We start from the raw sequence: 72089 nt of genomic DNA, 5'->3' as shown, positions 1-72089 counted from the left end.
AGCTACTGGGCAACAGAGCTAGGGTTTCAACAAAAGGATTGCTTTGGGGCTTGTGTTGGTGATGTCCTTCCATTATCTTCTTTAGTATAAGGCATGATTCGCTTCCCTCATTGTAATTTCAACTAAAGGCATGGTTTATATGATTGATTTCATGGTTTTTCTATTTCATGATTATGGTTTTCAACTTTTATTTGGGGGTCTTGATATTAAATGCTTGGTTATGGTTACTTATGGTTTTAATTATGCTCTTTTTATGCATTAAGATGGTTTTGGACAATTGGATTGTCAGATAATGGTTTAATGATCTTTGGAATTGGTTTTGGTTTTATTATTCCCCCAAGTGTTTGATAAAATGCTTATAAAGGTATTTTCATTCCATTGACTTCTTTTAAATAAACTCTTGCTTGTTTTCCGCTTATATAATGAAGCTTTGAATATTTTAAAAAGACTAAAGGCTAAAAGGTTATGCTTGTGGGAAACACAAAAGTCTCCCATGTGGTTTAATATGGTATATGGAAGGGTACTTGAAAGTCCCCTTAACCAAAAAGGTTTGGCTATGGATATTGCTTTCAAGTAATGGAGTGGTATGACGATAACACTAATATTAGCCTTTGTTAATAAAATGTTAAAGGGATTTGTTGGTTGTTTGGAAACGGTTTTAATTGGGTATTAATTGCGGGGTATGTAGCAAAGCAGTGGAAGGTGGCGGTCCCGAGGGGACCAAAACTGGAAACTCGTATTTGTTGATATGAGGATTGGTCTTAGTGGACTGTGTGCGTATGTCATACTATTAGGGGATGTACTAGTCATCCAATGTGATACCTCCCTGGTCGTGCAGCTACACACACTAGTGTCCTTTCAATAGGGAGAGCTGAACCCACATCCTTCGTGGGTAGTTTAGGACGGCTAAGCTACACAACCCAGTTAAAAATTTTAAAGGCATGCTAAACCTAGTCCCCTTTCCCGGCATAGTTATTTATATATGTGTGGTTATGTGCTTTAGATGGTTTTACTTGGTTTTATAATTAGCATTATTTTATACTTATCCTGAGATTCATGCTAGCTGTCATTTGCTAACCCATCTACTGGAGGATATATACCCACACAATGCAGGAATCAGCCGTTTGACTCCTCCTACACAGTGATTGACTTGGGGACAATATTTGGACTATATTGGTGAGATTCGATCCTTTTGGAAGGCTCCACTTCATATTATGTACATCTTTTGATACAAGTACGACCATGATATGTCAGTCGTTACCGAATTCTCAGTCGTTTCAGAAAGGTAACTTACAAGCTTAAGTTACCTTCGAATTTATCTTCAGTTCATCCATTGTTTCTTGTCTCCTTGAAAAAGAAATGCATAGGTGACCCATCAGTTGTAGTCCCTATTGAGGGAATAGATATTCATAATAGCCTATTTTATAGAGAGATCCCAGTCAAAATCCTTGACTATCAGATTCGCAGACTAAGGAACAAAAAAGTTCCTCTAGTCAAAGTTCTTTGGAAGAATCAATTCGTTGAGTGAGCTACTTGGGAAGTAGAAGCAGACATGTGAACCAAGTATCCTCATCTATTCTCCGCAAATCCAGAGTCAGCTCAAGGTAATAGTTTCCCTAAGCTTAATCAATTTCATGTTCAGGTTTCAGTTACAAACTTGGTATCAATTACCATTGCATGTTCAGTTATACGTTCATGAGCTAGTTCAGCAATATCCATGCATCAGATATGCATGTTCAGTATGATAATTCAGAATACCAGTAATATCTATCAAATAGTCATGTTCCAGAAGTTCATGTCCAGTAAGTAAGTCAGTCTCTCAGTATTATCAGTCTCAGTAGTCTCATTCGAGGATGAATGTTCCCAAGGGGGAGATAATGTTACACCCCACAAAATCCTAAGCTTAATTCAGTCCTTTAGGCTTGTCAAGGGATCCCAAACTTAGAATATTTTGCTAAGTACTCAGACTTAGTGTCATTTTAACCTATGAAGGTTGGCAGTCTTATTTCGCATCCTTTACATCCATTAACTATTGATGTTTAGGTTGATTCATGATCAAAAGTGTCCGTAGGTGTTTCCGAACAAGTTTTGGATTTTTTGGATTTTGTCTAAAGCTCCTTTGGAATTCCAAAATAGTGAATCAACACGTCTTGGTACGCCCCATCGACTATCGCATTGATTACTATTTTCCCCAGCTACCAGCGTCCAATTCTAGTGAATCGACGCAAACATGGCACGATGCATTGGCTATCGCATTGATGCAATCAATGCACCGCATCGATCTGTGTGTCGGTAACCCAATTTTCAGTCATTAAAAGACCACATTTTTGGGGGTATTTAGGTCTTTTCCCCTTGACTCTCAGCCTCTAAAACACAAAATTAACCTCCTTATAGAGAAAATATAGTCATTATTTCTCAAATTTGCTCAAGAATAAAACCTTAGAAGATCCAATTTCAAGTCAAGAACTCAAGATTCAACCATAAGATTTCAAAAATTCTTCAACAAAGGTATGTGAAGTGTTCATCCAAGGGTTCCTTCCACCCTTGGAGCCGATGAATCTCTTTTGAACTTCAAGTAATTGATTTTATGATTTCCATGGTTGGAATTAAAGTGTATCCATGATTGCTATTTGGATTAAGTTCCTAATTCATGATTATATATATGTATCTCATGTGAAATAGATCAGTATGTGTGTAGATTCATGTAAATCTATGATAAACCCTTGACTTGTGAAATTAGAGATGAATTATGATGCTCACTTGTTGTTCAGTACTATGTGCATATACTATGCTCACCAAGTGCTTGATAAATTGTCCATGTGAACTATTAAGAGAACAAAATCATGTCAAGTTAGCTTATGTGCAAGTTATATCATTCAAGTGTTTGTCAGAATATCCCAATGAATGAATGAGGATTAAGTTCATAGTTTACATATTTCATGTTATTCTGTGTCTCTTAATTTATGCTATCGAGTCCTGGGGGTACTTGTACCAGATAATTTAGCTGATTACGTAGATCCATGGTCAGTCCTAGAATAGTATCAGTTACGACACGATCAGTAGTACTCTCATTCAGTTACTAAACTCAGGAAAAACTCAATAGAATCCATATTAGTCCAGTCTAATTTAGTATCTAGTTCAGACGTCGATAAATTCAGTCATCTAACAGAATTTAGTAGTATTCTATTAGTCAATAGAACTCTGTGTACTCAGTACAATTCAGCTAAATAGTAATCTCAGTAACCGCTCAGTCCAGCCTAGTATAGACTAGAAATCAGTTTAGTGTCCATTCAGTTAGGAGTAGGATTCAGCACCGAGTTAACCCAGGGATGGGGGTATTCCTGTCAGTAGAGGGTTTGACCCTTAGTATCAATCTCTGCGTTATAGAACTACATAGACAGCATAGGTTGAGGTATCATCCTGCCAGACATTATGAAGGTTGATACTTCTCATCTAAGTTATCCTGCCAGCAAGAGTTGATGAAAGAGCTCTCTATCAGAGAGGGTTAACTCACAGCTTGTCCTTACGCATGACACTGTATTGACTCCCTTTCAACTGGGGTTACAAGTTGGACCACAAATCAATTAGATAAGGGGCATGTCAGTTTGATGATTACCTCCCACAGTCTCAGTTCCAGTCTCAATCTCAGAATAGAACTTGATTTAGTTCTACAGATTTAGGAATATCAAACATAGTCACTCAGCTCAGTACAGAACTCAGTATGGTTCCATAGTATTCAAAACTGTCAGGTATAGTCATTCATATAATTATTAATACAATATTTGTAAACTCAGATATCAGTTGTTGGTATTCCTCTTCAGTACTCAGTATTAGCACGATCTCAGTTACAGTCTATGTATTCATGCTTGTACTCTTACTCAGTCATACTCATGTTATTAAGTTATTAATGTACATGCATATGAACCCATGCATATCAGCCTACCTCACTGAGCATACTAGTATATTCGAAGTACTGACGCATGCTTTCCTTTGTGCTATGATATCTTATATCATAGGTTCAGATGCATGGGCTCCAAGCACCCTTAGCAGTTCAGATTCTCATCTTCCAGAGTAGTGGTGATTCCTCATAGTTTGGGGACATGATTATTATTTATAGTACTTTAGTTTTATTTTAGTAGATGGAGTTAGTTGGGGCCTTGTCCCATTAACTGAACAGTTCAGACAGTTAGAGGCTTTTTTAGACTAGAGTATCTTTAGACAGTTGTTTAGTTTTTCAGCACTTATTTTCAGTTTTGGTATTTTGATACCACATTCAGATTTATTTACAAGTTTTAACCTTATGGAATATGTTTCCTCCAATTTCCGCAATCATTACAGTATCTATTACACGGTTATTGCAGTAGGTACCAGTCATGAGTTAGCTTGTGGTCCTTTGGGATTATAAGCACCGTGTAGCATCTAGGGTATAGACTCAGGGCATTACAGATATCTACTTATTATTCATAGCCACACAGAGGAATAGAAAGAACAACATGCTATCAACTTTGCCTCAAGAGTCCAAACTTCATTCTATTTTTCTCAAACTAGTCCCTGCCAAGTGCATTGGTAAATATATTGTTATCTGGTCTTCAGTATTGTAGAACATCATCTTGATCATCCACTTCTCAACATTGTCTTTGAGTAAATAATGTTTAATGTCATTATGATTAGTACTCTTATGCTAAATAAGATTCTTTGCCATGTTGATTACACTTGTATCACAAATTAAAGAACACATTTTGAAATAATACCAAAATCCTCAAGTTAATGCTTGATCCAAAGTATTTGAGCTCAACATGAGGCAGCATCCATATATTCATCTTCAACAGTTGAAAGATCCAGTGAGTTTTGTTTCTTAGTACCATAGAAGATCAAGGATGATGCAAGAAAGTGAAACATTCATGATGTACTCTTCAAATCAACTAGGTACGTAGCATAGCTAGCATCAACATAGCTAACTAAGTTAAAATTATCACCAACAAGATAGAAGAGGGCCAGGTCGGGAGTTCCCTTGAGATATCTTAGAAATTTTTTTGCAGCTTTCAAGTGATATTCCTTTGGACTTTATTAAAATATAGTATACATGCCTACACTGAACATAATGTTAGGTCTGCTAATTGTCAGATAGAGCAATGAGCTAATGACTCCTTTATACACAGTCTCATTGACATAGGAACTAGGTTCATCCAAGTCTATTTTTAAGAATGTTTCAATAGGAGTGTCAATAGGTTTTGCATCCTCCACGTGGAACCTTTTTAGAATCTTATGAATATACTTTTGCTGGAATATGGTGGTACCTGTTCACTCTGCTTTATCTGTAACCCAAGGAAAAAGTTGACATCTCCCATCATACTCATTTCAAACTTGTATAACTTAATCAAAATATAAAGAACCTGGTTACTCCCTTCTTTTCTTATTTCATATGTTACTCTTTAAAAGTCTCAAGGACTTGAAAACTTTTACCATGATACTAAATTAGAGGCATACTTTGATACGAACTATATATTAAAAATATATAGGTATTTAGGTTTACATGACTTTCAAATACTGAAATATTTTTCTAGTACTCTTGAATAATTTTCTTTAGGAACTTCTTTTGTCTTATCTTAAGGGGTTAAGAGGGTCCATCATAAAAATTGGAATAGATGGAGTAACATTTCTTTGGATATATTTAATCCTTGTCATACCCTGATCCTATATTCTTTCACTCTTGAGAAAATTGAGGGAAAGGTGTCTTTTAAGTCTGTAATGAAGGATTGGAGACATAGACCAACTTAAAAGGGTCAAACATAATTAGAAAACTTGATTATGTTAATTGTGGACTGAATTAATATTTTCAAAAAATTTTAATCTTTTCAAAATTACAAATCAACCCACATCCCTCTTCAATCCAAATCAAATGTGTCTCTTTTCTCTCTTTTGACAGCTTCTCTCAAATCTCTCCCAACCAACAGTTCTGCAAAATTTGTCCCTTCCATCCCCAGTGACTTTAACCTCTGGCGACAAATAGTTGGGTGAGTTCTTTTTTAACTTTTAGTCGTCAATCGACGTGAAGACTTCTCCAGTGAGAACAACTTTGAGTTCTTCGTTGTCCCATTTCTTTTTTCACAGGTAAAAAATAATGAAAAAACAGAGGAACTTGAGCCAACTACTCTTCTAGTATTGGTTAACAATTTCAATATTTCTTACTTAAATTTAAAATACGGATTGAATAAAACCCTAATTTCTGGCATTTCTTCTTTTTGTTGTTGAACTATTGATTCAGATTTATTGGTGATTTTTGGTCACCATTGATGTTCTTAGTCTGTGTGTGTGTGATGTGTTGATGTTTCTTGGTTGATTTTTTATTTTTCTTGGTAAAAATGAAGTTACAACAGATGAAATATCTGATGCAATAGATGAAATATATAATACAATAAATGAAACATCTTATGCAACAGATCAAACATTTGATGCAAAAGATGCAAATCTAATGCAACTATGAAAATCTGATGCAACAGATAAACAATCTAACAGATTATTCATCTATTGTGATATACTACTCTTCTATTTGAAAGAAATCTAAATAATATTAATCCAACAGATAACTCATTTTGCAATAGATGAGTGATATATTTCAACAAATCAGTGATCTTTTTTATTATTTCTAACGGATTACTCATCCGTTGCAACTGTTTAGTTATAAGTTGTAAGATAGCCTTCCTGGTGCAACAGATCCGTGATTTATTTTATTGGTTCCAATGGATTACTTATCTATTGCAACAGGTTGGTTATATATTGCAAAATATAACCTTCCAGGTGCAATAGATTAGTGATCTGTTTTACTGTTTCCAATGGATTACTCATCCGTGGCAACAAATTGGTTATATGTTACAATAGATAAAATACCTGGTGCAACAAATAAGCGATCTATTTTTATAGTTTCCAATGGTTTACTCATCCGTTGCAATAGGTTGGTTATATGTTAGATCAGATAAAATGCCTGGTGCAGCAAATTTACGATCTCTTTTTACTGTTTCCAATGGATTACTCATCTGTTGCAACAGGTTGGTCATAAGTTGCAATAGATAACCTTCCTGGTGCAACAACTGAGTGATCTGTTTTATAGTTTCCAATGGTTTACTCATCCATTGCAACAGGTTGGTTTTATGTTGCAACAAATAAACTACTTGGTGCAACAAATTAGTGATCTATTTTTATGGTTTCCAACGTTTTACTCATCCATTGCAACAGGTTGGTTATACGTTGCATTAAATAAACTACCTGGTGCAAAAGATTAGTGATTTGTTTTTACTGTTTCCAATGAATTACTCATTTGTTGCAATAGGTCGGTTATATATTGCAACAGATAATATACCTGGTGCAATAGATATGTGGTCTATTGGAACTGTTATTTTACTGTTGTGCATGTTAGATTTACTGTTAGCCCTTTTTAATGATGCATTAATCAATTATAATCTGTTTTATATTCCTATTAATTTAAAGATAATATGGCTCCCAAAAGTAAAGAAACCGAATCAAGTCCAAGTAAAGGAATAAGTAAAGCAGGTAGGCTACATCCACCACTTTATGAGCTTTCTCTACCAGTGTTATCTCAATTAGAACTAGAAGATAATGAACACGGAGAAGAGGAATATTTCAACAGAGATTATCCAAATGTTAATAGCCCTTTTGCCGAAGAGTTGGTTAAAACCTTCAGCATTGATTGTTATCGTGTGAGAATGCAGGGCGATGGTGCCACAGATTTAACGGGTGATTTTCAGGTTAATTCAGCCATGGAAAAATCTTTTGATGCCTTTAGAAAAATATTTTGAGAACAAAAATTGGATTCTTATTTCAGGTACAGCTACTTTGGACAGTATCTTGATTTGTCGGAGGACAACAATGCTTGTTTTCATATTGAAATGGTATATGATCTTCTCAAGCATAGGTTTATGTATGAAAACAAAGATAAGATGGATGAGGTGTGGATAAATTACTGTGGCATTCCTTTTTGTTTTGGTTGGAAGGAGTTTGCCATAGTTCTGGACTAAAATATTATCCTCCTTCTCCTTCTCAAGTTATACCTACTCTAATCTAGGAAAAGCATCCCGTACACCCAAAAAAGGCAAAGGTAAGTCGAGTGATCGTGATGAACTGGTGTCTATTATTGGTCCAAGATTCAAAAATAAAAATTTGATAGAAGCGTTGAAAGGTAAAGGACTTTCAAAGAAGCACAAGAAATCATTTTACTTGGTTTGGTTTGTACATAATATTCTTTGGCCGAGAGACGTTAACAATAATATAAGCCTTGGTTTAATAAATCTCGGGTTATGAAAGCTTCAAAATGACTGTTAAATATTTGTTGACTCTGTTAACGCCAAATACAGTCAACTTATATGGCTTTCCATGGTCTTTCATAGTAAATATTTCTTTTATTATGATATGATTCTTTTTTTTTCAATAATGCTTTTGATTTATTGGTGTTATGTTATAGGCTTAGGCATTTGAAGCCATTCCTTATTTGAGACAACAAGTGAACTATCAGGAAGAAGTTTTTTGTCCAAGAATTCTTAGATGGTTGTCGGCCAAAACTGATAAAAATGCAAAATTTCTTGATCTTTTCAATCCCCCAAAGGAAGTAGTAAGTCTAATTCTAATCAATTTTTTATTTTAATTAATGATTATTTTAAATGATTTCATCATCATTCTAATATATGTACTGATTTATTTTAGATTGTCCATCCGTGGCTTGTTCCGACCAATTGAGAGTTGAATATTCCATTTTTTCTTACTTTACAGTCTGTGCAAACTTTATTGGATGCTAAGGTCATTGATGGAATAAAAATGGAATTGTTCGGAGCAACAACCATCACAAAAAAAATAATTTTGGAGGGTGGGCTTGTTGTTGTTGATGATGGTAGTGGTAGTTGTAGTGGTAGTGGTGCTGCTGTTGGGGATAATGATGATCCTCTTATAGTTTTTGAAACAACAATCCATTATGATTATGATCATACTGGTTATACAGATTTTTCTCTAGATTTTACCACATCTAGCGAATGTTCTACGTGCAAATGTCAAGACTGCAAGGCAAAATATGATGGAGTGATTAATGCTATTAATGCATTATCTGCTTCTGCAAAGGAAATGACATCTAAGAGAGGTGTTATTCTATCAAAGAGGATTTCACATCCACACACCCCACTAGAGATCAAGGTGGCTAAGAGGGGAAGGAAAGATATTTCCAAGGCATTATCAAGCATTGAAAAAAGCAAAATTGCAACGTCTTTGTCTTTGTCTTGCACTATTGTTCAATGTGCAAGGGCCATGTAAGAGCAACATGAGCTAAAGAAGGTGAATGTACATTATCTATTCTAATAAACAAACAGGCATATCTCCATTTCAGCAGATAATACATCTGCTGAAAATTATCAAAACAAATATATACATTTGTTGCAACTGTTGTCTAACCTGTTGCATCAGATGCATTATCTGTTGCAATAGATGGGTTATCTATTCAAAATTATTGTACTTCTTTGGTTTACCTGTTCCAATTTGTCCTAATAGATGATCCATCTATTACAATATAAGACTCATCTATTATAACAAATGGACAATTTGTTTTATATCTGTAATTAGTATTAACAATTCTGGCTTTCCAGGTGGATGTCACAGTAGAAGCTACTGCTGAAGAAGATAATATCACATTTGATAATCCATCAACTTCTTCCAAAGAAGAAGAAAAAGTAGAGCCTATCAGTTCGGGAGAATGAAAGAATTACCCATTTGAAGGGTTCAACATCTCGGATGAGACTCCAAAAAACTAATAAAGTTGATCAACGACTATTCAGAATGGATTGCCAATGGGATATTAAAGCATCATGCTAATAGGTACATAAATCAATTTTAAAGATATTGATTTATACAATTCTTGTTATAAGAACATGACATTAACATATATAAATCATCATGTAGAAAACAAAATGACGAACACTACAAAGTGAATGAATCGAGTCTTGGTTTTGATATATTCAACTTTTTTGTTGCATATTCCGGAACAAAGAATTGGTTCTATTTGATGTCTTAGCCCAAAACGTCCTGGAATGATGAGGTTTAAATGCCATACATATTACTATTAATAAATACTTTATTTAATTGCATTTGCAAATTAATTTTTTATCATGTAATCTGAAATGTTTGATAATATGTGTAACATATCGATGTCATTTTTTACTACCTCTGAAAAAAGGCCAAGTTGTAAACACTAGAACAATATAGATACACGATATACAATTCTTTGTACAAAGTTTACATCAATAATGCCTACGATAGGTATTGTCAACAAAAGCCGAAAGTTTCATAAAATAAGGAATGCTTAATCGAAATCATCAAATTTTTTAATATTCGAACAGGCTTACCTTGCATTTGGCCGACGAAGTGTACATCCCAATCAATTATGGTGATGAATTCCTTCGGGTATTGGCTGTCGTCATTCTAAAAGAGAAGAGCATCTATGTTTATAACTCGAAGTCAGAAAGAAGATGTTCCAGGCCATTGTCTAAGATACAAAAGCTAGCCAAAATATTGCCTGCTTATCTTGATATGAGTGGCTTTTTGGATCAAAAGGTTTGTACTGATTGATCGACTATTGAAGCATACTGGGATAAAATGAATAATCCATTTGAGTGAAGAAATTGCTCAATAAACCATTGGTAGCCTATAAGTATAAGTATCATGCTTTAGTTTCATTTCATAAATTTTACAATGCTTACATGAACTGCAAGATATGGATTATCTATTTTTTTAAAATGCAGGGATTGCAGTCTTTTTGTTTTCGCTTACGCTGAGTAATTTAGCGATGGATTACAAGTAAAAAATGATGAACTTCATGCTGGATAACACTGCAAAAGATATGTTGATCTTTTATGAAAATACGGAGAAGCAAATGCTTAAAATCCGTATGCAAGCGACAGTAAAGATCCACAACGACCAAAGCCGAATTCCATAGCACCAGACGAAGAACAACTTGTCCATATTGATTAGATCTTTATATCTTGAGTCAATCATAGCAATAACCTATCATCCTTGGTTTAACTTGTTGATTTATTTGTAGAGTAGATAATTTGTACCCGTGATATTTTTTTTACATTTCATTTATTTATTGAGTTATTTCATGTAATTTCCAAAGGCTTTGATTTATTTTATGCTATCTATGAATATAATTTAATCCTTAGTTTTAAATATGTTAATTGAAATGAAATACTAGATTTAAATATCACAATAGATAATACATTTACTGTAATAGGCGACATATCTTATCAAACAGATTTAGACATATGTCGCAACATGTAGGTCATCTGCAGGAAATTATATAACAGGTCTTCCTACATTTTTATTTGTTCCAACATATTACCTATCAGTTGTAACAGATAGATTATATGTTGCAATATATTATATATCTGTTGTGACAAAAAGACTGAGAAACATTTGCATAATACAATAGATGACCAACCTATTCCAATAGATAATTAATGTGTCACAACATGTATTATATTTGGTACAACAGGTATACAATCTGTTGCATTATAAAAATTCAACTTTCACCAGACAAACATTATTGCCACTACATGTAAAGTGAAGTGGCTTGAAATAAATAATTGTTATCCTGTTCGTCTCTATCTTTGTACATATTCTTCTTTATACACGAAATCCAACCATTTAGTTAGGTAATCTGCTAAAAATTATATAATAGGTTTTCCTAATTTTTGATTTGTTCTAGCAGATTACCTATCAGTTGAAACAGATAGATTATATATTACAACAGATTGTATTTCTGTTGCGACAGACAGACTGGGAAATATTTGCATAATACAAAAGATGATCAACCTATTCCAACAGATAATCAATCTATGACAACAAATATTATATTTGTTATAACAAATAGACAATCTATTGCATTATAAAAATTCAACTTTTGCCAAACATAAAAATCATTACCACTACATGTAATGTAAAGTGGTTTGAAATAAAAAATACTTATTGTGTTCATCTCTGTCTTTGTACATATTCTTCTTTATACACGGGATCCAACCATTTAGTTAGGTCATCTGCTAGAAACTATGTAGAAGGTCTTCCTACTTTTTTTATTTGTTCCAACAGATTACCTATTAGTTGTAACAGAAAGATATATGTACAGACTAGAAACATCTACATAATGCAACAGATGACCAACCTATTCTAACAGATAATCAATATATCTTCAAAAGGTATTATATATGTTATAATAGATAGATAATCTGTTGATTTATAAAAATTCAACTTTTGCTAGACATAAAAATTATTGTCACTACATGTAAAGTGAAGTGGCTTAAAATAAAAAATCTTTATCATGTTCATATATATCTTTGTAGATATTGTTCTTTACACATGGGCTCCAACGATTTAGTTAGTACCTCATAAGCCCAGACCTCTTGCATCTTTCCCACAACGGCGTCGTACATACCAGTCATTTCTGTGCCGATCAGCAAACACTCGATTTATGTATGTGAGTATGGATCACACGCTGCACCAATTTTATTTTTTGGGAGGTGGATGTTATTATTTCAACCTTCAAAATCCCATGATTCCTTTCTCAAGGCTTCCATCGACAAATGATCTATTAGCTTACTCTGTGTCACAACTAGGGGAACAACTTCAAGAGTGGCTACACGTGGGTTAAAAATGTGTCCTCGTTGAAGACAAGTAAGTTGTAGTCATAAACATTAATATTTCCCTTGTCGAGTAGTATCTCAACAGTGAGAAAATGTTTGACTTCCACGTTCATGACTGTAAGGATTCTCTTTTCCTTGGTCCAGCTCTTGCTATGTAGATATGGCCTCTTCCCTCTAACATATTTAATTATGTCTTTATCCTATTCAAAAGAAGAAACTAAATTATCGAATCTCCGGCCACTGGGACCATCTATCCTACAAAGATTATTATACCTATCCTTGAAATTATTGTAGAAGTTGAGGTCTATTATCCAATCGGCAGCATCATAAGCATCTGGGTATGCTAATAATTGCCAGCTCCTCATAAGGAGAAGAATTTCATTAATATAATGTGGTATAAAAAGACAATTTTTAAATAGGTTAGTAATTGTAAAGAAGAAAAACATAGTGGAAAGATTCTATTGCAGAGGGTTCTCTGAATTAGTTCACAGATTACCTAGCTAAGGCAACTTATGCAACAAATGTATATTATGTTGCAATAGAATACACAACTGTTGTAATAGATTACACATCTTCTGAGTAGCTTTTTCTTCATGGAGTAGATTGGAAGGCTAGGTTAGAAAAAGTAAACTTACATTGTCCATGTACCATTCACGTATATTTGTCATACTCATTAACTCTTTGGCATAAAATGAATGAATGGTGTATTCTTGTGGAGGTTTCATCTTGTTAGTCATGATTTTTTCCAGTTCCTCCTTTTCGTCATTGCCAAGTGCCACATATATGTCCACTTTCTTTAGCGGCCCCTGAACTTCTAAAACTCTTAGAGAGGGAGGAGTTGCAATCTTTTGTGTTTTCAGAATCGAGAGTAATTGTCTAATATTTCTCCTCTTCCTCCTAACCATCTCTGTAGGAGTGTATAGATCCCTCACCTTCTTGGATGGTATGATACCCCTCTTAGATTTCAACTCCTCGACAACTTCAGTAATAGCCTCTAGTTTTTCAAGGAGTTTATCCTCTCCATCCTTGCACACTTTGCATTTGCAATGAGAATATGAGGGTGAAGAGGGGTAAAAGGGATCACTGTAAGGGTCGGAGGGACCGGTGTAGGGGTGAGAGGACCTATACAAGGGGTGTTTTCAAATGTAATTATTTTTTTCTGAGCACCAACATATCATAATCACGACTGGAAGTAGCAACAGCATCAGGATGGCTACCACCATCATCAGCAACTCCACCAACAATACCCCCAAAAGAAGCACCCGGATCTATTGCAGTAGGTTGGTCATAAAGAGCTTCAACATTAGGCTGACCTTGCCTAACTGCTCTTCTTATGGCTGTTTCTCTAGCCAATTCCTTCTTTATTAATCACGACTGGAAGTAGCAACAGCATCAGGATGGCTACCACCATCATCAGCAACTCCACCAGCAATACCCCCAAAAGAAGCACCCGGATCTATTGCAGTAGGTTGGTCATAAAGAGCTTCAACATTAGGCTGACCTTGCCTAACTGCTCTTCTTATGGCTGTTTCTCTAGCCAATTCCTTCTTTATTAACTCCATCGTTGGCTCTACTTTTGTATAAACAAGACCTAGAGTAATAAAAGAAGTCATCCCCAACTCCTGGTCAGTAGGCACGATCCAAGGATGTACAACCTATAAAAAAATAGGATTCATTTAAATCGTATAATAATAAATTGTAGTCAGTTGGGTTACATGTTAACATGGCCAACTTATGCAATAGAAGATCTAGTTGCCACAACAGCTAATCTTTATGTCACAATTGATTTACAATATGTTGCATCAGATTACCCATCTATTGCATAATTTGTCAGTTGGGTTACATGTTAACATGGCCAACTTATGCAATAGACAATCTAGTTGCCGCAACAACTAATCTTTATGTCACAATTGATTTACAATATATTGCATCAGATTACCCATCTGTTGCATAATTTGTATTAGATGGGTAATCTGTTGAGTCACGTTTAGAGAACCAGAGAAACATATGGTTAATCTGTTGTGAAATATGGATTATCTGTTGCAACAGATTACCCATCTGTTACACTAGTTACAGTTGATGGGTAATCTATTGCAATAGACGACCCATTTGTCGTAATAGATGGCACATCTATTTCAAAATCTTTCTTTGAGGTAAATTATTTTAGTTGAAAGAAGATGTACTGTATCATCTGGATAGTTAAAGAGATCAGCCTCCTTAATATTTTTTTTACTGCCCTTTGCAGCCAACTACCTAAGGATCCTTGGATGAGAAACCTTATTCGGGTAATCCTTGAATTGCTTTCGGAGGGGAGAAATGACTTCACATGCCCAAGTTTACAAAATGTAAATAGGAAGAAAGCAAAAAGAGTCATAGTAACTATATTCAATAAAAATTAATGGATGAATAAAATTAGTGATCAATTTGACCATGAAATCCCAAGGAAGGTCATATAATGTGATCGTCTTTGGGTATAGCTCTGTCAGTAAATATTCGATGGTAAAGTAGTAGCTATCATATCCCAAGGGATAGTCGTTGAATTTCTCAAAATCATCAGCAAGTGCCAACAAATCATCTTCTATGACTTTCCTGATGTCTCTTGCCAATAAAATGGAAAGGACAAACCAAACTAAGCACAATTTCTCCCTGTAGTGCTTTGGTACATTTTTATTCTCGAGATATGCCATCAAATCATCTGCTTTGTAGCTACATCCAAAATGCCCAACAACCCATCTTTTTTTTCCTTGTGTTTGTTGGACCCTTTGTGGGGTGTTTCCTTGATGAGAGGTTATTCTGGACGATCGTTTCTCAAACCTATCACTATGGAAAACTCTTTCAATCTAAAAAAAATCGGTATGCCACAGTAGTTGATCTAGATTTCATCCATCTTTTTTTTTCCTTCCTTCAAATCTTTATCATTCCTCATGTACTTGATCCTGTACCTGAGAAGACTATATACCTTGCTTATTGGGAAACGGAGAATGCGGTCCTCAAGCAACTTAATAAAGTAAGCAAAACAGCTCTTGTTAAAAAGACCGTCTATGTTTTCATTGTTCATAAAACTCCTAAGTTCATCAAAATGTTTTCCCAACTGACATTTAAGTACGAGATCACTAGTTACAATTTTAGGGCTCTCCATCGACATCGCAACTCAAAACTTGTCGATACTAATGGTTTTGACAAGATAATGCTGGGATTTTGATAGAAATTCATGCCCCATTGGTGAGATGGAGTTATCACTTTGCACAGCTTTGTTTTGTCCTTACTGAGATTGTTCAGGAAGTTTCTCCAAATGTATCTATACTCTAGACATTTTTGTTAGATGGTAAGAAGTTGATCCACTTTTAGTTTCTTTTTCTTTAGGGAGATATCTTTTAACTACAAATAATAGAAAATGAAAAATATATTGCATTTGATGTCTGCATAATTTTTTTTAAAAAGGTAAGAAATATTTCAATAAATTATTCTATGCCACATTACAAAAAAAATACTCCAATGGATAACCCATCAGTTGGAATAAATGGGGAATCTGTTTCAAGACCTATTTAATATCTCTCAACAGATCTTCCACCTGTTGCAAGAAGTGGACCACCAACACCAGGACCACTGATACCATCACCGAAAACATAAATACTGACACCATCAACAAGAACCACAAACAATTCCACAAACACTATCCAACAATAACACGGCAGTCAACAAAACACTGAGACAAAAACTAGAGTTTTTTCAGGTGATTCATAGTTTTTAGCATTGAAACTCAAAATTGTTAACCCATTCTCGAACATAATACAACTAAAAGTCTTCTTTTTAATCATTAACTAAAAGTCCCTAATTTTTAGAATAAAGAACAAATGTAGAACTCTTATCAAACATTAATACCTACGACGACAAAAAAAATGACGAATACAAGTGAGAATGAAGTCGAAAATAACAACTATGTGGTCGGAAATGGGAAGAAAATCAATTTGTTTTGAAGGGTTGAGAAATATGTTGAGTAGTTTGGTTGTCTGTATTATTGACAGAGAGAGAGAGAGAGACAGGTGTAACACCCCAATTTTCTGAATCAGAATGCTACACAATGCTCATGACCCCGAGGGACCACAACCTAACCCATGACTGATATGTGTACCTGTACACTGCATATATAACGTAATAATACAGAAAATATAAACATGTAGGCCATAAGGTTTAACTGAATAAAGAATTTGTCAAAACATAATATCCATATGGGTGAAATATACCTAAAACAGTTGAAGAAAGAATCAAATCTAAACATAAGTCTGAAAACTGAATCTGAAAGACTCTAAGTACTGTCTGAATAAGGAGTTGAAGGAACATGTCTCCAACTAACTCCGTCTAGCAAAACTGAGCTGAAATAATAAATGAAATAAAATAATATTGCCCTCAAATGGATGAGGACTCACTGCAACTCTGCGGCTAGATGCTACTGCTGATCTAGAGCTCGTGTCTCTGAACCTATGGTGTAACATGAAAGAAAGCACCATAGCATAAATGCGTCAGTACAACTAGAGTACTGAGTATACGAGTGAGGCAGGCTAATGCAAAAGGGTTTACATGCATAAACAATGCTAACTAACTAACTGATAAAAACGTGAGAGTGTTAACATATATACATAGTAACTAAGATAATGGGTACGTGATAGCTAGATCTATACGCGAATACACGGTTTACTGATAACTAACATGGTTGAAACTGTAGTTCTGATAACATGGGCGACTGTATCTGACAGTCTTAAATCTGATAGAACTATCTGAGTTCTGCACTATAATTGAATTTGGCTATATCTGACAGTCCTGGTATACTGATATCTAAAGACTTATCGAAGTTCTTTTATTGAAACTGAGTCTAAAACTGTGGGAGGTAGTTGTTTAACCGACATGTCCCATATGTGCTATTATGGTTAAGATGGGGTCCAATCTCTGTCCTAATTAGAATGGTGTCAATACCGTGCCACTGGTAAGGACAACATGTGAGCAACCCTCATATAACAGGTAAATCTAGTGAGAACGATGGGAACCCTTATATAATAGGTTAAGCCACCTCATTTACCCTAATATAATAGGCTGCGATGTCTCAACTTATGCTGGCTATATAGTTCTGGAATGCAAGGATGATTGCTAAGAATCACACCCTCATATATAGGTGAGTTCCCATCCTTGGGTTCACTCGGTGCTAACTCCTACTCCTATCTGAAGAGAATGAATATGATTTAACTAACTGTAGTAAGTGGAACTTACTGAATTCTATTAACTGATGGAATACTACTGATATCTGATAACTGACTGAGACCATGACGTTTCCTGAGTCATATGACTGATTGAATTCTGCTGAATCATGACTTGAATTTATATATCTTGAAACATGACATGGATCTAGGAACATAGCTATAGTTTTCAGGTACGAATACCCCCAGGACTCGATAGAAGGAAACTGACGCACATGATATGACTTGATCACAAGATTTGAGTCCACAATTCATAATATCATAAGTAGGGGATATCATATTTCATATTGTTATTCAACATCTTAAACATTGTAGGGAATGCATGGATATATTTCATGTACATATTGTATATCTCCATTATGTTACATGCTTCATACCACCATAATAGCAACACATGAAAAGCATGGGATTCATATTGAAGTATATAGCTAACATGGACTTGTCATTTAGACATCATAGAACCATACAAAGATAAATTTCTAGCATCCTAAGCATTTTATCAAACACCTTGAATGCATTCTTTAAGGCATAGGTGAGTTTCATACTTGCATCATATTAAAACACATAAAGTTTATGGTTTTCAATTAACAAAGATATATATTCCTTGAAAACACCTTTAGACATCACATTGAAACTTAAACAACAATCGTCAATATGTACATACTCCTATCACCACAAAAAGTTTACAAAATAATATTCAAAACATGGTTCTTGAGCTCTATGAACGGATTGGATCCATAGATGAACACTACACATACCTTAGTGATTGAATCTTGAAAAAGATCTAATGTTTCTGAAAGTTCTTGAAGAATTCCTTAGGCTTGCTCTTGAGGAGATGATCTTGAGAGAAAACCCTAATCTTGTGGTTGAGAGTGTAAGAGAGGGTTTTTAAGATGCTTAACTGAAGAAAATAGGGAAAAATTATGCGTCTTTAGGGTTATAAGTCGTGGAAGGTGAAGGAAAACACCAAAATACCCTTATATAATAAATTGTCAGTTGTTGAAAATCATAGCTGACGACACTTGTGACAAGGCATCAAAAATATGTGACAAGCCGTCAAAAATATTGCCACACAGGAGCTGGAATTGATGGTTTCTGCCTAAGTCTGGCACAATTATGACAAGGCATTAGAAATGTGATAGGCCATCAAAAATGTCATCACGCAGAAGCTGGATTCTGCCTAAGGCTGATGATATTTTGGACAAAGAGTCACAAATGTGGTAAGCTTTCATGAATGTCGTCACTTAGGAGTTGGTTTCTACGTAAGGATGATGACCTTCATGATAGGGCATCACAAATGTCGTCACTTAGGAGCTGGTTTCTGCCTAAGGTTGATGACCTTCGTGATAGGGCATCATAAATATGGTAAGCTACCACGAATATTGTCACTTAGGAGCTGGTTTCTGCTTAAGGCTGACGACGTTCGTGATATGGATTCACAAATGTGGTAAGCTACCATGAATGTCTTCACACTGTTTCCAGCCTGACATGCTGGAGTAAAATAGGAATAACTCTTTGCTCTGATATTAGATTTAGGAGAAATTGGTATTGTTGGAAAGATAATTCAATTATATTTCTGTTTATAGGTCATGAGCTCTAAATTTCCAATTATAATGAGAGATATGCTCATTTGAATTCGACTATACCAATATCCTTCTCAAGAATTCAATTGGTAAGGAATGTTTTGATTCGTCTGATATCTGGGAGTTATTTGAAGCCTTAATATACATCTAACCTACTCATAAAACTATAAAATAACCATGATGTACTATGCATGAGCTTGGTACATGGCTCTAATAGCAGTTTGGATTTTTTGGGGTATTACAATATCTACCCCTTGGAAACATTCATCCTCGAATGATGACTGCTTGAGAGGGGAGAAAAGATAAAACGACGCATACACTAATCATGCTCAACTGGCACTTGATTTTAGGACTGAAATTGAATTTTAAACTGAATATAGTGCAACTGAACATGCATAGCTGATGCATGACTGATAAGCTGAACTCATGAATGCATGGTAAGCTATGCACTGATACTTGATACCAATTTTATACTTGAATTTTGAACATGTAACAAAATAAACTTAAGGAAAATGGTTACCTCGAGCTAAGTCTGAATTTGCAGAAAAAATATGAGGGTACTTGGTTTGAATGCCTGCTTCTGTTTCCCAAGTAGCTCCCTCCATGGACTGATTTTTCCAAAGAACCTTGACTAGAGGGACTTCTTTGTTCCTTAGCCTACGACTCTGATAGTTGAGGATTTCGACTAGAATCTCTTCATAAGAAAGGCTATTCTGAATGTCAATGCTCTGAATAGGGACTACAACTGCTGGGTCACCTATGTACTTCTTGAGCAAAGAGACATGGAAGACTGGATGAACTGAGGCTAAATCTGAAGGCAATTCGAGCTCATAGGCTACCTTACCGAAACGACTGAGAATCTTGAAGGGACCAACATATTAGGGACTGAGCTTTCCCTTCTTGCCAAATCTCTTCACTCCTTTCATGGGAGAGATCTTGAGATAGACATAGTCATCAACCTCAAATTCGAGATACTTTCTATGAACATCCGCATAAGAATTCTGTCGACTCTGAGCAGCCCAGAGTCTTTCTTTGATTAACTAAAATTTCTCTAAGGTATCGAATACTAAGTCAGGACCTATGACTGCGGTCTCACTAACTTCAAACCAACCGATCGAAGACCTACATCTCCTACCATAGAGAGCTTCAAATGGAGCCATCTGAATACTAGAGTGATAGCTGTTGCTGTATGCAAACTTAATCAAAGGCAAGTGTTTATCCCAGCTTCCCTTGAAATCAATTGCACATGCCCTTAGCATATCTTCTAGAGTCTAAATGGTCCTTTCTTCTTGACCATCTGTCTGAGGATGAAATGCTGTACTGAGATGAACTTAGGTACCAAGACCCTTTTGGAACACTTTCTAGAAGTGAGAGGTAAACTGGGTACCTCTATCTGAGATGATAGATAGTGGAACACCATGTAATCTGACCAACTCCCTGATATAGAGTTTGGCATAATCTCGGCTGATTAAGAGGTATGAACTGGAAAGAAATGAGATGAATTGGTCATTCTGTCTACAATGACCCAAACTGAATCATACTAATGACGTGTTCTCGGCAAACCCATCATGAAGTCCATGTTCACTTCTTCCCACTTCCAAGTAGGAATAGTGAACTCCTGTATGGAATCACTAGGTTTCTGATTCTCTATCTTAACCTGCTGACATGTAGAGCACTTAGCCACGAACTCTGCAACGTCCCTCTTTATCCTACTCCACCAATAGATCTCTCGCAAGTTATAGTACATCTTAGTGGCCCCTGGATAAAGAGAGTATCACGCACCATGTGCTTCTGCAAGAATTCTCTACCTCAAAGTCGTCTACACTGGGAACACACAGAAGACCCTAACAACGAAGAACACCATCTCCTTCTTGGGAGAAAACCTCTACTTCCTGACTCTGAACTGAGTCTTTCAGCTTGACAAGGCTAGGATCCCTGTCTTTCTTCTCTTCTACCTCAAAAACTAGAGATGACTCTGAACTACTCTGAACACATACACAACCCTCTAAAGAGTCGACTAAGAGAATGCCTAGTCTCGTAAGCTAATGAATCTTCTGAGCTAATTTCTTCTTACTATCCTCAACATGGGAAACACTACCTATGGATAGTCTACTGAGTGCGTCGGCTACTAATTGAACTTTTTAGGATGATAAAGAAAACTCATGTCATAATCCTTCAAGAGCTCTAACCACATTCTTTGACGAAGATTGAGATCTTTCTAGGAAAAGACATACTAAAGGACCTTATGATCTATGAAGACGTCTACATAAACACCATATAGATAATGCCTCCAAATCTTTAAGGCAAAAACAACTGTTGCTAACTCAAGGTCATGAAAGGATAATTCTTCTCATGGGGCTTTAACTGTTTGGAAGTGTAGGCTATGACTCTACCATGCTACATAAGGACACAACCTAAACCTACTCTGGATGCATCGCAATATACTACGAATCCATCGGAACCTTTGGGAAGTGCTAAAACTGGAGCTGAGGTGAGTAAAGTCTTCAACTCTTAAAAGCTCTTCTCGCAAGGTTCTAACCACTGAAACTTGACCTTCTTCTGAGTCAATCTGGACATAGGAGATGCAATAGAAGAAAATCCCTTAACAAACCATCGGTAATAGCCAGCCAAACCCAAGAAACTCCTAATATCTGATGGAGAGATAGGGCGAGGCCAGTTTCTTACAACTTTAATTTTCTGAGGATCTACTCTAATGCCATCACCGAAAACAATGTGGCCAAGGAATTCTACTTATCTTAGCTAAAATTCACACTTACTGAACTTGACGAACAACTGGTGATCCCTGAGAGTCTAAAGAACAATTATGAGATGCTCTGAATAATCACGCTCTGTGTGAGAATATACCAGAATATCATCTATGAAGACTATGATGAGTGTGTCCAAGTACTACTTGAACACCTGGTTTATCAAGTCCATGAAAAATGCAGGGGCATTGGTAAGACCAAAGGACATGACTAGAAATTCAAAGTGACCATACCAAGTACGAAAAGCTATCTTCGGAATGTCACATTCTCTAACTCTGAGCTGATGATAGCCTGATTTGAGGTCTATCTAGGAGAAATAACTGGCACCCTAAAGTTTGTCGAACAAGTCATCTATCCTAGGTAGTGGATACCTGTTCTTTACCGTGACTTTGTAGAGCTGATGGTAATTAATACATATTTTGAGAGAACTATCTTTCTTGCGCACGAATAAGACTGGCGCACCCCATGGGGATATACTGGGCCTGATAAATCCCTTTTCTAAGAGATTCTTCCACTGATCTTTTAGTTTCTTGAGTTCTGCTAGTGCCATTCTATATGGCAGAATATAGGTTGAGTATCTAGGAGTAAGTCTATGCTGAAGTCTATTTCCCTTTCAGGAGGAATGCCTGGAAGATCTTCAGAAAAGACGTCTGAATATTCATTAACCATTGGGACTGATTCAAGACTGGGGGATTCAGAACTGGAATCCTTAATATGCACGAGATGATACACACACCGCTTAGAAATCATTTTCCTTGCCCGAAGGTAGGAAACAAGTTGACCCCTGAAAGATGAAATGCTACCCTTCCACTCTAGGATGGGCTTATTTGGGAACTGAAATTGAAATATCCTATTTCTGCAGTCGACTATGGCATAACAAGAATGAAGCCAATCCATGCTGAGAATGATATCAAAATCAGTCATTTCTGACTCGACTAAATTTGCTGACGTGGATTTCTGAAATATCATAATCGGGAAGTTCCTATATTCCCGCTGAGCTATGATGGTTTTACCCACTGGGGTAGAGACTGAAAAGGGATCTGCTAAAATTTTTGGACTGATTTTGAAATTACCTGCTATGTATGGAATGACAAAAGACAAGGATGCACCTGGCTCTAGCAAAGCATAAACGTGAACATGGAAAATTTGTAACGTACCAGTAACGACATCAGGAGAAATTTCCTGATCCTGTCAGGTCTGAAGAACATAGAGTCTATTTTGGCATTGCCCACTAGTAGCACCCTATAGGTTTGGGCGACCAGACTGAGTTGTGGAATGATTCTACTGACCTTGAGGATCTGGCTGAGGACAGTCCCTAACTCTGTGGCCTGTCTTGCCACAACCAAAACAAATGACTTGACCCGCTCTACACATACGGCGATGGTGCTTACTGTAGGTCTAACACTGAGGATAAGTATGGGCACTGCTAACTCTGCTTTAAGATTTAGAGCCTGGTGCCCCGTCTCTATTGCCGTCCCTGAACTTCGGCACTGGGGAACTAACAGAGGAAGGGGCTGGAACTACTGACTTAGGACGAAACTTTAAATAATTTCCTCCCTCTGATTTGGGCTGAGTAAAACTGAAACTGCCTGCTCTTGCTCTCTTGTTCTGCCTCTCCCTAGTCTTAACCTTCTGCTTCTCTATCTGTTGAGCGTGGGTTATAACTGGCTAAAGTCATATCACTGTTCAGCATCGTAGACCTACACTCATTGACCACACTATCATTCATCCCTGACACGAACTTGCTCATCTTAGCCCTGTTGTCTACAACTACATGAGGGGTATATCTGGCTAGCTGAGTAAATCTAAGAGAATACTCTCTAACTATCATATTTCCCTGCTTGAGATTGATAAACTCAAGAACTTTGTCCTCTCTCAACTCTTGGGAAAAGAATCTATCTAAGAAAGCTGTGACAAATTTTTCCCATTCAACAGGACCTGCATCCTCTAAATTTTCTTCTAACCACTTCTTGTACCAAGCATGAGCGATATCCTGCAATTGGTATGCAGCTAACTCAGCACTCTGAGAAGAAGTGACTCCCATGATATCAATGAACTTCTAGACTTAGTTAATGAATTCCTGAGGATCCTCGTCTGGCTTAGACCTAAAAAAGGACGGAGGGTTCATTCGGGTGAAGTCCCGAATCCTAGCTGCTGCTGAATTGGCCACTGGGTTGGCCAGAACGACTATTGGTTGTTCATTCTAGGTAGCTACAGACTGGGCAAGAGCGGTAAATGCAGTCCTAAACTCCGCATGAGAAACATGTTCTCCCAAAGGATCTTCGGGCTGAGGAGCTAGCTGATTTTTCCTCTTTGGAGGCATATTTTTGAAATAAGAGAAGAGCGGATTAGACTGAGAGACTGACTTGAAATTATGTTTACTAGCACGACATGAATACTAAAAGAAGGGAAACTATTCCTAAAACATCATATAGCCTCCTATACATAAATGTGGGGCGCAACATACCCATGTACAAGACTCTACTAGATATGGATTTTAGACTTCCTAGGACTTTATTGAACCTTAGTCTCTAATACCAAGTTTGTAATGCCCCAACTTTCTGAATCAGAATGCTACACGATGCTCATGACCCCGAGGGCCACAAGCAAACCCATGACTGATATCTGTATCTGTACACTACATATATAATGTAATAATGTGGAAAACATGAACATGTAGGCTATAAGGTTCAACTGAATAAAGAATTTGTCAAAGCATAATATCCATATAGGTGAAAGATACCCAAAACAGCTGAAGACTGAATCAAATCTGAACATAAGTCTAAATACTAAATCTGAATGCCTCTAAATACTGTCTGAATAAGGAGTTGAAGGAACATGTCTCCAACAAACTCCATCTAGAAAAACTGAGCTAAAATAATAAATGAAATAAAATAATCCCTCGAATGGATGAGGACTCACTGGAACTCTATGGCTGGATGCTACTACTGATCTAGAGCTCGTGTCTCTGAACCTATGGTGTAACATAAAAGAAAGCACCATAGCGCAAATGCGTCAGTACAACTGGAGTATTGAGTATATGAGTGAGGCAGGCTAATACAAAAGGGTTTACATGCATAAACAATGCTAACTGACTGACTAATATGAATGTGAGAGTGTAAACATACATACCTAGTAACTAAGATCATGGGTACCTGATATCTCGATCTGTATGCGAATACATGATTTACTGATAACTGATATGGCTGAAACTGTAGTTCTAATAACATGGGCGACTGTATCTGACAGTCTTAAATCTAATAGAACTATCTAAGTTCCGCACTACAACTGAATTTGACTGTATCTGATAGTCCTGGTATACTGATATCTGAAGACTTATCTAAGTTCTTTTACTGACTGTGGGAGGTAGTTGTTTAACCGACATGTCCCATATGTGCTATTATGGCTAAGATGGGGTCCAATCTCTGCCTTGATTGGAAGGGTGTCAATACCGCGCCACTGGTAAGGACAACATGTGAGCAACCCTCATATAACAGGAAAATCTAGTGAGAATGGTGGGAACCCTCATATAACAGGTTAATCAACCTCATCTACCCTTATATAACAGGCTGTGATGTCTTAACTTATGCTGGCTACATAATTCTGGAATGCAAGGATGACTGCTAAGAATCACACCATCATATACAGGTGAGTTCCCATCCTTGGGTTCACTCGGTGCTAACTCCTACTCCCATATGAAGAGACTGAACATAATTTAACTGACTGTACATAAGTGGAACTTACTAAATTCTGTTAACTAACGGAATACTACTGATATCTGATAACTGACTGAGACCATGAGTTTTCCTGAGTCACGTGACTAACTGAATTCTACTGAATCATGGCTTGATTTTGTATATCATGAAACCTGACATGGATCTAGGCACACAACTATAGTTTTCGGGTACGAATACCCCCAGGACTCGATAGAAGGAAACTGACACACATGACATCACTTGATCATAATATTTGAGTCCACAGTTCATAATATCATAAGTAGGGGATATCATATTTCATATTGTTATTCAACATCTTAAACATTGTAGGGAATGCATAGATATATTTCGTGTACATATTGTATATCTCTATTATCTTACATGCTTCATACCACCACAATACCAATACATGAAAAGCATGGGATTCATATTGAAGTATATAGCTAACATGGACTTGTCATTTAGACATCATAGAACCATACAAACATGAATTTCTAGCATCCTAAGCATTTTATCAAACACCTTGAATGCATTCTTTAAGGCATAGGTGACTTTCATACTTGCACCATATTAAACCACCTAAAGTTCATGGTTTTCAATTAACAAAGATATATATTCATTGGAAACACCTTTATACATCACATTGAAACTTAAACAGCAATCATCAACATGTACATACTCATATCACCTCCAAAAGTTTACAAAATAATATTTAAAACATGGTTCTTGAGCTCTATGAATAGATTGGATCCATAGATGAACACTACACATACCTTAGTGATTGAATCTTAAAAGAGATCTAATGTTTCTGAAGGTTCTTGAAGAATTCCTTAGGCTTTCTCTTGAGGAGATGATCTTGAGAGAAAACCATAATCTTGTGGTTGAGAGTGTAAGAGAGGGTTTTTAAGATGCTTAACTGAAGAAAAAAGGGAAAAATTATGCCTCTTTAGGGTTATAAGTCGTGGAAGGTTAAGGAAAAAACCAAAATACCCTTATGAAATAAATTTCCAGTTACTGAAAATCATAGCTGACGACACTTGTGACAAGGCGTCAAAAAAATATGACAAGCCATCAAAAATGTCATCACACAGGAGCTGGAATTGATGGTTTTTGCCTAAGCCTGACGATATTTATGACAAGGCGTAAAAAATATGATAGGCCATCAAAAATGTATTCACACAGAAGATAGATTCTGCCTTAGGTTGATGACATTTTGGGCAAGGCATCACAAATGTCGTAAGCTATCATGAATGTCATCACTTAGGAGTTGGTTTCTGCCTAAGGGTGATGACCTTCGTGATACGGCATCATAAATGTGGTAAGCTACCATGAATCTCATCACTTAGGAGCTGGTTTCTGCCTAAGGCTAACGACCTTCATGATAGGACATCACAAATGTGGTAAGCTACCACGAATGTCGTCACACTGTTTCCAGCCTGACATGCTGGAGTAAAATAGGAATAACTCTTTCCTCCGATATCGGATTTAGGTGAAATTTGTATCGTTGGAAAGCTAATTCAATTATATATCTGTTGATAGGTTATGAACTAAAAAATTCCAATTATAATAAGAGATATTCTCGTTTGAAGTTGACTATACCAATATCCTTCTCAAGAATTCAATCGATAAGGAATGTTTTGATTCGTCTGATAGATGGGAGTTATTTGAAGCCTTAATATAAATCTAACCTACTCATAAAACTATAAAAGAACCATGATGTAATATGAATGAGCTTGGTACATGGATCTAATATTGGTTTGGATTTTTTAGGGTATTACAACAGGGGAGAGAACTTCAGATTTGAAATACAGAAAAGTTTTTCACTCAAATTGATGATTTGTATGGGTTGATTTGTAATTATGGAAAAAATGATAAGTTTTGAAATTGGCAATTTGGTATGAATTGATATTGATTAATTTTCAAAATTTTAAAGGATATAGTTTTTAAAATATTAAGTTAATGAGAACTCATTTTGACTCAAAATGATCGATCGACGACTTGGGTCAGTATAAACACAATACCAACACCATGCAATTGCAAAGATTCAATTGAAGTTGTAGTTGACCCTATGAACTCATTCATCCTTAGTTCCACCCAAATCAATTAAGGTTCTATCGTACCATTAAGTTAATGAGAACTCATTTCAACTCAGAGTGGTCGATCGATGACTCAAGTCGGGATGACTGTAATACCAACAACATGCAATTGCAAAAACTCAATTGAAGTTTTAGTTGACCCTATGAGCTTATTCACCCGTAGTTCAACCTAAATCAATGAAGGCTTTATCTTAACATTAAGTTAATGAGAACTCATTTCAGCTTAGAGTGATTGATCGGGTTGGGATGAACACAATACCAACACCATGCAATTGTAAAGACTCAATTTAAGTTGTAGTTGACCCTATGAACTCATTTATCCCTAGTTCCACCTTAATCAATTTAGGTACTGTCTTAACATTAAGTTAATAAAAACTCATTCATACCTAGTTCCACCTAAATCAATTTAGGTACTAGCTTGACATTAAGTTAATGATAATCTCACTAACTTAGAGTGATTGATCGATGACTCAGGTTGAGTGAACGCAATACCAATACCATCAAATTGAAAAGACTCAATTGAAGTTGTAGTTGACCCTAGAACTCATTAATCCTTAGTTTCACCTAAATCAATTGCAATGAAATTTGTTGTAACAAACGACTGATAGATATTCATATCTATTGCAATAGATGGCATATCTTATTAATTATCAAACAGACATTTTCTTCTGTTGTGATAGATGACTGAGCTATTGGAAATTACAAACATACATTGATATATGTTATAATAGATGACATATCTGATTTAATTATCAAATAGACATTTGCCTCTGTTGTTAAAGATGATTGAGATGTTAGAATTTTTAAAACAAATATTTCTATCTGTTCTAACTGATGACATATGTATTTGAAAATATTTTTATTTTCTTTTAATTTTAAATCAAGCTTATGTTCGAGTAGATAACATAGTACTACTAAAGGCGGTAAAAAATATTTCTTAGATTACTCAAAAATGAGTTCATTGAGTAGTCTTATCTTGTCTTTTCAATATCACCTGTCTTCCTCATGCCCCTCAAATTGTTAATGAATATTAATTAATGAATGTTGAAACCCACATCTACGTACACATACATCTAGAATTATCTCATCACTCCTTCAGCTTCAGCCCTAAATTTATTTTATTCATCTCTTATTTTTTTATTTCTCTCCTGTTTAAGATTATCACTAATTTTTTTCTTTCTTTTCTCTTCTCTTTCTTATAAATATCCTTTTGGATCTAAACTGATCCATATCTTTCCTCGACTAAAATTGCTATTTTGATCTCCTTTTGACATTAAGGTATGGTTCACTATTGCTCTTTCATTCTTATCTTCTTCTTTGTAAGTTATTTATATATAAATTTTTAATTTAATTATATGTTACCCATATCATATTTATTTAAAAAAATTGAAGGAAATTTAAAGTGTTGAACAAATGAACCGAGAATTTTTATTACAATATGCAAAAAAATTTATATGTTGGGAAAAGTTTAAAAGCCTTGTTGGCAGTATTATTTTTTTGTATATATTTTATTTATTTCTTTGTTTTTTATGTTGTTATTAATGTTTTTTGTGGGGTTGTCGTTGTTGGAACTTGTGGTGTGGTGTTGTTGATGGTGTTGGAACAAAGGATGTTGCTTCTTTATTGTTGATGGTGTTGGAACAAATGATGTTGTTTCTTTGTTGTTGATGTTTCTTATTTGTTGTTTCTTTGTAGTTTATGTTGTTGTTGATGTTGTAACAGATGAAGCAACTGTTGGAACAAATAAAACCACCAGCAAGGCTGGTTTGATTTATTCTAACAAACTCCATATCTGTTGCACCAGACTCCACATATGTTGCAACAAACTCCACATCTGATGTAACCGACTCCATATCTGATGCAATAGATGAATAATGTTCTTTCTGTGACATCATTTTTTTCTTCTTCTTTATAGATATAAGGAACTGAATGTTGATCAACTTTTGCTCGACAAACATAAGAGGCTGCAATAAAGATGGGTTCGGAGGAATAAGCTACATGCAAATGGAACCACTTCATATGTGGGAGGTATGTATTACTGATAATGTTATCGTGGAAACACACATAGATTACACTAATTTTCTGTATGTTGTTTTTACCGATTAGTCATTGATCATTCAAATAAGATATCTGTAATTTTACAATTAACTTTGTTAGGTTTGACCTGATAAGGCCGAGGGACCATAAATATGGTTCTAATACCATGTTAAGATTTAATGTTGGTTGTTACTTATATTTATGTGTCAAGCATTGTAAAGGGATCTAGTTTTGGTGGCATTTTAAAGAGATTCAATAGTGATTGGACCCTTAGACGGCCTTCGAAGTCTCCTACTGGGTTAACAAAGAATGAAATCAATATAGTTATTTCCGTAGCCCAAATTTATATAGTTGGGTTACTTAGGGTGATGATTATACACCTGAAGGTATAGTAGGAGAATGCATTTGAGGGAACATAGGTGGCTGATAAAAGACTATATCATCTGAGAGCTAATTAAAAATGATACATAGGGTAGAAAGTAACTTCTGGTGAATGTGACTGATGAAACTTACTTAAAACATGAGAAATGTGTATCAAGTGCAAATAAGAAATTGTATCTAGTAATGAAAAATCTATCTGGAGTTTCTTTAAAAGAAAATAGTGCAGATGGTCTCTTTTCTAGGGATCTATGTCTAGGTAGCGTGGTCGGGATAATCACCTAGATTCTAGATAATAGCAGAAGACCAAAAATGCAGCCTTACGGGCATCGAGGGTTGAAATAGTATATAGTAAGTCTAGAAAACTTATGCCAATAGAAACTATAGTTAAAATAAGGAATCTAAATTACATTCCATGCCTTCTTGTTTGTGGTTTCAATTAGGTCCACTGCTGTTGATCGGATCGGAACCACAAACAAGATTGCAAGACAGTTTGAGTGTTATTACTTCCTTAGCAATATGGATTAATTGATTGTATTTTCTTGGCTTAGCATGCTTTCATCATTTCTTGGAGAATATCAGAGGCTTGCTATAGTATGCGAATCCCGATAATTTTCAAGTTTTAATCTAACTTGCCAATTTGGTATCCAAGCTTGTCGTTGCCGTCTTTGAAGTTGGTATAGAGTTACTGGTCTCTTGTGAGCTCGATCAGGAACACTTTCTCCTTTGAAGTTATGGCCTTAAAGAAGGCCTTCAGAGCATTTTTTTCAGAAGCCTTAAAGTATATATGGTGGGTCACTATGTTTGTTTTAGGTCAAAATATGTTAATGCACAGTCAAGATATGGTCCCAACGATTGAATAGCTCACTTTTATAGAGCATTGCTCAATGCAGCTTGCTCAACCAACTTTCAAGGGATTTGATAAATTAATAAGCAAGGAGTTACATAATGTTTGATCTAAGCTGATTCTACTAAGCCTATCAAACGTTACATAATTCCAGGCTCATTACCCTATCAAAAAATTTGCCCGAGTTAGTTGAAAAATCAAATGAGCTCAATCTCTCAGTCTTTCTGATAATCGCTCTTCTCCAATATAGATGACAAGATATCCGCCATGAAAAAGTCTACACCATCTGCAGAAATGCTTGCCAGAGCAAAAGTCTTTGGAAGGCATCAAAAGTAATCTCTCAATATCAAGTGATATTGAGAGATTCCTAGTCTTGGTTTCCTAGGACTTTCGCTGTAGCAAGAATTTCTACTGATGACGATATATCTGCCATGCAAAAGTTTGCACCGTTATCAAAAATTCTTTCCAGAGCGAAAGTCTTCACAAGTCATTATTAGTTATGCATAAGGGCCATAGGAGAACAATTATCAGCTCCTCTGTCTTTCTCAAGTATCCAAAAAAGAGAAATTTCAACTCCTCTGTCTTGCACTGTTGAGCAATGTATGAAGGAGTTGAAATATTTGACAAGCTTGTACATTGCTCAACAGTGCAAGACAGAGGATTTGAAAATTTTCTTTTTTTGATACTTGAGCAAGATAGAGGAATTGATAATTTTTCTTCTATGGACTTTGTACATTACTAATAATACCTTCTAAAGACTTTCGCTCTAACAAGAATTTTTGTTGATGGTGTAGAATTTTGCATGGCGGATATCTTGCCATCAACAGATATTCTTATTGTAGCAAAAGTCTTGGGAAGGCATGACTAGGAATCTCTCAATATCACTTGATATTGAGAGATTTTTGTTGATGCCTTCTGAAGACTTTTGCTCAAGCAAGCATTTCTGTTGACAGTGTAGACTTTTGCATGGCGGATATCTTGTCATCTATATTGGAGAAAAGCGACCAGCAGAAAGGCTGAGACATTTAACTCATTTTATTTGTCCACTAACTCGGGCAAAATTTGTTGATAGGGTAATGTGCCTGGAGTTACTTAACATTTCATAGGCTTGGTAAGTTGGTTTAGATCAAATGTTACATAACTCCTTACTTATAAATTTATCAAATCCCTTGAAGGTTGGTTGAGCAAGCTGCATTGAGTAACGCTCGATAAAAGTAAGTTATTCAATGGTTGGGACCACATCTTGACTGTGCATCAACATATTTTGACCTAAAACAAACACAATGATCCTCCATGTATCCTTTAAGGCTTCTAAAGAAAGTATTCTGAAGACCTTCTTCAATGCCACAACTAATGGACAAAGTGTTCCTGATCGGGCTCACAAGAGATCAGGAACTCTATACCAACTTCAAAGACGGCAATGATAAGCTTGGATACCAAATCGGCAAGCTGGAGCAAATCTTGAAAATTATCAGGATTCACACACTTCAACAAGTGTAACGCCCTGAAATCGGGTCCTGAGACATGACACAGTGCTTAGGGTCACAGGTGACCCCAAGCTAACCCTTCTACTAGCATAACTCATAAGCAACAGAATAAAAATACAGATCCTCTACTAGTATTTTTATGGCATATTGTGGGGTTAGTAGTACCATTGAGTTTCTAGGTGGAGAAAGGCTAGTCTATGAAGCCTCTACTAGTACTGACTATAGGTAGCCGGGTCATGACTCTCGACTACCCCAACTCAATATGACTGAATAAAGAAAATACAACACTTCTCAAACTGTATAACTAACTCAAGCCCTTGAATCAAAAGGACTCATCACTTGCTGACTGGATGCCACGAACTGACTGGATCTGAAGATGTACACTATACCTTGTACCTACATTACATGAAATGTACCCAAAATACGAATATATGGATTAGTACCATGGAAACGTACCGAGCATATAGGGGTGCAATGCATATATAAAATAATATCTTAATATCATCACAGTTTATAAAATTATGCATGCTGATATAAATGACTCACTTAGCTTGAATTAAAATCACCAAAATCATAAGAGAGTAAAATATATCGGGTGAAACATTTCAGCCATCGTAATAAATCTCAATTCACTTCCATCTCGATTCCAAATCATCAAAGCAATCAAATCTCATAACAATTCTCTTTAGAATATATGTTCATTAAATCTTTCGAAAACAATGACTTTCTCAAACTCAGTCTTTCAAACAAATATGTTTTCATCTAAGATAGAAGAATAAGACTTTTCATATTAGATAGGAGAAAACACACACACACATTGGGAGTCTCTCATAACCGACATAAACCATGTGAGCTACATGGAGTCCAACATCTAACCCACGTTGGAGAGAGCTATCCTATCCTTGCCGTCGGAGTAGGACCTTAATCTTTTATTCACTAGTGATCACTATATATAAATCAGCCTCAGGCTCACAACCTATGGGGGCACGTAGTTCTAGGGAAGTACCAATCCTGCTATACCTCCCGCCCGGTGCTAAAGACTACTCTCAGACTTAGCTCAGATCTTTTCAAAAGAAAATCCACTAATAAATATTTCAACAATTCACAACGGAAGCCTTCATGCTACCACTTTCATAATAAATCAATAAAAGTAAATTTTTTTTCTCATCTCGGTTTCAAAAAAAACCCACCCCTTCTACAACCAAAAGGTCAAAGCTTCTTTATCATCTCAAATTTTTTAAACTCAAGGTGTTTATAACACATGATTTTCTCAAAATAATAATCTCAAATAGGGTTCCAGAAACCCATACATCAATATCACCATAAAACCTTCCAAAGTTTCATACTTTATGACATAAGTACAAAAATAATCACTTAAAACTTAAAATTTCATCTTTTTAATCATACATCATGGTAAAGAAAATTAGCTTTGGGATTCAAATCTCATTGTGCTTATAGCACATAATTTCTCAAAGTACAATCCCAATTAGGACTCAAGGTCTCATACATCAAAATCATATTAAATTTTCTCAAGATTCATGCGTTTCATCATAAATCTATATAACTTACTTTAAAATCTGAAAAATTCAGCTTTATGTACAAAAATGTCATCATTCTCATTCAATTCAACTTCCAAAACATAGAGAGTATCATAATCTCATGGAAAACCATATAGGGTATAAATTCATGCTTCAAATTTATATCAAAACATGTAAAATCATGTATATCCATAAAAAAAATCAATTTGGGCACAAGAACAAAAGGGTGTTCTTGTTGAAAAAACCCACATACCTTAAACTTGAAGCTTTGAATGACTTTCCGAATGACGTAATGCTATTCAATAACTTTTGGGTGTCCCTCGTAGCCTTTGTAATAGGGATTCCAAATATGTAAAAATTATTGAAAACTCATGGTTGAATCTTGAGATATTTGAATTTTTACGTTGAAACCCTAATGAATGTTCTTGGTGATTTTGAGAGAAAGTAAAATTATTTTGGTGTTATGGGAGTTTAATCCCGTGTTATAGACATATATAGGGGTGTTTTTGGCACTTGGAAGTGAGGTATGCGGCGCACAACCCATGGCAGACCATAAGGTGTGCGTTGCACACCTTATAGCAGACATTTAAGTATGCCTCGCACTCCCAATCACACACATTTGATTGAGCGGCGTATTACCCATCGCACACTCTTACTGCCTCTCACGAAAATGGGCATAACTCTTCGCTCGGGTATCAAATTTTTATGAAATTGGTATCGTTGGAAAGATAATTCAATTACCTACAATTTTATAGGACTTGGGATGAAAAATTATATGTATATTAAGAGATAGTCACGTTTGAAGTTGACCTTGTAGAATCGAATGTCAAACTTTGAATAAATCAATTGGTCTTAGTACAACTTTGTTCTATGTCATTGCTATAAACATTTTCCACCTCTAAACTACTCCATAGACTAGGATAATGATCATGGAACTTGTATTCATGTGATAATCACTTAGATTAGAGCTTAGATGCGTAGGAATGATGGTTAGAATTCTAGCATAAAAATATGGGGTATTACAACAAGGCTCTGGTCTTCTCCCAGAAATGTTGAAAGCATGTTAAGCCAAGAAAAAACCATCAATTAATACATATTTCTAAGGAATTAATGATACTCAATCTGTCTTTAAATCTCATTTGTGGTTCCGATCAGGTCAACGACAGTGGACCTAATCAAAACCACAAACAAGAAGGCATGGAATGCAATCTAAAATTTAGAAATTGCATCCTTTTCTTAGATTCCTTTTTTTTTAACAACAATTGCTATTGACATAAGTTTTCTAGACTTACTGTACATCATTTCAACCCTCGATGCCCGTAAGGTTGCCTTTTTTGTCTTCTGTTATTCTCTATCTAGGTGATAATCCCAACCACACTACCTAGTCGTATATACCTAGAAAAGTTTCCATCTACATTATTTTTCTTTTAGAGAAACATCAAACAAATTTACATTACCGGGTACACTTTGATATTTAAACTTGATTCATATTTCTTATATTTTTAGATAATTTTAATCGGCCAGATTCGCTAGAAGTTCCTTGCTACCCTATGTCACTTCTTCAATTAGATTTCAGATGATATAGTCTTTCATCAACTCCCCTTTCCCTAATAGAAATTCTCCTTCAGCTCCTTGTAGCGTATAATCATCTTCTCAAACAACCCTTCCACATAAATTTGGGCTAGGGGAATTTCTATTATTTTTTCGTTCTTGTTTAATACAGTGCAAGGCTTCGAATGCCTTCTTAGATTCCAATGTACACTTAAATTTAAGTCTAATTGCTATTGGATCTCTGCAATGACACCAAATATTGATCCCTTCTCAAAACTTTATAAGCATAAACACGAGAAACAATAGTCAGTTATTCGTAACAGGGAATCTGCACCATCTTTATGGGGCCCTTGGCCTTATCAATTCGAACCCATCAAACTTAACTGTACAATATAGGATCTTATTTGAATGATCAGTGCCTAATCGGTTTAAAATTACATTAACAAAAATATTGTACATTGTGTGTGTTGTCCCAATGACCTTATCATTAATACTTAACTCCCACACATGACAGTGGATCCATCCATCTACATGCACTATATTCTTTCTAACCCATTTGTAATGCCTCATATTTTTGAGCTAGAAATTGAATCATTGTTCTACGTGTGTAAGCTATAATTCCATGTTTTGTGTTTAGATTAATGTGTCATGATCTCTCGCCTAGTATAATATAACACCCCATAGTTTTCCCGACTCGGTATCACTTCATGGTATGTTAAGCGGGGTGCTCATCTAACAAGTTTTCCAAGTGTAGAAAGGGACTTAGTCTCATTTTAAGCTCCAAATATTTGAAGAATTATTTCACGACCTTTCCAACCTTCAATAGTTAATATTTTAGCTAATTCATGATCCGGGGGGTCAATAGGTGTTCTTAGACTAGTTTTGGATTTTTTGGGCAGCATTTAGACCTTGTTTGGGTCCCAAAATAGTGGACCAATCCGATCTTGGCATGCTGCATCGCCTATTGCATTGGTCAATTTTTGTGCAGGAACTGCCAAGCAAAAGTACTGAGGCTTGGTGCGATTAGGGCGCGACGCGTCAGGTATCACGTCGATGGCATCAAGGTGCAGCATCTCCAATCGCGTCGATGCCCAGTTGTTTTAATTTTTAAAATTGGCATCCAAGGAGGGGCAATTTAGTCATTTCCCCTACCTCTTTTTAGCTTTAACACGAGATTTTATCCCAAAATCACCAAAATACATGATAATTTCTCTCAAATCACTCAAGAACACTTTCTAGGATTTCAACCCAAAATCCAAGAGAACTCAAATTTAACCATCACTTATTAAAATTTCTTCAAGAATTGGAATCCCCATATTGAGAGCTTCAAGAATAACCCATCAATAGTTCGAATAGCATCTCTAAAGCAAGAGTCCATCCAAAAGTCATAATTTAATTTACATGGAATTTTTCTAAAAACTAGATGGGCATAGTAAATTCTTTTAATTATGCAAAAGGTTTAGAAATCATGATTTTACGAAAAAGGTTTTTAAATTACGATTATTGGCATGTTTTATAAGCCTTGATTGGTATTGTTTTGGTCTTTAGGACTTGCCCCAAATTAATTTGAAATCTTATATATATATATGTGTGTGTGTGTGTGTGTGTGTGTATTTGTTTAACGTTGATATTTGAATTGAGAGAATGACTCACATAGAATGCCTCTCTTGTTAAGATTTTTCCTGCTCTTCATATGAAATGGATTATTTTGAATGCATCTTGAAAAGCATGATATGAAATATCAAGGTTTAGGTTATGATTTGATTATGGTTTTGAATTGAAAAAAGAGGTTTGTTCATGTTGATAAATGTTGAATATATATATATAATGAAATATTTGCATGGTTTGTCAAAAAAAAATACCTGACCACCACATGTTTGATAAAAGAATGAGAATCTTTGCATAGTTTTGACTAGTGTTTCGAAACATGAAATCTCTTATACTATTAGCATGTTTGGTTGATTTTAATTATTTTTTAATAAAAGAATCATGCATGATACATTATGGCTCAGAAATATGACTTGCAAGTCTTGGTGTGACAACACCAACTCAAATAATGCCATGGTAATTCAGAACAGAACATTCGGGGACAAATGATCCCAAGGGGGAGATAATGTAATGCCCTGCATTTTTTAGCTAGAAATTGAATCATCGTTCTACGTGTGTAAGCTCTAATTCCATGGTTTATGTTTAGATTCATGTGTCATGATCTCTCCCTAGTATATTGTAACACCCCGTGGTTTTTTGACTCGGTATCACTTCATGGTATGCTTAGACGGGTGCTCATCTAAAAAGTTTTCAAAATATAGAAAGGGACTTAGTCTCATTTTGAGCTCTAAATCTTTGAAGAATTATTTCACGATGTTTACGACCTTCAATAGTTAATATTTTAGCTAATTCATGGTTCGAGAGGTCAATAGGCGTTCCCCGACCAGTTTTGGATTTTTTGGGTAGCGTTTAGACCTTATTTGGTGTCCCAAAACAGTGGACCAATGCGATCTTGGTATACCGCATCGCCCATAGCGTTGGTCAATTTTTGTGTAGGAACTGCCAGGCAAAAGTACTGAGGCTTGGTACGATTAGGGCACGATACATCGGGTATCGGTCGATGCCCAGTTGTTTAAGTTTTTAAAATCCGTGTCCAAGGGAAGGGGGCAATTTAGTCATTTTCCCCCATCCCTTTTCAACTTTAACACGGGATTTAATCCCCAAATCACCAAAATACATGATAATTTCTCTCAAATCACTCAAGAATACTTTCTAGGGTTTCAACCCAAAATCCAAGAGAACTCAAATTTAACCATCACTTTTCAAAATTTCTTCAAGAATCGGAATTCCTAGACCGAGAGCTTCAAGAATCACCCATCAATAGTTCGAATAGCATCCCTAAAGCTAGAGTCCATTCGAAAGTCATAATTTAAGGTACGTGGGGTTTTCCTAAAAAATACATGGGCATAGTAAATTCTTTTAATTATGCGAAAGGTTTAGAAATCATGATTTTATGAAAAGGGTTTTGAATTTACGATTACTAGCATGTTTTATAAGCCTTGATTAGTATTATTTTGGTCTTTAGGCCTTCCCCCAAATTGATTTGAAATCTTATATATATATATATGTGTGTGTGTGTGTGTGTGTTTAAGGTTGATATTTGAATTGAGAGCATGACTCACATAGAATCCTTCTCTTTTTATGATTTTTTCCACTCTTCATATGAATTGGATTGTTTTGAATGCATCTTGAAAAGCATGATATGAAATGTCATATTTAGGTTATGATTTGATTATGGTTTTGAATTCAAAAGAGAGGGTTGTTCATGTTGATAAATGTTGAATATATATATATATAATGAAAGAGTTGCATGGTTTGTCAAAAAAAAATACATGACCACCACATGTTTGATGAAAGAATGAGAATCTTTGCATAGTTGTGACTTGTGTTTCGAAACATGAAATCTCTTATACTATTTGCATGTTTGGATGGTCTGAATAGTGTTTTAATGAAAGAATCATGCATGATACATTATGGCTTAGAAATACGACTTGCAAGTCTTGGTGTGACGTCACCAACTCAGATAATGCCATGGTAATTTAGAACAGAAGATAATAAATATTTGGAATGATAAATATTTATAAATGGTTAAAAATGGGCTTAAAGAGATGTTAGGTGGTTCCCCGAAGAAGGAACAAGTTCAGACTACTTATTACCTGAAATTGTGTTTTGCCGCTACAGGTTATTTAATCCCCTAGAGAGATTTTATGCTGGCCTAGAGCCCTGTGGCGTATCAGACTCAGACACTCCAACCCTTACAGCAAACTTGGGTTGGGTGCTTCCCAGCCGAGTCAACGGGGGATTCCATATAGCCCATGTAATATCAGACTTGTAGGGGAGTGCCACCTAACTCAGAAGTAATACAAAGATCAGAAACTGCATTGACAAGAATGTTTTATGCTTATCAAAGAAGTGCCCATATGTTTTGAACCATATTATGCATGATGTTTTACGACCTGCTCTCAACTATTTTATTTATATGAAAGCATTATTTTGGATTGTTCTGCATACTAGTACATCTGTATTGACCCCCTATATTTCAGTATTCTAATACACAGTCCTGGGGTCCCGTTAAGCAGTAGATTGACTTATTAGAAGTTGCAGTTAGTGAGCCTTCTCTAAACTGGAAGCCCAAATTTTCAAATCTTATTGTTTCTTTCTTTTATGTTCAACTGAGGGCCTTGTCCCAGTTTTGTTTCAGACTTAAGATGGTTATTGTAATGTTAAAGATTTCACAGATGGTTGTCACATGTTTAGAATATTCAGAATTTCCCTTTATAAATTGTTCAAGTTTATGAGATTGACCATGGTTCCATCTTGTATTGTTTTCCACTAATTTTCTTATATTATATGAATATTTTACATGATTACCAGATTTAGAAGAGCGACCAAGCCTTTATGGTTTGGGATGTTTGTTACGGCTAGGGCCCCGACTAGGGTCATGACACCATCTATGGCTTAAATTGAATAAACAAATGACTAAAAAGTTACAATAGATGCCACATCTGTTTAAATTGTCAAAAAATTGCAGACATTTGTTACGACAAATGATCAATCTATTGCAACGTATGATATATCTTTTGAAAAAATCAAACAGATATATCCATCTATTGCAACAGATTGTCAATATGTTGTAAATTAAGTTATCTAATAGATGGAATATATTTTGCAAAAAATTACCCATCTATTAGATTTATTTTAAAGTAATTTTCTTTTCTTTCCGAAATACAATAAAAGATAAAATATTATATTTATTTTTATTTTTTTAATCTACATATTTGGAAAGTCGCCAGTTTTATTTAATTAAGAGATATGAACAGTTGTGGAATTTTTACTAACCCCTTCCAATTCAATTATTTATAAATAGGTTCATCCTTACACGTTCAATCTACTACACTTACAAATATGACTGATCCAGATTCATACAAGAAGATTCATATCGAGTCCTGGCAAGAACTTCAAAGGTAGTTAGATAAACTCTTGAGGGATTTGGCCAACTCGGAGTAAGGATGAGGAGGACCCTGTTGCTGCCAGATGAAAATTATCCGGTTGATAATAATAATAGTAATATTAATAATATAACAATGGTAATGATTATAATAATAATAGTAGTAATAATAATTGGGTTATGTTTTTTCTTTTAGAGTATGTATTTTCCTCCTTTTGTATATCGGATCTACTCAAGGGATTCAAAAATCTATGTTTGGTGGTCGACTTTGAAATTTTAATTCTTATTTAGTATTTAATTATCATTTTGTTTATTTCTTATTCTCAACATGTCGGTTGGTGGTAGGGATTGAGCATTTGTGGCAACAGAGGTTAATCTAATGCGATAGATCGTTCATATGTTGCAACAGACAGTTATTAATAAAAAGGGTTATTGTTGTTATTGAGAGGGTAACAAAACATGAATTTTCCATTATTTAATATGAAAAATAATTTGTAAATAAATAATAAGGTAATAAATGATAAACACAATTTATAACCGTAAAGAACGATTATTTAATTTTAATAACTGATAGTAACTTTTCACCATTTTTTAAAATTATTTATTTATTATATAATAAGAAAAAGTCACAATATTGGATTGATTAACTTATATGATGATTGTTAATATAAAGGTGAACAGTTGTGACTTTTTGTCTAAAACACATTTCAACAATGTTGTTGATGCATCGAATTCCCTATATTTTGTGACTGATGTATTAGCTGTTAGAAGAAATAAAAAAACTATTAAAATAGATCGTTGATTTGTTGCAACAGATGGTATATCTGTTGCAACTGATGGTTTATCTGATCCATTTACAATCTTTTTCCAGAACTCAATAAAAATAGTTATTATTTTATTAAAAAAACGATTATTGAAAAGGTATTTCTTAAATTTATATAATAAAAAGTCAGAAAATTTGGATATATGATATGCTGATAATTTTTTTTGTAAAAAAGATAGATTATACGTTGCAACAAATAGATTATTCGATGCAGTAGGGTTTCTATTTGTTGCAACAAAAGATATATCTATTTTCATAGATGAGTTATCTGATTCAACATATATAGAATTTGTTGTCACAACTAATTAAAAATGGTTCTTGAAAAGAACTAATTAATAATAATAATATGAAAAGTCATGATTTATCACAATATTTCTTAATTTAATTAGGTCATAACTTTTCACAGTAATAAAAAATGTAATTAATAAATAGAGGTAGATAGTTAGATTATATGTTGCAACAGATAGATTATCTGATGCAACAAGTTTTCTATTTGTTGCAGCAGATGATATATATGTTGTCACAGATTAGTTATATAATGCAACAGATATAGAATCTGTTGTCACAACTCATTAAAAACGGTTCTTGGAATGCACTAATTAATAATAATAATCTGAAAAGTCATGACTTATCCTAATATTTCTTAATTTAACTAAGCCATAACTTTTCACAGTAATAAAAAATAAAATTAATAAATAGAGGTGAACATTTGTGCCTTTTTGTCACTCATTCAAATTCAATCCTCCATAAATAGGTCTCTCCTTTCTCAATCGTTCATTCAACTACACTCTTTTTATTTATTGAATCTTGGCTTTCATATTACACTTACCACCACTTTCTCTTCCCTGCCTTAGGTAAGTTTTTTTCTTGCCAATTTGTAGTATACGTTGTATTACATTCGGATATTCTTTTCTTTACTTTTGTTTTTACGTTTTTTATCAATTCATATGTGTTCTAGATATGGCTGATTCAGTGTGGGACGTTGATTTTCTGTAAAACGCCGTGAATGAACTTCGGATGTAGGTTCATGACCTGCAATGAAAATTAGGAGTAGTTAGAGCAAGGATGCACCATGAGATCCACAAGCTGAGGAGGGCCTTGCTGCTACCGATTGAAGATTGGTCTGCTGACAATAATAATAATAATAATAATAATAATAATTAGATTATTTTTTTCTTTTAATCTATGTGTATGTATTTTTATTTGTTTTTTTTAAATAAAAAAATATGTTGATGTTTTAATTCATATTTAATTTTCATTCTGTTTATTATCTTTTCAATAAACATGTCGATGATTAGATGTAAGGAATATTTTTGAATCCAGTAGCAATAGCAAGAGTTGAATGTAAACATATTGGTTATCTGTTGGGTTTGTGCAGGGGCTGATTTGTTTTGTTCCAAATAAATTACTCATATGTTGCAACAGATAAGCAGTCTGATGTAGTTAGTTCCTCAGAATTTTCATCTAACTTTAAGTGGTAAAATCCTGATTTGCAATTAAATTTACTAAAGTAGTTATATCCTTGTATTTGTCTTATTTTAATATCTTATTTGGTATTGGATAATTGTATGTCATAACTTTTGCATTCAAATTTCTATATTCAATCACCATTCTACTTTTTTCTCTTTTTTGTTCACTATGTTTATTTACTATAAACGCTGGGCTATTATGTTTACTATTGCTTCTTTGTATATGCTATTTTTCTAATAATTCATCTATATGCATTTTAAATTCTTTTGAATCGTCAAAATTATATTTTAACGATTTTTGAGTTATTATACAATTTTTATCTATTAATTCAATTTTTATAGTATTTTAATGTTTTTTCCATCCTTTTAATGGATTTTCACTATTTCTTTTTTATTTATCGAAAATACAACTAGTTCTACTGTGTCTTCTGTATTTTTTATATTTTTTAACTTTTGTGTAATTTTTTCACTTCCTTTTATCCAATCAGTTTTCTTTCTTATTTTATTAATAACTCTTTTTGCTCTTACTTTTTGTTTTCATGGTGTTGTAAATCACCAATCTGTTTTAGTTATTATATGTGGGTATAATTTATCTAAAAATGGCATTCCTAAATGCATAACTTTTGATGTCAGTTCATAATTATAGATTTCTTCTACCGTTATTATTTTATCTCATATCTGTATTTTTACATTTTTAGCTTTATATGTAATTAAACTCCCTTCATTATTAAATCCTTTGACTACTATTGGTGTTTTTAGTTTATCCCATTTACTTTCTGGTAAACACTTGTATCTACATAAGTTTGCTTTTGCTCCTGTATCTATCATAGGTATATAATATCTATTATAATATTCGTGTACTATTATTTTTACAAGTACATATTTTTTCATATCATGTCAAAGCTCTTTTTATTAATAATTTTTCTTTATTATATGTTATAGATAATTGTGTATGTTCTATATTGTATGATTTTACTTGTTCTAACCATTTTATTCCTAATATTATGTCTGATTTTTGCATTTCTTCCTTTATTTCAAATTCTTTTTTTATTTTTCTGACTCCTATTATTATTTCTTTTTTGGCCGTATGTTTAATGTTTATTAAACTCCTTGGTAGATCTGGGCATATATTACTATTATAATTTATTTCTTCACTTTTTACTAGATAATTTGCTATATAATTTTCTACTTGTCCTGTGTTTAAGAGTATTAAATATTCTTTTTCATTTATTGTTCTTGTTATATAATATTGATTTAAATTAACTGTTGAAGTTGTTTCATAACTTGTTCTTTTTGATGAGCATTATGATTCTGTTTTTTCATGAGCTATTCTTTTAGTTGTACTTATTCTATCATTTATTATATCTAAATCTTCTTCTATATCTATGTCTTTGTAACTATAATCATTATTATCAATTGTTTTTACAAATTGTTCGAAAGGAATTTCTATTTGTATTTTATTAATTTTATTTTTTTCCATTATTTTATATTTTGTTGTTAATACGTATAGATTTTTACATCTTGCTGTAAATATTTTACTTCCTGGGGTTAGTTCTATTCTTGTTATTGTCCAATATAATATAATGATTTATCTATATTTTTATCTGTTATTGCTACTATTATATCAATGTGCTTGGTTTTGCTGTGATATTTAGGATCCTTCGTATATGCAATAGCCGCTTGACTGTCACAATATAATATCATGGGACCCTTAGAATTCTTTGCAATGTTCAAATGATCAAAGAATCTCTTCAACCAAACAGCTTCTTGTACTGTAGATGTACAAGCTATAAATTCTAATTCCATAGTTGACAGGGTTGCACAAGTTTGTTTCATGATTTGCACCACCATTCAGCAAGAAGACATAATCGAAAGTTGATTTTCTATCATACCAGTCACCAGTCCAATCAGCATCTGTATAACCTCTTATGGAAAAATCGGATCCACTATTACAAAGTGAATGATCAGCAGTTCCCTTCAGGTATTGAAAAATTCTCTTTACTACTTTCTAATGATATCTTCAAGGATTAGATTGATACCTGCTAACCAGGCCTACGACATAACAAATGTCTGGACGAGTACACATCATACCATACATCAAACTCCCAACTGCACTAGAATATAGTACTCGAGACATGTCTTTTTTTTCAGTCTTTGGACATATTTCAAGGCTTAAAGTTTCACCTCTTGCTACACGAGTATCCATGAATTTGCAATTATTCGTTCGAAAATGTTTCAAAATTTTCATTATGTATTTTTCTTTATATAGACTCAAAATTTTCTTGAAACGGTTTCTTTGGATTTTAACACCCAATATATAGTCTGTTTCACCCATATCTTTCTTGTGAAATGACTTTGAAAGCCACAACTTAACAATTTTTACATACTCTAAATTATTTCCAGTTAATAAAATATCATTCACGTAAAGCGAAAGAATCACAAATATTTCATTGAACTTTTTCACATAGATGCAATAGTCTTTATCTATCACGGTGAATTCAATTGAAATCACTTTCTTATGAAATCTCAGGTACCACTGCTTTGAAGACTGCTTGAGGCCGTATATTGATCTGTTTAATTTACAAACCTTTTTTCTTGGCATTTAACAATAAAACCTACAGGTTCTTCCATGTAGATTTTTTCATTTAGTTCTCCATTGAGAAAAGTGGTCTTCACGTCCATTTGATGTAGTTCTAAATCTAAACATGCAACTATAGCTAAAAGCAACAGAATTGAGGTAAATTTTACAACTGGTGAAAATTTTTCCTCATAATCTATTCTAGCTTCTTGAGTAAAACCTTTTTCCACCAATCGTGCTTTGTGCCTTTCTATTGATCCATCTGATTTGCATTTAACTTTGAGAATACAGTTGTTCCCAATAGCTTTACGCCTAGAAGAAAGGTCAACTAGATCCCAGACTTTATTGATTTTTATAGATTCTAATTTTTCTTTCATCACTTTTATCCATTCATCTTTTCTAGGACTTGATAAAGCCTCATTCATAGAATTAGGCTCATACAATTCTGTGGGAGATACCAAGAAAACATAATCTTCAATCTAATAAGATTGTTTGGGTACACCTTTTTTGGTAATCTTACGTAATTGAAGTTCAGATTTATCAAAAAGATTTTGGGATTCATGAACCCCACTTGGACCAAGAATCATTTCTTGATTAATTAAATTATCAAGAATGTCCCGTGACATTATTTGATCATCTGAATTCAATATTTCATAAAAAGGCTCATTTTCCTTTATTTCATTCCTTTTTGAAAAATTATTTTCAAGGAATGTAACATCTCGTGATTCAGTTTCAGTAGTACTTTCATATTCTAATTCACTAATGAACACATATCCTTTGGAGTGTTCTGAGTATCTTATAAAGATAAATTTATTTCCTTTTAGACTTAGTTTTCCAAACTTACCAAAACAATCTTTAATATATGCAACACAACCCCAAGGTCATAGATTGTTAAAGTTTGGTTTATTCCCAGTCCATAGTTCATAAGGAGTAGAAGATACTGATTTAGAAGACACTTTATTCAATATGTAGGCTGTAGTTAATAATGTATCTCCCCAAAAAAAGATTGGTAAATTTGTCTACACAATCATGGACCTTATCATATCCAACAATGTTCTATTCCTACTTTCGGCTACACTATTTTGTTGAAGTGTATAATAGGTAGTCAATTGTCTGATAATGGCCTTTTCAATACACAGTTCTTTAAATAATTTTGATAGATATTCACATCCTCTATCGGTTCTTAATGTCGTTATACTTTTGTCTAATTGATTCTCAACTTCATTCATATATCTTTTAAAGCATTCAAGTGCTTCTAATTTATGAGATATCAAATAGACATAACCAAAGTGCATGAAATCATCAATGAATGTAATGAAATACGAAGCACCAGTCCTTTCCCTCATATTCATTGGACCACAGATATAAGAATCCATTAATTACAATAGGAATTCAGCTCTTTTAGCCTTCCCAAATAATTTACGTGTAATCTTTTTGGCAAGACAATTTTGACAAGTTTGCATTTCAATTTTGGAGAAAGAACATAAATGTCCTTCCAGTGCCAATCTATTTATTCGGTATTGCCCTATATGACCCAATCTAGCATGCCATGTAAGTATATCAACATCATTAGTACTTGAATAACATGACATTACACAACGGTCAACATAATAGTCATAAGTTGAAGAATTACAATATAAAATAATAAAGCAATCATAACGATGTCCGAAACCATAAAAAACATTATCTAGAGTAATTCTTACACAATTATGACTAAAAAATAAATGAAAACCAACATCTAAAAGAACAGACACAGATACTAAGTTTCATCGAATTTTTGGAGCATATAGGACGTCATGCAACATTAAAGACCGGCCTCTATGAAAATCTACTTTGAAAATGCCACTCCCTTTGACTTCAAGTCTTGCATTATTTCCTACATAGATCCACCTTGATCCAGGTGAAACTCTATGGAACTCAACAAATGCTTCTCGATCTCGACTCACATAGTCGATGGCTCTTGAGTTTACAATCCAGATAGGATAAGATTCAATTAATAAAACAGTGCTAGAAACATATGTAGCACTTAGAGTTGCATTACAAAATGCTACTTTTTTTTTCTCAGGACATTCACGAGAAAAATTTCCCAGATTTTTGTAAATTTAAAACTCCATCTTGCTCTTATCTTTCTTCTTGAAAAACCTTTTACCCTTCTTGGAATTTGGCAAGTCTTTTTCTCAGAGGGTCCTTCTTTGGTCTCTTTACCCTTCCCGTTCTTTTTACACTTCTTATTACGCTTGAATCCTGAAGAGTTCTTACCACTTGATTTTTCCATAAAGATATTAGAAGCAGCTTTACCATCACTTAGCCGCTCATCTTTAAGTTCAACATGACAGGCAATATCTGAAAAAGTTTTGATGTTGTCATTGTAGGTTAAGTTTACCTTTAATTGTTCCCAACTGTTGGGAAATGATCAGATCACTGTTTGAACCTGCTGCTTATCCGAAAGAATATGACCACCACTTTTGAGTTAAGCGATCATATTCTACATCACCTTAAGGTATTGTTTGATGTTCTGATCATGACGCTTCTTATATGTGTCAAACTTGATAGTCAGCTGTCTGAGGCGGGTGACAAAAGTACTCCCATATGTTCCTTGCAAGTGTGCCCAGATGGCATTAGCAGTAGGAAATACCTTACACTCATGTATGAGGTCATCAACCACAGAACTTGCAATGATTCCACGTGCAATGGAATCAGCCTTTTTCCAAGCCTTATAAGTTGAAAGATCTCTTCTATGTTGTGCAGTATTGCCCTCTTCTAGTAGACTTAAGACATGGTTAATATCTTAAAGATCATTTTGCTCTTTCAGTACATACCACATCTTATGACTCCAAATATCGTAGTTGTCTCCATTTATTTTTTCTCCTTTGTTCAAATCAACAATTATACTTTTTGATGTCATGTCTATTATTAAGAGACAATTATGCAAGTGTGTTATCAATTATGCATGCAAATTGCACATTAAAACAAATCATTTCGCCTTAAGGTTTCATGTTTAGTGTAAAATCGAAAGGACACTTAAGAATCCAATCATCATATACGAACTAAACACTTGACCAAAATTAGAAATTAATTTCTTAATGTGCATTAAAATGATAGCTTTTAATTAAGTCATTTTAAACTCAAATAAATAAATAAATAATATTCATGTAAAATGAGATAAGCAACTTAATATATATATATATATATATATATATATATATATATATAAAATATAAAGTTAATAAATAACTTCATGTTACAAGTCAATCTAAAGATAAAAGTCATCCCACAAAAATTTGAGACAGCTAATATACACCCAAAAAGGCTCGCTAGTCCAAATCTCATGGTAAACATCAATTAATCTATCATTCCATGGTTCACGGAGGGAATTCGTTAATATTGCTAATGCTTCCCAATCCGAGATTTCTACACAATTTTCCAGTTCTACACATTTTATTTCAAACAGATGTATAAAACTAGCAACAGTAATGTTTGGAGTCATCTTAAAAAACTCGAATTCCTTTAGTTTCTTCTCTCTTTCCCTTCGGAAAGCCCTTTCATTTCATAACAAATTTTTTGTTGCCCTAGGGACATCATTTCGTATGATCTCACGACCTCGAAAATATGTCCTTCGACGATGTACTCTTTCATTTTGTTTCTTTGCTCGATATCCGGAACTCCTACTTAGAGTGATTCAAGTTTGTCCCTGTTTAGCCATATCTGAAATAGGAACCAAGAAACAATAAAAATAGTTATCCATTCAATGTGACAACTTATGACACAATTTATTAGCAGAATACAAAATCTGTTGAGGATAAATTAGGGACTAAATGAAACAAAATTATATCAAAATTGATTCAAACACATATTTAAATCACAAACATGTCCCAAAAAAAATTTAAGTGGTTAAACAACTCCACAAAAAAATTATGTCCCCCTTTTTAAAAAAAATTATTTGCAACTCTCATAAACAGTACACTAATACTGATTTAGTATTAGTAAATGGAAACCATTAACAATACATAAATACCCCTTTATCCTTTACAATATATTAATAAAAGTAGCCTCTATTATAAAAAGAATGACCCATTATTCTAAACATTCACGTGTAGAGATTTTTTTTTATTTTATTTACTCTTCCATAGAACAAAATGACCAAATACTCATTCTTCACTTTTCTTCTCAAAAATAAATAAACGAATCTCTTCATTATTTCTCAAAAAAAATTTGAAGGATATGGAAGAAATTCTCTTTACATAGATCTATTCTACCATGGAAATTGATCTTGTTATGCTACTTATTCTTCTTCTATTACTTTTTTTAATAATTATCAAAAGAAAATCTCTTCGTTCTTTAGCAGAAGAGAGAAGAAATTGCAGATTCGTAGCGGAATCGCTATGGTTGTTATTCTAATTTTTGTAGGGACCAAAACCTCGATCTACAACCGGTTATGCTATCTTTCTAATAGGTATGTTCATTTTCAATAATACGAAGGGATACACTTAAACTCGACATCAAAATCATGCAAAACGGAGCAATTTAACCTGTCTCTGATGTCATTGATAGTAAACTACGGAGCAAAATCAGTGTGTACCTTGATATTTTGCAGGGAAAGTGTTAAATTTGCTAACGAAAAGAATTGCTCCAAATCTACCTTGAATCTCTTAGAAACAAAGCTTTGAAGTCACAAACTAGATGCTCTTTTTTCTTGGTGTTTTTGCTAAATGCATTGTATTTTTATTTCTGATCTTGTTCTCTTAGTTTTTGTTGCCTGAAGAAGAAGAATATATATAAGGGAATTGGGCGGGTAAACAGTGACTGAGTAACTGTTCCCACCCCTTTTTTTATTTACATCAATAGGTTACTCCCTTTTTTTTTTTTCACATAACAAAACACAAATAAATAATGAGTTGGGTCGGGTTGGGTCATTCCACATGGGCGACCCATGACCCGTTTACTAACATGAACCAATGATTCCGATGAAAGATTGCATAAGAAGACGACACTATTTATAGTTGCACTCACAAGATCTTAATTTTGTCAAATATATAACATGTTCTTTGTTCTCCCTTTTTTTGATATATATTTATCATTATATTTTTTTTAATAGTCTATTATTATATCCAAATCAATATGATAAACTGGTATATGATGAAGGAAGGAAGGTTGTAAGCAGAGAAATGAAGTATTTCTCCTCAGACATTACATCATAATCTATCCGTTTGTGTGTACTAAAATGGTTTTGTTTCGCTAATCCATTTATTCTGCAAACGATAAATTAATTGTGTGAGAACATAAATGTGATAGTGAATTTGTAGAGTCCTTGAGGTCTCTCAGTTTTGTTCAAAATAAGTTTCAAATTCAAGCAAATACAAGAAAAAATTGCCTTATAATATTCCATGTATGTTGTTTTATTTAAAAAATAATAGCATTAAACTAATAAGATGTCATTATACACATCAGTCCGTCAAACCTCATAGCATTTGTAATCATGACCCTCTGGAAGGTTTTTTTTTTTTTTTTTTTGGAATTACACATGCATCTGTGATGTCATTATATACGCCAATTAGTGGCTATAAGAGGCTTGTTTGGATATGTTGGTTAGCTACGTACTCCCTCATGAATTGTTGATGCAGTTTTTAAGATTATGGATCAAAAGGTAATACCGAGATCAATTTGGCATATTTTGTTCTGTTTGTGGTTGAACTTTAATTTCATATCAATTTGGTAATTCTGTTCCACAAAGTTTGAATCTTTTTCAAACTTTGTTATAAATTAGCTGATGTTTTATTTGATATTTTGTTCTTATTTATAAATATTCCATGAAATTAGTCGAGGTGTATATATACTGGTCTAAACATCACAATTATCAAAATATAAAATTCTTACAGCTAAGGTTTATTAATTTTTCAGAAGATAAACCTCGGAGGATTCTTCGAACTTTGGAGCACACGAAGAGCTCACTTACAAGAGCATCTAAGCTGCAAAGTTGTTGTACCAGAACTGTAGAAGTTAAATTATCATTGCTCTTGAATGTTATGTTATGTTATGTATAAACTTTATTTTAATTTTTCATTTAGCATAAGTAGTAAAATTTTAGCATAAAGTTATCACGATTCGAGCGTAAACCCTAGTCGTAGTGCGATGCTTAGAGTCACAAGTGACCCAAGCTATCCCATGACCTCTGAAGTAAATGATGGAATACTGAGCGAAAACTAAATTAAAATGACATAATCACAATAAAAACAAAATCAGCACTGAATGTCAAAAACTAAGACTATCTGACACAATCAACATGCTGAAAATCTAATTGTCTGACTAGAAATTTCTAAATTATATGAGTTGTTGGGACAAGTCCCCAACTAACTCCAACTATCTAAAATGAAATAATACTAAACAAAAATACTAATAACTACCCCTCGAATGATGAGTACTCACCAAACACTGTTACTGATATGTTGCGGAATCGTACGAAGTGCAATTTGGATGCTAAACATCAGAACTTATATTATAAGACAATAGCAAAAGAAAAGTATGTGATAAATACTTTGGATGTACTGAATATGTGAAAGAACTGATATAGGTTGAACATCATGCATGTGACATGGTAAACTGATGCAAGACCAAGTAATAAACATGTATTGTGACTAATAAAAATAGATTAAAAAATGACAGTCAAAAGCGACAACACCTTTTTTTTTTTTTGGATAAATCAATGAAAAAAAGCCCAGTCATTTGCGTTGGAAAAAGGCTCATTGCATTTTGAAAACAGTCGACTGCATCACTTTTTTTTTACGACGGATAACATTGTTTTTTGGAGGAAAAAAGTAATTTTTTTCTGAAAAAGTGATGCAATGTCTCTTTATGATGAATGAACAAAGAATGAAGGACAAAGTCATTTTTTGAAGAAAAAATAAATCGCTTTGTAAAAAAATAATATTTAAAAAAAACGACATTGTTCATTGCTTTTTATTCTTCAAAATGAATAAAAAATGAGACGGACATCGTCAGTTTTTCAAAAAAATAAAAATCATTTAGAAAAGCGATGGACACTGTCTCATTTTTGGAAACTTATTTTAAAAATTTCAAAAAAGTAACGACAAAAGAAAACCTAGCCATCGCTTTTCTGCATTTTTTGGGATGCAGAAATGTGCATTTTTTGTGTTTCACCTGCCAAATAAAAATATAATTTAATATATATAACCCCATGCAGCACACATTACTAAAATAATCATACAACACATAATACACTACATTATCAAAATAATTAAACAATACAAATCAACAACACACAATTAATCCAATGTCCAAAGAACTTAACAATTAATCCAACAACATCAAAAACATTTAAATAATCCTAAATATTTTCTATTAATTAAAATTTAAATTCAATAATGTCTAAAAAGTGTTTAGAAGCATCAAATTTAACAACACTAAAGAGTAGCCTGTCAATATTCGAGACTATCCCCTAGTCGTAACACGATGCCTAAGGTCACAAGTGACCCTGAGTTAATCCATGGCCTGACATACATTAGAATAGCGAATAAAGTAACAAAATATTGGGCAAAAACTAATTGACATAACTGATTTAAATAATAGTAATGTAAAACTAAGGGTCGATCAAATATAGAAATAGATTTGTCTTACAACCCAATTATGCTGAAATTCAAAACATCTACCGGAAATCTTATACACATAGAAAGTTGTTGGGACAAGCCCCCCAACTAATCGCCACTAACCGAAACTGAAATAAACTGACAAGAAAGTAAAAAATTGATAATTAGTCCCCGAATGATGATGACTATAAAAAGATGTTGTTGAGTAGTGCAGGAAAGTGCTAAGAGCGGTCTGGGTACTGAGCATCCGAACCTATATTATGAGATAATACAACACGCAAAAGTATGCAATCAATTCATTGAATGTACTAAGTATACGATATGGGAAACTAACTAATATAAACTATACATAAATGCATGAAAATATAAACTAAATAAAAGACCAAGTATAAACATGTGCTGGATAAAACTGAATAGTTGAATACTGAACACTTGGTCAAAAATACCTGAACTGAACATAAATTGAAAATGAATTGAGGACTGTAGGAGATAACAATAACTTACGTACCCCAATCTGAGCAAACTGGGGTCCAACTTGTAACCCTAGTGGGAAGGGTACTAGTACCTTACCAAGGGTACCAACACTGGCTAATGTAGATCCACTAAAATAATGTCCTAAAGGACTAGGGTGTCATTCCTCTATTGGAGGGTGATCCCTTATAATCTACGGTGGTGCTGTAGTTCTGGAACTTAGGGACTTTTACTAAAGGTCTCAATACTCAACTGGCGGGCGAGCCTTCATCCTACGCTCACTCGGTGTTAAGTATTACTCCCAACTGAATGACGCTAAAAACTGATATATATATATATATATAGTAAATTATTGAAAATAACAACATATGCATAATCTGAAGTGCTCAAAACATGTCAAGTCGTACATAAATAAAATCCTACGTATCTGGTGTTCATAACCCACCAACTTTGTCTAATGTAACTGAATATGATAATGATTTAAAGCTGATTGTAATAGAGAATTTCCCCAAATACATCCCAAACTCAATAATTTATCAATAACAAGGAAATTTATGTTGGTGAGTATGGAAATATGCAAATCTTATGGGAAAATATGTACTCATGGTTTATTTACACAAATAAACTATAGGAATTAAGTAAATTCATATTTGACCTGGAACTCAATCATGGAGGGAAAGTAAACTTGAGGGTTTGAGAAATCTTTGGGACTCAATGGGTGGAAGGGACACATTGATGAAATTCCACATACCTGGAGTGGAAGCCTTGCAGAAATCCCTGAAGTTGAACTTAAGATGAAGAAACCCTAGATTTCTTTTGGAGATAAGAGAATTGCTTATTTTTGGCTAAGTGTCGAGTGATTAAGAGTTTATGAGGTGTTATGGTAGTATTAACCCCCAATAAATAGTTTTGGAGTGCCTAAATGACGTGGGTTTGGGATTAAGAGAATAGGAAAAGACTTAAAAACTCTTTTAAAGTAGTTCACAAATTTTTGATAAGCAGTCATCATGACTCGAGTAACAATTGATCATGAGTCATTGTCTGAGTCGTGCCTCGAGGACCCAGGTTCCGAGTCCTCTCTGTTATGACAATGAATTCCCTTCTTACGACTCATTAGGACTGATAACGGGTCATTAGGAGAAGTTGTGGATAGAGATTAGATTTCTGGATTTCTTTTTGTTGTGATGATAGGTCCACCTAATGACTAATTGTCACTAATAATGAGTCATTGTCCCTAGGCTAGAATCTAGGATCCCTTACTGTTGTGGTAGTGAATCCACACAATGACTTATTTTGTTTGACAATAGGTTGTTGCCAGATTTGTTGTCATTAGCAGATGATAGACCCTCAAGAATTTTTTCCATATCTTTTTGCCACAATATCGGATTGAAGAAAAACCAGTGGCATTTGGAAGCTAATTTAATTGCATATCTTTCGTCGGGTCTAGAACTAAAAAACATGGTATATTATGATATCTCCCTCTTGGGATCATGTGTCCTCAAATGAAACTTACTAAGCTGAAGTAATAGGGAAAGAGTTGAATCATGAATTAATGTCTGAATCTGTGACTAATGTATGGGCTGAAATAAGCTCATGAATGCATGCGATGACATCGAAATGGATGGATGGCCAGAGATTGAATTGAAATAATAAATTAATTAAGTGATAATAGTACCTCAAACTGGAATTGGGTTCGAAGAGAAAAGATGGGGGTACTTTGTCATCATATCTGCCTCTGCTTCCTAAGTAGCTCCTGCAACTGAATGGTTTCTCCACAGAAACTTTACTAAAGAGAGCTCCTCATTCCTTAGCCTACGAATCTAACAATCAAGGATCTCAACTGGACTTTTTCATAAGAGATACTATTGTCCACGATAATCCTTTCTAAAGGGACCACTGAGGCTGGATCACCAATGCATTTCTTCAACAATGGGATGTGGAAGATTGGGTGCACTGATGCTAACTCTGCAAGAAAATCCAACTCATAGGAAAACTTACCATAATGACTCAAAATTTTGTAAAAACCAACATAGCAAGGACTGAGCTTTCCTTTCTTACCAAACTCTTATAATGATTAGTTTTTTTGAAATATGTGAATTGTGTGTTTCTGTGTGATTTTATTATTTTACACCTCCCCGTAGTTGAATTATGGTATTTCTGAAGTGTGGGGGTGATTGGCATGGTTCCCAATGCATTTTGGTACCAGTATGCGATATTGTGGTTTTTGATGGCTTCGAGAGCCTTATTTTGGACTTATGTAGATATCTTTTGATACATGCGGCGGATGTTTGAATGGATTGCGCTAGAAGCTCTGAAATATCGATTTTAGGCTAGGTAGACCTTTGGTTTGGATTCTGGTGCACATGATCTCATATCAACCTATTGGTCGAAAAGTTAAAAAAATAGAAATATAGGCGTGGGACCTACATTTTATCGAAATGACGTCGGATGAAAAATATGACTCTGCCAAAAGATCCATAACGTCAATTTTAGGGTGATATAGTTTTTGGTGTAATTTTATGGTTTTTAAATCTCATTTCAGTCCTCGATTTAGAAAATTGCGATTTTGAGTTTCGGGAGTCAACTTTGTGTAAATAATATTTTTTTATCAAAGATCCAACTTTTCCAACGCATTCAAAGCGTCGAATTTAGTGTGGTTGCATATTTGTTTTATGTATATCAGACTCTGAATGAATCTCGGATACCCCATTGAAGTTCTGCTTACACTTTTATAAAAAATTGCACTATTTTTTTTAAAAGCTTTTTATTGCCCATTCTTTCACCTTGCCTCTAGAGAGTTAAACCCTAAAATATTGTGGAAGCATAAAAGTGAAGCTTATGGGAACTTGAAAAGCTAGATTAACATCTATTTCTTAATTCTATTACGAATTTAAGGTAAGAATCCACCTTTTCTTAGTAATTTCTTGATTAGTTTCTCAACACTCTAAAAATCATAGGGCTTGATTTTAAACCACAATTTCACTACTTTTCTCTTGAATAATATTTTAATCCAACAATTACTAGTTTTTCATCAATTTAATTTTCAAAACAACTCTTATTCTTGATTTTAACTCAGATTTTTATTATTTTACCCATTAAATCTTAAAATTGGTTTTTCTTCGATTTTAACCTCATTTTGACTTGATTTAACTTAAGTTTTCAGCTATAGGTTCCTCAAAATACAGGGAGAACGTTTTTGAAATAAGGTTATGATTTTTCCATTATTTTTCGAAAATCTATTTTGGGGGTCCATTTTGACCTGAATCAAAAGTAGTCAATATGCGTGTCATTGGTTTTGTTGTGACGCGTAGATTCCATATTTGATATTTTTAGTAGAGTTCGGGACCATTCTTGAGGAGTACGACTTTGGGAGCAAAATTTTGGTTACAGTAGCTTTTGAGGTAGGTCATGACTTAACTCTTTCAGTCTAGGCTGGTGACACAACGTAAACCAGGGACTCAACATGTTGGGTGCCTCAGGTCCACCCGAGATCGGAGACCACCCCCAAGACCCAACCATAACCACCTAATACCCCAATCCAGATGGATTCTAAATATATATGTAACGTAACAAAATAGAATAATCATAAATCAAATACAGTCCAAAGGTGTCAGCCCCAATAACAACACCAATGCCAAGGCTGACACTAATACCAACACCGCTCATACCAACCGATAGTAGTCACACAAAGCCTCTATCAGAATAAAAAACTATATCCGTTTTGGACATGCCCCAGATGATAGCCAAAACCAAAGTCTATGAAATGGCAAAAATATGTAGGGAAATCCATAACATGAAATAGAGCCTTATGGAGTATGGAAGCTCACCACTTCAATCTAATACAAACTATCCCTAAATCAATCACTAAGCAGGAAGAGTATGGATGGTTCCTGTATCTCATGGGAATAAAACACTCGAGGATAGGTTAGGGGGTAAATGCTAGCATGCACTCAGGATAAGAATAAAATAATGCCATCATCTAAAACCAAGTAAATATCAAAATTCCATCACATTCATACATATATATATATCATGTCGGAAAAAGGAATCGGGTTTAGCATGCATTTAAAATCTTTAACCTAGGATTGTGTAGCTTAGCCTTCCTAAAATTGCCTATGGGCTATATGGGTTTAGCTTCCCCTGTTGAAAGGTCCCCGATGTGTGTTAGCCGTATGAGCCGAAGAAAAGAATTCGATATGACTAGTACATCTCCCAAAATATAAGTGTGTCATAATGCACAAGGTTACCAAGACCACATCACATCTGCAAACGTGAGTTTCCAGTTTTGGTCCCCCCAGGACCGCCACCTTCCACGGATTTTCTAACACTTTCCTCTTTAAGTCCATATTAAAACCATTCACACACAACCACTGAATTACCAAGGAGTCTTATTTATTAAGCATTAATCATCGGTATCGTCATACCAACACTAGAGCTTGCAAGTCAAACCATTTATGCCAAACCAAAACCATTAAACTAATTTGAGAACAAAGTTTCCAATTAAACCATTATAATGGCCACCAAGGCCTTTCCAAATCAATTTAAAACCATTTAAACCAATTTAGGTTCCATTACCTTTTATGCAATGCAAGGAGTTCAATAATTGTCAAACTATGTGATAAAAACATTCTCATAGGCATTTTAACAAACATGTTGAGAGCAAAATATTTCCAAAATCAAAACCAAGTACCAACTGACCATTCCCATGTAACCACAAGAACAAACCATAAATAAAAAATGAAAAATCAAGAATAAACCACAGGAAAACATTAACCAACCATTAATAACCAAAACTCCCAACACATAGTTCAAAACCCAAAATAATATCATAATTATTTCATGAAAACCATTTATAAATCATGCCTTTAGTTGGAGCTAATGATGAGAGAGGAGTAACATGCCTTAGATAAAGAATAATACGGAGAGAAACCACCCCTTAGAGCCCTAATTGACCACCTTGAAGGAAACCCTAGCCTTTGCTTACCCCATGAGGTTGAGAGAGATTTGAGAGTGTTTCTAGTGTTTTAGATTTAGAATAATGAGGTAAATGATTTCACAAAAGTGTTTTAAGTCGTGGGTCCATAAGGGGTTAGGAGGATAAATGTCCAAAATACCCCTAACCTAAACTGTATAAATTCCCATAGGAGGGTACGACTGCACCCCCCAAACTGTACCCTAACATATTAGTGGTATCCACCACTCATACCTTAGGCAGCAATATGGTCTCCACACTAACCAAAATCCGACCACCAAAGCCAATTCATACCCAAGTATACGACAAGTACCGTAGAGCCTTATCCAAGATAGAATCAAATGGATCAACACTGGATAACATATGACTCCTTGATATGACTCGTTCACTATCCTTACAGCTCATAGTGAGCCACTCATACTCAGAGCCAAGTTAAGTTACTAAGTTTAAGATTAAGTGAAAGACATCCAACCCAACGACCCGCCACTAACCATATGAGTCGTACCCACCAAGTCGTACACATACCAAAAACTCAACCATCCAATACTGGACAACATACGATTAGGCCACCCGACCCGTACCCACTTCATACAACTAGTATGGTGAGTCGTATGATATCTAGAAAGTTCAAAACCCAGGAAATTTCTCAGGATCCGAACCTTGGATGTTTCAATTCTCTCCCACTTGTATCATTCATCCCCAAATGATGGATCAAGGTTGCATAAGCACAATTTACACCCCTAGATGCCTATACTCTTACCTTTCAAAGAATAAACAAAGATATAGTGAAATCAAACTTTTCTTTAACTAAATTTGAAGACAAATATGTTGCAAAGATCACATACCTTCCACACAAATTTATGGAGAAGAAAACAGGAATGGATACTTGGACTTTATGTCCTCTTCCATTTACCTTGTAGGCTCTTCCATCTTGTGGTTCCTCCATTGAATCTTTACTGAGGAAACATCCTTAGTCCACAATCGATAAACTTGACAATCCAAGATCTCAATCGGGATCTCCTTATAAGATAGAGAATCTTAAATACCAATATCCTTGATATGAAAAATTTGCCATGGATGACCAATACACTACCTCAACATAGAGACATGGAATACAGGATAGATGGAGCTCAAACTAGAAGGAAACTCCAACTCATATGTCATATTGCCAACTCTTCTCACAATCACATAAAGACCGACATATTAGGGACTGAGATTCCCATTCTTTCCAAACCACATCACTTCCTTCATAGGAGACACCTTTAGGAATACCCTATCTCCTACCTCAAACTCTAAATCCCTTTTTCTCACATCTGCATAGGACTTTTGCTGACTTTAGGAAGCCTTAAGACTGTCCCGAATTACCTTCACCTTCTACATAGCTTGGTGAACCAAATTTGGGCCAAACATATCCGCCTCGCCAACCTTGAACTACCCAATAGGATACCTATATCTCCTTCAATAAAATGCTTTAAATGGAGCCATCCTAATGCTATTGTTGTAAGCAAACTCCACAAGAGGTAAGTGCTCGACCCAACTACCACCATAGTTAATAATGCAAGACCGCAACATATTCTCCAATGTTTGAATATTTGTCTCTGCTTGTCCATCCATTTGCAGATGAAAAGCAGTACACGGACTAACCTTAGTCCCCAACCCTTTCTGAAATAATCACCAAAAGTGAGATGAAAACTGTGTACCACGATCTAAAATGATAGAAATAAGTACCCCATGCAACTTCACAATCTCTTTGAGGTACAACCTTGCATAATCATTAGCTAAGAAGTTAGTCCTTACTGGAAATACGTGAGTCGACTTTGTCATCCTATCCACGATGACTGACGAATCAAATTGATTTCAAGATCAAGGAAGATAGGTAACAAAATCTATATTGATAACTTCCCACTTTCATTCAGGTAACTCTATTTTTTGATACAAACCTTTGAGCCTCATTTGCTCAACTTTTATTTATTGGCATTCCATGAGCATGGCCAAAAAATTTGCCATATCTCTCTTCATATTGTTCCACCAATACATCTCTTAAGGTCATGATACATTTACGTCGAACCAGGATGAACAACATAGCAGGACTCTTTTACCTTGGCCAAGATCCTTTCACGCAAACCATCTATATTAGGGACACACAATCACCCTTTATAGAACAGGGTACCATCACCACTAACCTCAAAGTCCATCACCATCTTCCCACATATACCGGCCTTAATCCTCATCAAGATAGGATCTAACATTTGTTTTTCCTTGATTTCAGTACCAAGAAATGATCGTGCCACTTCCCGCACAAACACACCACCATCCTTGGAGTCCAGAAAATAAACTCCAAGATTAGCTAAATGGTGAATGTCCTTTACTGATTCTCGTTTCTCCTTCTCTACATGAGCTAGACTCCCTATGGATAAACAGCTATCAACAACCACATTAGTTTACCTGGTGGTAATGAAGACTCATATCATAATCCATGAGAAGCTCAATCCATCCCCTCTGCCTGAGGGTAAGCTCCTTTTGAGTAAACACATATTGCAGGCTCTTTTGATTAGAAAAGATGTCCATATGCACCCCATATAGATAGTGATGCCAGATTTTCAATGGAAACACCACCGTCAATAATTCCAAATCATAAGTTGGATAATTCCTCTCATGTACCATCAACTAACTAGAAGCATAAGCTATCACCTTCACACATTGCATCAGAACACAACAAAGGTCCACACGGGATGCATTATAGTAGACTATAAATCCATCCTTGCCTTCAGGCAAAGTCTACACCAGGGCCAAAGTTAACTTATCATTCAGCTTTTCAAAATTATCCTCACACGCATCCAACCACAAAAGTTCTTCTGAGTCAACTTAGTTAAAAGGGAATCTATAGTAAAAAAAATCTCTACAAACCTTCTACAGTAGCCACCTAAGACTAAGAATCTTTGATTATTATTTAAAGTCGTAGGCCTAGTCCACCTCTTCACCACTGCAACCTTCTGTTGATCTACTATGATTCCATCAGTACAGATGATATCACCTAAAGAACTAACAGCGTTCAATGAAACCTCACACCTCGAGAACTTAGTATATAACTACTACTACTTAAAGGTCTGTACCCAATGCGGAGGTAATCAACATGATCCACCTCACTCTTATAATACACAAGAGTGTCATCAATGAAAACTATGAAAAAAAGATCTAAAAACTAATAGAAGACCTGATTCATCAAACTCATAAATGCCGCAGGGGCATTAGTCAACCCAAAAGACAACAAAAAACTCAAAGTGCCTATACCGGGTATAAAAAATATTCTTAGGGATATTCACCTCCCTAATCTTATGCTGATGATATCTAGATTGAAGATTAATTTTGGAGAAAAACATAGGACCTTGCAACTAGTCAAACAAATTATCTATCATTGGAAGTGGATACTTGTTCTTAACCGTTACCTTATTTAACTATCGGTAATCAATGCACAATCGAAAGGAACCATCCTTGTTACACATAAATAACGTAGGTGCACCCCATGGGGACACACTAGGATGGATAAAACCCTTATCTAAGATATCCTGGAGTTGCTGCTTAAGCTCCTTCAATATAGCTAGAGCCATTATATATGAGGGAATAGAAATTGGATGAGTGTTTGTAACAAGATAAATCCCAAACTCAATCTCCATATATGGAGAAACACCAGCGAGGTCATCAAGGAATACCTCAACAAATTCTTCACTATCGGGATGAAATGCAAAGAAGGACTCTCCGAGTTAGAATCTTTAACTCGGATTAGATGATAAAGAACCCCTTGGAGATTAATCTCTGTGCTCTAATATAATATATGAATTTCCCCTTAGAATCTAGGGAACTAATCTCTCGCTTAATAACTAGATCAATAGAGAATTTGAAGACAACCTTATGGGCCCAACAATGTAGAGATGCATAACATGAGGTAAACCAATCCATCCCTAGTATAGCATAAAAATGCACCATATCTGATTTAAATAGATCCACCATAGTTTCTTTACCACCAATAGATACCACACACTCTATACACTCTTCTAGCAATAACAAAGTCACTTACTAGGGTAGAAATAGAAAAAAGGTCCAAAATTACCCCAGGATCAAAATTAAAATGTACAACCACAAATAGGGTCACATAAGAGAAAGAGGATCTCAAATCAAATAAAAAGTACACATCACGGGAATAGATTTTCAACATACCAATCATGACATCAGGTGATGCCTTGGACTCCTATTTGATAGTGAGAACGTATAAGCGGTTTCAACCAGTACTGGAACTAGATGGTGCAGCCTATGGTGCTGGAGCTGATGAAGTGACTGGAACCTTATTCGCTTCTTAAGTAACCTTGGTCACCAGGCAATTCCTAACCACAAGCCTTGGCTGACCATAACTGAAGCACTTATTCCTTCCATCTTCACAAAAATCCTAATGCAATCTATCTCAGAACCTGTAAGAAGGATATGATGGAGCTAACTGAGACTCACTAGCCTGAGATTAGGCACCCTATGCCCTAAAGTTGTTGCCACCTTAAAAATGGCTATCAACCGACTACTTAGGGTATGGAATACTAGCCGTTGAGTAACACCCAGAGTTTCCCCACTTCTTCTTAGGCCACTTCCCACTATCCTAGCCACTTTGTTTCTTTCCACCACCCTGCTCAGAGAACCTAAACTTTTTTCCCTACCTTTTCTCTATTTCAGCCTATTTTTTCTTCTCTTCCTCTACCTGTTGCATGTATACAACTAACCTAGAAATATCCATGTCCATGATCAACAAAACAGCCTTAATATCCAAAATTAACTCTCTATATAACTTGGAAGAGAATTTTCTTATTCTAGAATGCATATTAGAAACCATCTCTGGAGCATACCATGATAATTGGTGAAACTTTAAGGCATAATCCTTGACAAACATCTTACCTTACTTCAGGCTTACAAACTCTTCCACCTTTGCTTCCCTCAACTCTTGAGAAAAAAAATGGACTAGGAAAGCATTAGAGAAATCATCCCATAGAGCTAACTCATCACTATCTCCCCTTGACTGATCCCATTCTTCATTCCATTGGTATGCCATGTCCTTCAATTGCTAGGCGACAAAATCCACTCCTTCTATATTAGTGGCAACCATAATTTGTAAGATTTTTTCCATTTTATCAAATAAACCTTAAAGATCTTTCTCCACCTTAACACCAGTAAAGGTCAAAGGACTCAACCTCATAAATTGACCAACCCTCGTAGGCTCAGAAGATGGAGTAATATGAACACCATGCTCAGACTGAGCAGCTACCAACTGTGCCAACATGTGAATAGACTGACGAAAGTTAGTATTTGTTATTTCAGCTTTAGGAGATTGAGATAGACTAGAGAGAACAGGTGGAATTCTTATAGAAAAATTAGGAACTCGACCCCTAGACTGAGTATAGATTCAATGAGTAGAGCGTGTCTCATCAACATTGTCCCTAGTTGGGAAAAAGGAGTTTCTATGAGTTTTAGATCATCGAGGGATGATCCAAAAAGTGAACAAATAGGAATTAGAGGAGAATTTATGACCTTAAACTCTGCAGCTTAAAAATAGAACACAAGAACAAGAAACATTCCTAAATGCCTCGTAGCCTCTCCCTTATAAGTGTGGTGCACTACATCCCCTTAAAAGAGACTCTTCTTGACAATGCTTTATGGACACCCATGTGACCATGAACCTAGGGCTCTAATACCAATTTGACATGACCTAATCAAGGGCCTCGTTATGTCGGGTGCCTAAGGCCTACTCGAGATTGAAGACCACCCCAGACCCAACCATAACAACCTTATACCCCAAGATAAATGGATTCTAAATATATATACATATAACATAACAAAATGGAATAATCATAAGTATAATATATTCCAACAGTCTCATCCCCAATATTAATACTAGTGCCAAGGCTGACACTAACACCGACACCGCCTATACCAATCCATAAAAGTCATACAAAGCCTCTATCCAAAGGAAAAATAATATTCAGTCGGGATATGCCCCTGACCATAGACAAAACCAAAGTCTATGAAATGACAAAAGCATGTAGAGAAATCCATAAAGTAAAATGGATCCTTTCGTAGTATGGAAACTCACCGCTTCAATCCAACAAAAGCTATCCCAAATTAGATTACTGAGTAGAAGGAGTATGGATAATTCCTGTATCGCGTGGGGATACAACGCCTAAAGAGGGGTTAGCAGGTGAATGCGCATGCACACAAGATAAGGATAATATAATGCGAATATCTAAAACAAAGTAAATATCCAAATGCAATCATATTCATACATATATATATCGTGTCGAAAAATAGAATCAGGTTTAGCATGCATTTAAAACTTTAACCTGGGATTATGTAGCTTAGCCGTCCTAAAACCACCCATGGGCTATATGGGTTTAGCTCCCCCTGCAGAAAGGGTCAGACACATAATAGCCGTAGGAGCTAGAGAAAAAAACCTAAGATAACTAGTATATCTCCCAAAATATAAGTGTGTCAGAATGCACATGGTTACCAAGACCACCTTACATTGACAAACGTGATTTTTTAGTTTTGGTCCCCCCAAGATGGCATGACCGTCATATTCCACAATTTTACTAACCCTTTCCTATTTAAAAATATATTAACACCATTCACACACAACTAACCAATTACCATATAGTCTTATTTATTAGGCATTAATCATCGGTATCGTCATACCAACACTAGAGCTTGAGAGTCTAACCATTTATGCCAAACCAAAACAATTAAGCCAATTTGACTACAAAGTTTTCAATTAAACCATTAGAATGGCCACCGAGGCCTTCCAAAATCCATTTAAAACCATTTAAACCAATTAAGGTTCCATTACCTTTTATGCAATGCTAGGAGTTTAATAATTGTCAAACTATGTGATAAAAACATTCTCATAGGTATTTTAACAAACATGTTGAGGGCATAAGATTTCGAAAACCAAAATCAAGTACCAATTGACCATTCCCATACAACCACAAGTCCAAACCTTAAATACAAGATAGAAACAATAAATAAATCATGGGAAAGAATTAACCAACCATTTATAACTAAAACCCCCAGCACATAGTTTAAAATCCAATATAAAATCCCAATTATGCCATGAAAACTATTTATAAATTATGCCTTTAGTTTAAGAAAATAATGAGTGAGGAGTAAAATGCCTGAGATAACGAATAATATGAAGAGAAACCACCCCTTAGAGCCTTAATTGAACACATTGAAGGAAACCCTAGCCTTTGCTTAATTCAAGAGCTTGAGAGATATTTGAGAGTGTTTCTAGTGTTTTAGATTTAGAATAATGGGTTACATGATGTCACAAAAGTGTTTTAAGTCATGGGGATGTAAGGGGTTAGGAGGAAAAATATCCAGAATACCCCCAACTTAAATTGTATAAATTCCCGCATGAGAGTACGACTATACCCCCAAACTGTACCCTAACATACGAGTGGTACCCACTATTTATACCCTAGGCAGTAACTTGGTCTCCACACTGACCATCATGCAACCACCGAAGCTATATCATACCTAAGCATACAACAAGTACCCTAAAATCGTATCCAAGATAGAATCAAAGGGATCAACATTGGATAACATATGACTTCTTGATAAGACTCATACCCTATCTTTATGGATCCTAGTGAGATACTCATACTCAGATCCAATAACTTTCACTTTTGCTCGATCAACTTCTATCCCTTTTACTAAAATTTTGTGGCCGAGAATGATATCCTTATTTACCATAAAATGGCATTTTTGCCAGTTAAACACCAAATTGAATTCAACACATTGTTGCAAGGCTATACTCAAGTTTGCCAAACACATCTCAAATGAATCTCCCACCATAGAGAAATCATCTATGAATACCTCTATGGTGTCCTCCTCCATATCTGAGAAGATAAACATCATACATTATTAAAAAGTGGCGGGTGCATTACATAGCCCAAACAACATTCTCTTAAATGTAAAGGTGCGATATGGACATATGAATGTCGTCTTCTCATAATCTTCAGGAGCAATACAGATTTGGTTGTATCCAGAATGACCATCCAAAAAACAATACCACCCCCTTCCAACCAATCGATCAAGCATTTGGTCCATAAAGGGCATCGGGAAGTGATCTTTTAGAGTCCATGAATTTATCTTGTGTTATTCCATGCAAACTCTCTACCCAGTCACAGGCCTGAGTGGAATCAACTCATTCTTTTTATTTGCAACCATAGTCATGTCTCCTTTTTTAGGAACGCATTGAACTGGGCTTACCCATTTACTGTCAGAAATTGGGTAAACCACTCCTGTATCTAACCAGTTAATAATTTACTTCTTAACAACCTCTTTCATTTGTGGGTTAAGATGACACTTATTCTCCATGGTTCGAATACAATCTTTCTCAAGTTGAATTTTATACGTGCAGATGCCAGGGGGAATGCCAATAATGACAGCAATGGTCCATCCTATAGCTCTCTTGTACCTCTAAAGTACTAAAATAAGTGTGTTTATCAATTGCTTACCAAAATCAGCTAAAATAATAACAAGTAGTGTGTTCTCGTTGCCCAAAAACATATATCATAACTGCCTGGGTAGTTCTTTCAATTCCAACACTGGTGGCTCCTCAATAGATGGCTTGGATGGTGGTGTTGGTCTATTAACAAGGTAAACATTTAGCTTTTCAGGAGCATAAGGATATGCACCCCTTTCTACTAAAGCACAAACAATCTCTTCATACTCCCTGATGCCTTCACTATCAAAATTCATCATAACCGCGACCAAAGGTTCGACAAAAAGTTGCTCAGCTATTGACACCTCCGGTTCATCCTCATAATACATATCAAATACTAATAACACACTCATTTATTTATGCTGCTGCATTGATTTATGCACATCAAACTATACCACTTCATCATTCATCCTGAATAAGATCTTATTCGCTCTTAAATTAATCAACATATTTCTAATTGCGAGGAAAGGTCAACCTAAGATTATGGGCACCTTGACGTCCACCTTGCAATCCAGAATGATAAAGTCTTCAAGGAATATAAAGTTGGACAACTTCACTAATACATCATACAAAATGCCAACAAGTCGCTTTACTGACCTATCCACCATCACGAGTCGCATGTTAGTGGGTATGGCATTTCCTAGACCCAAATTTCTATAAAAAGCCAGCGACCTCAAATTTATGCTTGCTCCCAGATCACATAATGCCTTGGAAAAGTCCATAGTCCCAATTGTACAGGGAATAGTGAATGCGCCAGGGCCTGGTTTCTTCTTCACCAAGGTCCTTGTAGAAATAGCGCTACAATAATAAAGATTACCCTCTAATTCATAGCTCACCACTCTTTTCTTAGTCATAAGGTCCTTCATGAATTTCGCGTATCCTAGCATTTGCTCAAGTGCCTTAACCAAAGGCACATTTATTATTAATTGCTTTAGTACTGCCATGAATTTACTGAATTTTGCATCATCAATTTTCTTCTTCAATAACTGAGGAAAGGGAGGTGGTGGTCTTTGGATAGTTTTTAGCACTACCTTCTTCTCCTTCTCTTCACCTTTCTCTAGAACATTATCAGAATTATCCAGCTTCTCAAACTCTATTGGACCTCCTTCCGGTTCATCAACAGCTACCTCATCAACTGCAGGTTTGCCCACAGTAGGGCCAAGTAATATCTTACCACTTCTAGTGGTAATAGCCATGCATAAGCCATCATTCCATCGCTTTTGGACCGTATCGCTTGGTAACATTCTGCTCTTCCTCTGGTTGAATGTTGTACAGAGTTGGCTCATCTCCTGCTCTAACTATTTGATTATGGTGGACTGTGAGTGCACCAACTGACTGATGGATGTCATATAAGTCTTCATAGTGGTCACACCAGAGTTGGTAGCCTCTACTTCCTTCAACAACTTATCCATCATATCCTCTATGGAAATTTTTTAAGAACTACTTGAAGTAGTCTTACAATTTCCAAGAGGAACATATAGCCCGCTCCTGTCATTATTATTCCTCAAATTTTCCTGCTCCCTACCTTTATAACCAGGCTTACCATAAAAGTTCCAACCTTGATTCCCTTGGCTATTGCCTCGAAAACCCCCTAATTATTAACATAGTTAGCCTCTTCTTTTGCATCAACCTCAATCCTATCATGAGATCTCACAACTTTCACATTCTCAACTTTGCCTGATAGCAAGTGCTTGGTTAAAAAATCTATCTATGTTTTCAGGTGAGACATGTCTTGGTCAAGTTCCTCTTCTCTTCTATGTTGTTCTGTAGTAATACATATAGAAGTAGTGGGGCTGGCCACCAAAGAGTCTCTGGTATGCAATGCCCGACTTTGTTTGGTCATTTTGTCCAGCATCTCTGAAGCCTCTGGGAATGTAAGATCAAAAGAAACCACCAGCAATATTGTCTATAATTGGCTTTGTAACAGAGCTAAGATCCATGTACAAAGTCTCCATCAAATGTATGTCTGTCATGTTGTCGTTCGGACACTGTGTCAGCTTCTTCTAGAATATTTCCCAGGTTTTATGCAAGGGTTCAGTTGGGAGCTGCCTAAAGTTGCTGATCTCATCCCTCAAATGTAACTTTCTGGAAGGCAGAAAGAAGCTTTCTAGGAAATCTCCTTTCAACTGCCTCTAGTTGGATATAGAATCGGGTGTCACTTATTTATCCATAATGTTGCCTCCCCAGATAGAGACAACGGACACAATCTCAATCAGATAGCATTCTGGCCCACTCCTGGGTTATCAAAAGATTTGTATATGGTGTCAAAATTCACTAGATGAAAGTTTGGGTCATCCCTAGGAAGGCCACCAAACAACCCCTTCAGATTAAGGAGTTGGATTATAGTACTCATAATATAGAACTTGCACCCAGGTGCCAACGGTGGAGGAATGATTGCAACAGTTGCACCTACTCCGCCTATTCCATCATCATCATCATTGAGATCATACTAGACCAGCTGGTACTCTTGTCTTTCTCAGAACGGACTATTCCTGTTAACATTATGCTGTACTGGTGCAGCTATCTGCTCTGCACACCTTGGGTTACTAGGATTTAGCAACTCCTTGTCTCCCAAATCTTTGTGCTCAGGGTTTGGATGTCGTGCTTGTTGCCCGACATTTTGCACATTCGCTTGAGTTCTAGCTAAGGCTGCCAGTCTATCAGCCCCTTGTTGATCTGCCATTCTTCCAATTCGTTGTGGTTCCAGATTAAGAGGTAATAATGGTTCTCTAGAACTTCTGGTTCTTGGCATAGACTATAAAGATCTTACGAATAAACAAAAACAGCAAATAAACATAGAACTAGGAAACTTAAATAACAGTCAATTTACACACACAACCACATAATTAGACACTCCAGTCATAAACTTACTCATACTAGCCCGATTATCAGCCACTAAGTCAGGAGCATACTTGGCCAACTGATTGAACTTTAGACAGTACTCTCTAACAGTCATAGAGCCCTATCGTAGGTTCATAAACTCTTCCACCTTTGCCTTTCTTATATCCACAGGGAAAAACTTATCCAGAAATACATCCTGGAACTCTTGCCAAGTTGTAGGGACAACTCCCTCACCTCTACCTTTCCTCCAAGCAATAACCCAGTCATAAGCAAGGTATTTTAACCTATATGCAGCCAACTCCACACTTTGTTCCTCAGATACATGTATTACCTAAGTAATCTTCCGCACCTCCTCTAAAAACAACCGTGGATCCTCATCAGACATGGACCCAAAGAATTCTAACGGATTATTCAGCATGAAGTCACGGATCCTGGCAGCAACTGAATTACCTCCCTGCTGCTGTGGAGCTGGGGCCGGGTTGGCCTGAACATTTGTAGTAACAACTGGGGCCAGCACCTGAAAGGCTGCCCATAATTCAGCATGAGATATGTTTTCATTCAATGGGTTAGTGGGTTGAAGTTGTTGACCATCATTATTTCTTCTCGCTCGACGTAGAGGAATATTTCTAAAAGAGGAGAGCACGAATCAATTACAGAGAGACATTTTAAGAATGATAGACTTCTGAAATAAAGAGTCACACTTTTTCCTAAAACGTCTTGTAGCTTCTTGCTCATAGATGTGGCACGCTACACACCTATGATCAAGACTCTACTTAAGCAGCTTGTCAGTCTCCCTAGGACACTTTAAAACCTTAGGCTCCGATACCAAGTTTGTAACACCCCAGAAAATGAGTCCTAGAGCATCACACGGTGCTTGAGGCTATAAGTAGCCCCAAGCGAACCCTTTGAGCCCTTTTCATTCAGTTCAACACAAATCAATGGGGTTTCCATAAATAACCCTAAAATATCAACAGAGTAATCATCATCCAAGAATGAAAGAATTTTAGAAAGATAACAAAATATGACTTATTAGTCAACTCCCAACATTTATACTAGTCTGATAAGCCTCTAAGAAAATCAATAAAACCAGCGAGCCATTGAGATATGGCCCAACTAACTCATACTCAGTTATCAAATGTAAATAATTCCATAAAACCAATATCAGACATCACGTCCTCAGAACATGAGGACTCACCACAATAGAGAATGTAGAATAGCGTGCCCAAAGAATCATTGTCGAACCTAAAACTGAGCAGCTGAACCTACATTTCGACAAAATATAGCCCACATCCGAATATGTGGGTCAGTACCATGGAAAGGAACCGAGTATATGGGGGTGTATGCAGTTGTATAAACATCATCATCATAAATATTTATAAGAAATATGCAGGATGTATGAAAGACTCACATAGCCTGAAGAAAATCATCATAATCATGAGAGGATGAAATAAGTACAATAACACATTTGAGTCATCATATAATTTGTCAATCACTTTAAGTTCATCAAGAATATCAATTCTAATAATGTAAATATCATTTAAATCTTTCAAAAGAATAACTTTCACAATTCCACTTTCAAATCACTTCACCATTCACCATAGACACAAGAAAACACACACACACACACTAGGAGATACTATAACTGACATAAACCATGTGAGCTACATCGAGTCCAACGTACAACCCATATTGTGGAGAACCATCCTATCCTTTCCATTGGAGTAGGACTATCAATATAAAATCCAGACAAACTAGTAATCACTATATAAATCAGCCTCAGGCTCACTCCTATAGGGGCACGTAGTTCTAGGGAAGTAAGGTCGCTTTATACCTCCCACTCGGTGCTTAGGATTTCTCTCGGACTTA

The 72089-nt window shown here is 35.1% G+C and overlaps 1 protein-coding gene and 1 long non-coding RNA gene across 2 annotated transcripts; one reads left to right on the top strand and one right to left on the bottom strand.

The window, feature by feature from the left end:
• Window positions 1–49938: 49938 nt before the first annotated feature.
• Window positions 49939–51866, top strand: LOC124897172. The gene is made up of 2 exons (XR_007053850.1): window positions 49939–50255; window positions 51701–51866. It is a non-coding gene; the product is annotated as an uncharacterized LOC124897172 (long non-coding RNA).
• A 15986-nt stretch (window positions 51867–67852) lies between these two features.
• On the bottom strand, window positions 67853–68668 carry LOC107878050. The gene is made up of 2 exons (XM_016724950.1): window positions 68414–68668; window positions 67853–68281 (listed from the first exon to the last, which is right to left on the bottom strand). The coding sequence occupies exons 1-2, from the start codon at window positions 68666–68668 to the stop codon at window positions 67853–67855; spliced, it is 684 nt and encodes a 227-aa protein (XP_016580436.1).
• Between the last annotated feature and the right edge of the window lie 3421 nt (window positions 68669–72089).

The sequence above is a fragment of the Capsicum annuum genome, chromosome 1 (genome assembly GCF_002878395.1).
Source record: "Capsicum annuum cultivar UCD-10X-F1 chromosome 1, UCD10Xv1.1, whole genome shotgun sequence".
NCBI classification, from domain to species: domain Eukaryota; kingdom Viridiplantae; phylum Streptophyta; class Magnoliopsida; order Solanales; family Solanaceae; genus Capsicum; species Capsicum annuum.
Note: the sequence above shows the minus strand (reverse complement) of the source record. Positions and strands in the feature narration are given on the sequence as shown.

Excerpts from the sequence above, each read along its gene's own strand:
- LOC107878050 (XM_016724950.1), bottom strand. The coding sequence starts at position 68,668 with ATGAGCCAACTCTGTACAACATTCAACCAGAGGAAGAGCAGAATGTTA. Across the intron at positions 68,282-68,413 it reads GTGAAGAGAAGGAGAAGAAG|GCACTTGAGCAAATGCTAGG; the intron begins GTAGTGCTAAAA and ends CCTTTGGTTAAG.